Below are 72089 nucleotides of genomic sequence, written 5' to 3' on the forward strand. Positions count from 1 at the left end.
TTTGGAAGTAGATGGGTGCAGTTCGCTTGACGGCCTTGAAGGCCAGCACCATGGTCTTGAATCTGATGCCGGCCACAACAGGAAGCCAGTGGAGGTCACAGCGGAGGAGGGGGGTCACATGGGAGATTTTGGGTATATTGAAAACGAGGCACGCTGCAGCGTTCTGGATACGTTGCAACGGTTTAGTCGCAGAGGCTGGGAGTCCAGACAAGAGCGGGTTGCAGTAGTCGAGGCGGGAGATGACCAGCCATTGAACCAGGAGTTGCGTCGCTTCCTTTGTGAGGAAAGACCGGATCCTGCAGATGTTGTAGAGGGCAAATCTGCAGGATCGGGCCACCGCGGAGATGTTGGGGGTGCAGGGTAGTCCGTCGTCGAGGATTACACCCAGGTTCCTCGCAGTCGATGAAGGCGATACCGTGACGTCCTCAACAGTGACTGACAGGTCCATGTGAGGGCAGTCTTTCCCCCGGGATGAAGAGGGGTTCAGTTTTACTAAGGTTGAGCTTGAGATGATGGGCAGTTGTCCAAGCGGAGATGTCTGCCAGACATTCTGAGATGCACAACGTGGGTGTTGGAGGATGGGGGAAAGGAGAGGAACAGCTGGGTGTCGTCAGCATAACAGTGGTAAGAGAATCCATGTGATGCGATTGCAGAGCCTAGTGATCTAGTGTATAGTGAAAACAGAAGCGGTCCTAGTACTGAGCCTTGAGGGACACCAGTTTCCAGGGAGCAGGGTTTGGACAAGGAGCCATTCCACATGACCTGAAAGGTGCGTTCTGTCGGGTATGATGCGAGCCAGGTTGAAGCAGAGTCAGCGATGCCAAGTTTGGCCAAAGTGGAGAGGAGGATTTGGTGGTTGACTTTGTCAAACGCAGAGGATAAGTCGAGGAGGATGAGGACTGACAAGTGGGACGAGGCTCTGGCGGCCCGGAGCGACTCAGTCACTGTGAGGAGGGCCGTCTCAGTGGAGTGAGCAGTCCTGACGCCTGACTGATTAGGGTCAAGGAGGTCGTTTTGCAAAAGGTAGGAGGACAGTTGGTTGTAGACGGCACGTTCCAGGGTTTTAGAGAGAAATGAGAGAAGGGATACAGGTCTGTAGTTTCGGATGTCAGCCGAGTCTAGAGCGGGTTTCTTTAGGAGTGGCTTTACTGTAGCTGTTTTGAAAGGAGCTGGAAAGGAGAGCTGGTAAACCCAACAGTGAGACTCCAAAGGGCAAAACTGCTCTTTACCTCTGCCCACACTGCCCTCAGTTAACACACACCTTCCCACAGTGGGCAGGCATGAGCATGTTGGAACCACTGAGCAGCATTTATGAGAACCATTACAATAAAATAGATACTTTTTTATTGGTTTACTTTCAATCCTTATCTTCTTACAGTGAAACCACGAGGTATTGTATGCAGGAGACGGGTTTCTGGGAATATAGCAGCCTTCTCAAACAGGAACTGACTCACACTCACCCACACACACAAGGTCTATTGACAAGAGCTGGCCATGTGTGCACGCACATACCAGCAAAGTATGTGTGAATTTGTTGGAAATACAATTAAAAGAATAGTTCACTCAAACAAAACAAAAACTCAGTCATCATCTCCTCCCTAGTGCTGATGTAAAGTCAGGTGAAGTTTCATAGTCCACAAAACATTTCTGGAGCTTCACAGTAAAACTCTCCTCAACAACTGAAGTAGCTGGAGACTTGTTTTAAAACGGAAAAGCAACAGAAATATAAACTCCATTAAAACTTTGCCGAATTAGCTGTTAGTAGTTCCTGTTTACAGTGAACCTGTTGATGAACAGACAACTATCAGTGGATTACTTTGAGACTGAAGGAAACTTTAAAACAGGAGATTTCTCAGGCAAGTTCTGCACATGTAAGAAGCGTCTGTTTTCAGGATTTGTCAGCAAATTTATGGAGTCATTATCTCCCCCAGTTCAGCTTGATGATGTTTTATATCGAGTGTCCAATGTAAAACATTTGACTGCAGTTTTCAAACTGATATTTTCTATATTTAGCTAATTTTCTTCACATCTGGGACATAAATTGTTAAAAAATGTTTATATGTAAAAAAAAAAGTTAAGCGTTAAATCTAAATGTTAGATTTTGATTTAACATTTAACTTTTTTTCATCAAACATGTTGAATCTAAATGTTACAGCCAGGTGACCCATTTAGACTAACAAATCCAACAATTATGCCTCAGATTTGAGGAAAATGAGCTAAATGTGAAGAAAATGAGCTAAATATTGAAAATATATCAGTGAGAAAACTGCAATCACATTTTTTACATTTGGTTTTATGTCCCAGAAAACCTCTGTTTAGTGTTCGCTCCTTTTTAATACACATAAGTGTTTTCAATGCAAATGAGTTATTAACTGATGTATTTTATGTCGTGGAACAAAACATAAAAATCTCTTGAGCTCATGTGTTAACCACAGACGATGTTTCAGGTATTTAACCCAAAGCCCACTGACTTTGAGAAGAGGGGACGAAACATGCAAAAATTGATTATTACGATTTATGACTAAACTTATTTCTGGGTTTAAAGACTCATTCCTGCAGCACTATGTGGAGGCTGTTTAACAGGGAAGACAACAACTCCCAAGTTCCCACGCTGCTTCACAACACCGTCAAACTAAGTCTTTATCTCACTGGTTAGATTGAGAGATTCCTCGTGGCAGAAGTTAATACTGTGTGTTTAAACTCAGTACAGTTGAACACATTGATGCAAAATGTTGGTAAACCCAACAGTGAGACTCCAAAGGGCAAAACTGCTCTTTACCTCAGTTTACCTCAGTTAACACACACCTTCCCACAGTGGGCAGACGTGAGCATGTTCGAACCACTGAGCAGCATTTATGAGTTTAATTACTATATAATATATACTTTTTTATTGTTTTACTGTCAATCCTTATCTTCTTGCAGTGAAACCACAAGGGCATGTTTGCAGGGGATCGGTTTCTGGGAATATAGCAGCCTTCTCAAACAGGAACTCACACACACACACACACACACACACTCACACACACACACACACACACACACACACATGGCCTATTGCCAAGAGCCGGCCCTGTGTGCATGCACATACCAGCAATGACACAGCCCCAACCAGCTGAGCCACCAGGGCACCCTGTAATTCACCTTTTTATTGAGCAGGAGTCAAAACTTTTCACAGTGCCCTTAGTCAAAAACTCAGATCTGTGCCAAACAGGAAATATCAGGAAAGCAAAGTTCAATAGTAGAGTGCAGCACACACCCACACACACACCCACACACAGGATCTAATTTCACTGAGGTTCCTTTCAGCTTTTCATTTAAAAATCCAAACAAACACACTCAGACACCTCACCCACATTTTCCTCGGAAATATGAGTCACGTAATCGCTGATGTGTTGCAACAGTCAGGTCTGAGGAGAAAGAAAACAGTGACTTCAGGTGCAGGTTAGAGCTGGAGCCTCTCACCATCACAACCCCTCCTCTGCAGCCTGAATGCAGCCAGATCTTATCACCTCCAGGTACACGAGCCAAATCTTATCACCTCCAGGTACACGAGCCAGATCTTATCACCTCCAGGTAAATGAGCCAAATCTTACCACCTCCAGGTAAATGAGCCAAATCTTACCACCTCCAGGTAAACAAGCCAAATCTTACCACCTCCAGGTACACGAGCCAAATCTTATCACCTCCAGGTAAACGAGCCAAATCTTATCACCTCCAGGTAAATGAGCCAAATCTTATCACCTCCAGGTAAACGAGCCAAATCTTATCACCTCCAGGTAAATGAGCCAAATCTTATCACCTCCAGGTACACGAGCCAAATCTTACCACCTCCAGGTAAATGAGCCAAATCTTATCATCTCCAGGTAAACGAGCCAAATCTTATCACCTCCAGGTACACAAGGTGTGACAGTTCAGGTAAAGAGGGAACAGCTGACACACCGACATAACAATTACAATTGAACCAATTGAAGTCATGAACCATGAATTATTATATTATTTATTTTATTTTTTTCAAATTTTGGCCATATCTTACAAATTGCTCCTTTAAAAGCCGGTCATGTAAATAAATGTGTGTTAAAGAAAAGGTCTTAGCAGTATTCTGGTTGATGTTGCCTTTTAAAGCTGGTTTCTGTAAACTTTATTTATTATTATTATTACATGTATTCTTTAGATACATCCGGCTGGAGGAGTATTGTCCCGGTTGACAATGCCAATAAAGTGCAATCAAAAAGAGGTCGTTTGGACTTTCAGGTGTCAAAATAAATCACCTGTGCTGAGCAGTAGCAGATTTAAATGATCATATTTTTAGGCAGTTATTTCTGGCTGTAACTCTGATAACAATTCTTTAAAGTTGTTAATTGATGTAAGATCTTTAAAGTCTGTTCATTGATCGTCCAAACGTCTTCTCTTGGCCGGTGTGTCTGATGACAGTCCTCTCTTCCTTTTAGGTGCCATCTTCTTCTTCTTCTTCTTCTGTAATCCCGTTGGCTTGACCTTCTTCTTCTGTGGTCCTGTTAGTGTTTAATTGACATGAACAGGACAAAACTGAAATGTGCAGGTTCACATTTTTACTATCTTTTTTTCAGATAGTAAAACATAAATACAGTACATGCAGTATGTATCACTGATGTCAATAAAACAAAAGATACCTGTCGTCTGAGCTTGTCTGTTTGACGTTGTCCTCTCTGCTTGAGGCAGAGCCGTCCTCCTTCGAGTCGGTGCTTTGTGTTTCTGATCAGTCTTCAGCTCGACCTCCACAGGATAGTGGTCACTGATACTCAGAGTCTTGGAAATGAAATACAGTCATATTTTGAATTATGTTCTCTTTTTAAAAACACATTAAACAGTTGATGATAACGAGCTTCTTACTTCCTCATCAGTCAGCTTGAACTCTCTCTGGAAGTTGAAAGACTTGGCCGAGCCGGGGACGATGGCGTTCAGCATGGTCTGTCCGTACACCACGATCCTGTCGGTAGAAGCTGCATCATGATCTTTAGAAACAATTAAACAAGACAAAACACAGATTGAGATGTGTCTCACCTGTCGTAGGTGTGGTCGTTGAAGTTACTAGATGTGGTATCGACATCGTCCTCTATCAGCCAGTGGTAGTGAGCGGAGCAGATGCGGATCTTTTCCTTCTTCTTCTTGGAGAGATAACGTCCGTCTGCATTAAAGTCCCCCAGAATCATGATTTTCTGAGGAACAAAGAACACAACACAAAATAATTAACAGTCATGCACGTTTTTTTAAGGGAGTCTGGTCGCTTCGTCCATGAGCGACAGAGAAGTAGCCAATAATGGTTACTGATTAACAGCCCAGCACACCTGTTTCCTTTTCCCTGAGGACAGCAGGTATCTGTTTCATCTGTAGTGCATCAGTCATGTCCTTAATTCATTCAGTGCATTTTTATGTGCTTTCAGTTGTAAAGACATTATTCAAAAATTAAATGAAAGAGTGCCCTACAACGTGCACAGTCTCTGCCTCTTTATCACACTCAGACTTTCATACTGTATTTGCATTCAGATATGAAACAGCCATAAAGTGACAGGAGGCTGAATAAACAGTGTCTGGAGTTGAAACGTGTCCAGGAAGGAAAGAAAACATCTCTGAGTAACTAAAGTTAAAAAATACAAAAATAGCTCATTGCAAATGACCAAACATCAGTGTTCTGCCTTCTCCTGCTCTATTTCCTTTCCTTTTTTTTCTTTTTGTTTTTCAACTCACATAATATCAAAATCAACATGTAAGTAACTAAAATCAGCATAGAGTCAGTTAATATGACTGCCAGCTGCAACTGCTAACAGTAGCAGCAGCTGGTGGTTACTCTGGTTATATGCTGCCCCCTACTGGTTTGGAGTATTAAATCAAATGGTGGCTGACATATTGCACTTTTAAGACAATGTTTGCTGTTGTGTTGGAGAAACTGCAACATTTTGTGACACCAGAAGTTAAAAATGTTTCTGTTGTCCATTGAAATGTGTTTACAAACCTGTTTATCTGGAAGATGCATCATAAAAATGGTGTAACAGAAGGAAAAACAAGTGTAACAAAGTCAAACTAACAGCCTCGTCGCTATATGTGCTATATCACATTTACATGACGTGTATATGAGCTGACATCAATGTCAGCAGGTGGAGGGGTTGGTGGAATGAAACCACTGGATATTTTCTAGCAGATCACAGGACAATTTCAAGCTGTGTTTGCGCAACAGAACCAGATATTTTAAATTACACTGTGATTTTTTAAAAGTGATTTTTGTGTCTAAACCTAACCAGAACGTAAGCACAGCAATGTTAAAACATAAAATTAAAAAAACTGAACAAAAAGAAAAGTTCCAGCACATCTGTGCAGAAACGCACACTGCCAACATTTATTCTGGTGATTGTGTCGCTTTCAGACCTACATTAGTTTTCCACTTCTTCCTGATGGCATCGACCACGTCATGCAGCTCGTCCAGCTCCTTCTGCGAGTCCTCGGGCTTCGTGTGGACTGGGATCAGAACCAGGTCTTTCACAACTGTAATACACAGAACCATAAACACATGCGGACACATTCAGACATAAATCAACAGAAACACTCAGCACAGACCTGTAGTTGGACAGCTGAAGCGCAGGATGAAGGGCTCTCTGGCGAAGACGTCCACATCTCCAACTTGATTGTCTTCATACTGATGACAAGCCTCCAGTGTCACCTCGTCCTTTCTGGGACACACACACACACACACACACACACACACACACACACACACACACACACACACACACATAAACACACACACACACACATAAACACACACTTGTAATAAATCAATGACGTGTTTGTAGGCACGCTACATGAGCAGGCCCCGAGAAAGAATAAGTTTGATCATAATAATAATGGTCGTAATTGCTTCCACTGATGTCACTCACTGGCTAAATTGCATTGTGGGTTATGTAGGCGGCAGGCTTTGGAATAAAAAGGTGATATCTGTGGTTCTGCTGTATCGATCCAGTGTTGTTAGACCAGTGGACTGCTTTTCAAAACCTGGAGCCTTCATTACCCACAATGCACTTTACCCATTGATTTACCCATTCATAACAGCTTTAATTTCAGAGTGATCCTTTATTTGAGGGCTGACGGTGAATCTGGACTCTCCTACCTGTAGAAACAAACAAACTGCTCCTTGTAGGTGTCTCGTCCCAGCTGATTGCTGGCGATCATGGAGTAGGGACGGGTTCGGTTCCAGCTGAGGGAAACAGAAACAACACAAAAAGGAGATTATTACTTTTAAACAGACAGAGAGGGAGGCTGAATGGGGAGAAAAGGCGTGTTAGTGTCTCGTATCTGCAGAGATTTTCTTATTTTCCCACTTTGTTGCTGCTCGGGACGCTTTACCAACCCAACATGTGGCTATTTGACGTCCTGGGAATGAGACTCAACAATCAACTATCTTTGTGGTGCGTTCAGGAACAGCTGGGACAAATCCTACTGACTCTACCTTTAACTTTAATAGTCTTTGAATTATATTAATATGACGTGAGCTTCAGTAGCTTTGACCACAAATGTCCTTCAGAGGGAGACTTTTTACTCTGATACTCTGAGTACATGTCAGAGCCTGTACTCTATTACTTTTACTGGAGTAAAGAAGTTGAATCAGTACTTCTACTTTTACCAGAGTCTGCTTTTACACAAGTATCTGAACTTCTACTGGAGGAGAGGACGTGTGGACTTTTCTCTGTCAGGGACATGAATATATGCACAAAATTTCATGACAATCAGTTGAATATTTGCCGAGATATTTCAGTCTGGACCAGAGTGGTGGTCTGTCAAACTGACACCGACATCCCCAGAGGCTTTTTTTGAAAAATGTTCCTTACCAGAAAAATGGACATTATTGGTTGTTTTAGTGTTTTACATGTAAGAAAAATAACTCCTCTCTATTTGCTTCATGTGCAGAGAAGTCACCTGCTGCTGTTGAGCTCTTGATGTAACTTCTCCATGGCCTTACCGCTCTTATCGATCACCTCGAGTATGACCACCACACTGTACCGAGACATGATCTGGAACAAACACAGTCAAAGCAGCTTGCCGTTTGAATGTGCACATATCATACTGTGTACATACATGTTAATAATCAGCCCAGGATAAAATGTTGGTGCCGACAAAAACCTGATATGTTTGGTGGGAATTCGGCACATCTGCAGTCATGTTTTTTGGAAACCAAACTGTGTATTTTAAGCCAAAACTTGATGTTTTCTGAACTCTAAGCGAGTGGATTTTGAGACTAAACATAACCAGACTGAGTGTAAAGTGATGCCACAAAATAAAAAATGAAAATAGAACATAAAGAAACTTTTCAACATATCTGTGGTTTGCAGAAAAGTGCATTGCCAACATGTTTTCTGTGATTGGGTCGTTTATCGTCATTAATATTCAGATTATGTTATTATTAAGGAGTTACCTTGGTGAGGGAGCGGACCACAGTCTTGTCCGTGACTTTTTTCCAGCCCAGGTTCTTGACATTGAAGGCTGCAATCTTCATTGTGACTTGTGTTCAAAGTGTTGAAACTGTGGAGGAAGAAAAAAAAGGGAAGAAGCTGAGACAGATGAAGTGTGGGAAAGTGAGATGTTAACGCTGCGGTTGGTTTTGCTGAGAATGAGAACGTCAGCTGTCTTTTACACCACAACTTCCACACTGTAATGTAGGTGACACTTTGAATTTTATGGCTATTTGTATGGTGGTAATGCATCATATTCTATAAGATAGTGACATGTAAAGTAAATAGAGTAAAAAATACAGTATTTACCTCTGAAGTGTAGAGGAGTTAAATTAAAAAGTAGTTAACAATGGAAAATAAAAGTACTGAGCTACTTTCTACCACTAAACTTATCTTTTTTCCCTTTTACACATTATAATTGAAGTCAGTTGCACTCTCTTTTATTCTTTCTCCTACAACTTAATTGCACATCACAATGCTCAGCTTCTCTCTCTGACAACAACAATGTTAATTTCAAACAACGTTATGTTATAAAACTGAGTTGTGGACGTTTGCTGCTCTGGTGCAACGTCAGCAGCAATTTTCTAGTTTCATTTTGAAGTCTTTAAAATAAAACTGAAAATGTATTTCATTTTAAAATATATCAGCTTTCTGTAAGAGTGTCAGTTCTAGTGCTCTCTACAAGAGTTTTTAGTTCACAATAGTAGAAAACATTAAACAAACAGAAGAATAACTCACTAGTCCAGTTGAAAGAAGCTTAATATAAAGTTGCTCCTGTATCAGCAGACCGACTGAACGACTGTGAACCTCTGAGCGACAGGAAGTCACTCTGCTGGTCACAAAGCCAGTTCACACACATGCATGCAAACCACCCAACAGCTCCTGTTATCAGAAAGTGTTTCCTGTCTGTACGTCCTGCCGAGCATTTAACCACAAACATCACAGTCACTCACACGCTGAGTGGAAAAGACTTGAAGAGAAATTTAAATGTTCTTTCATCAAGAAAATATCTGAAAGAGAGTTGAGAGGATCAGTGTGTCGTTAGTTTAGCTTTAATCTGACACTCCAGATGGTTTAGTTACACAGAACCATCTGATAAAACTGTTTGGAAAAGGGCGGGCACTTTAAATAAATGTTTGGCAGATAATTGGACGAGCCATGTGTCTATCACAGGCTAACCAATCAGATCAATAGCAGGAGAGCACTACCACCAGTGGTACTCTTCTTTGCTCCTCTTTCAATTAAATAAACTCTCCACTTCTGATATAACTGATGCTAATAGCAGCTACGCTAACATCTGGAGGAGCCGCCATTGTTTTCTGTCACTTCTCTCTGTTGGTTCAATAGTTGTGTGTTTGACCAACACATAGCTGGAAGTCTGGAAAGACGGATTTGCAAGATCACACAATCACGATCATGATCCAGCTGCCTCGCAAGGTAAACTTAGCTTAGCATAAATACTAGAATCCAATCGATGGTTGTGTATAAAGGCTGAGAGAGGGGAAACATGCTTCAGAGATGAGAGCCACACGTGCAAGTCAAAAGTTTTAACCTTCAAGTCTCAAGCAAGTCCCAAGTTCCTGTGGTGAGGATCGAGCTAGTCGAGTACCTGCTACAAGTCAAGTCAAGGTAGCTGGTGACCTCCACGCATAGTTTAACTGGTTTTATGGGCCTGAAATCGATTCAAAGCAAGTCCAAGATATCTTAGACTTAATGCTTTCTAGATAACATTTGATGAGCTGTTAGATAAAATGACACATTCATGTACCTGTGGTGGTGTGGGGGAAGTAGGTCGTGTCACTGATGTGACCTCTACGGAGGCCGGGAGGTGACATGGATGTGTCTTTTTGTTTTTTTTTAAGTCGTTTTGTGTACACGTGCACATGATGCCCTCACGCTCCAGCTCGATCAGTCGGCTCTCGCATGTCCACTGCATTTTGGAGCTTCAGGAGGAAGATTGAAGGAAGTTGTGTGAGAGTCTCGTGGAAAAGTGAAGGTCTTTTAATAAATGTACGTTTTCTGTCACAATTGTCACATGGATATGATACTATATGCACTTACATCCATTGTTAATCGTTCGTCCTGATGAGCAGAAGTCACTGCTGCAACATTATTTCATAAATGAATCATTACCAAACTACTGTTACCTTGACAACGTGTCCATCAACATGGCTGTCAGAATGGCTAATACCACCTTCACCGGGACTCAATCAAAATACCTACATGTGCCTTATACTGTTACACAATAATAATACACCTTATTAACTTCAGTGGAGTGATTATTAATACACTGTTCTACCAAAAGATGGATGATGACCTCAGACCTTCCTGCAGCAACGCCTGGTTTCAGAGGTAATTCATGTTTTAATAAAACAGACGTGCAGGTTCGTAATTCTAGTTTTAAAAAAACCACATCCTTGTCCCTTCCAGGACCCCGTAGACCTCTCCTACTGCTGTTCTCCTCTTTTGTCATAACCTACAAATATATACAAAAATGCAAATATTTTACATTGTATATTTTGTTTATTATTGTAACTCAAGCAAGTTTCAAGGCCTCAAATTTGCGACTGGAGTCAGACTCGAGTCATGTGACACTGCTGTGTCTGCATTTGATTTTCATTAAACAAGACAACAAGGACGAGGTTGTATTTTAGTTTTACTTGTGTTATATTAAGTCATTTTTGTGGACTTCCTCACTCTCCGACTCTCCTGGATGTTACTGATTTTTCTGGTTTACAACAAACGTCTGGTCAGTTTTTGTCATTTTAATGCAGAAATGATACATGTTATATCTTTAATGCAGAAACAACAGAGAGCTTTTCATAATAAAGAAACCACAAAAATACTCGTTGCGTTACGAGTGACTATTAGGGTTATACTGCGGCCCTCCAGACATCCTTCTTCTTCTGACTCCCTGTCAGAGATTAATTCACAGAAAGACACAAACAAAACAGAAAATTCAGTTCAGACAGAAGAAGATATGAAGAGAAGCAGAAACATCAGTCAACATCTGACATCAGCATCCATCATTATGATCTTACTTGTTGTATTTTCAGGACTTTGGCGACACCTAGTGTCAAAAAAGACGCTGTGGCTGAGAGACAACATGTCTCATGAACGAGCCATAAGGCACCATTAGTGGCTGATTAGTCTAATTTCTGGGGGACAGAGTTGATCACAGATGTCACTTATTTTCACCAGGATGGTTAAATGTTTCTAACAAACAATAAAAACATTCAATAAGAATATTTTTTAAAGATGTTATAATCACAAAACAAAGAACATTCAAACAGATGAAGGGACCTAAAGCACCAAAAACCCCTCAATACATTTTGTGTTGATGAGTATTCAGTTCTGGTTTGTGTTTCCCACATGGTGCAGGTAAAAAAATATATATTAATGATGTCAGTAAAATACCTTTACTCTTCGTTGGTTGTCTTCTGGGCTCATTAGTCTGATGTTATCTCTCGTTCAGCTCCACCTCCACAGGGTAGTGGTCACTGATCTGTTGAGTCTGGAAGAAAAACAAGTCAAAGAAAGTTTTTTAACTTAATTGTATGAAAGTTTTCGAACTGATCTCCGTCCGACTCCTTCATGCTAAACGTCAGTCTCACCTCTTCATCGGAGAGACTGTACTCTCTCTGGAAGTTGAAAGGTTGAGCTGAGTCGGGCACAACAGCGTCATACATGTCTTCTCCATACACCACAATCCTGTTGGCAGGAAATGGCAACAACATGAATAAATGTTTTCTAACTTTGACTCTCACTTTACCAGTAGTGGTATGTAGCCATGCACATGTGATGGTTTTGGTTTACATTTTAAAATCTTTGTCTGAGATATCTGACTCCACACCGGGGACGAGCACCACATTTTGCTTGTTGTTTTCACAATATTGACAAAGTAACTGCAGGATGTTCACAGTGAGCTCTGTGGATGAACCGGCCCTGTTTGGGACTTTCTCATCCACAACAGTTCCAGTTAGCAGCTGTGAAAAAAGCTCAGCTCAAAGCTCTTTAAAAGTCCAGTGTGAAGGATGTTGTGACATCTAGTGGTGAGACTGCAGATTGAAACCAAGTTAATACCTCACAGGGAGCAACTTTAGCAACAGACACTATTTCATCAAGTTACGTCAAACAACATGTAAAGTTACCTGTCGTAGGTGTGGTCATTATTGTTGCTGCTTGTCGTGTCGGCATCATCGTCAATCAGCCAACAGTAGGGTGGGGAGAATATGGAGACCTTTTCCTTCTTCTTCTTGGAGAGGTAACGTCCATCTGCATTAAAGTCCCCCAAAATCATGATGTTCTGCAACAAAAAATCTGCAAATCTTCAAAACATCATCAGTAAGAACAAACTAAACACAACGACAAACTGTGTTGAAGTCCTCCAGAGTCACACTGAAAATAAACTGGGCATCACACAATCTATATAATCCATGCAGAGGTACGATGAAGACACTCTTCTGGATCTCAGTATGAACCTGATCTGCTGTAGAGCCTCTGTTACTCATGGCAGCAGTCGTACATCCAGTGGTCGCAATGGAAACATTACAAACTTACTCTCTACCATATACAGTAAGTGTCACATATGTGCAGTGGTAAAGAAATTGATCAAACATCCTCATATAATAATAATTATTATTACCATACGTTTCATTTATTATACACCACCTACATCAGTCCTCAGGTTGCTTCTCACAGCTTTTACCACATCATCCAGAGCGCTCAGCTCGGTCTCTGCAGAGTCTGGTTTGGTGTGGACGGGGATCAGGACCAGCTTCTTCACAACTGGGACAACAAATACAACCAGTAAGATACATCTTACTAACTAATGCATAACCCCCCTTCGTTACCACACACACACATTTACCTGTATTTGGAAAACTGAAGTGCACAAGAAAGGGCTCTCTGGCGAGGTGGTCGGCATATCCTTCATCCCACTGGTAGGATTTGATCACCTTCACCTCATCCACTCTGAGCAGACACAAACAAACACACACACACACTTTCAAATGTTTTACTAAATTCACAGAGTTAGATTACCTTTGTTAAAAGTACTGACACTGTGATGAGCACATACGGTACTTGATTTACATTAAGAGTCAGTAATTCTCTTCGTACCTGTAGAAGAAGACAAACTTCTCCTTGTGGGAGCTTCGTCCCAGAGGTTCACTGCACTTCATGGCATACGGATGTCTTTTGTTACTTCTGTCAAAAGACACAAACAACTGGAAATCAGTTTTTATCCGCCCATCGAAGAAAAATTGTTAAACACAGTGATAATAATTTAGATTTATGTTAAAGTGCGAATACATTTGGATGAGTTTAAACATTTTTTTTTCTTGCATTGTGAGAATTGGCTGATGTGTATTCGTCCATGTGCAGACAACGCACCCGAAGTCATTCAGTTCTGTGAGGAACTTGTCCATGGCCTTGCCACTTTTATCCACCACCTCCAGCACCACCACCAAGCTGTACCGAGACACAATCTGCAACAGACATAAAGCAAGAGTGGTGAACGTGGTTGAAAGAGCAACTTGAATAAGGCATATCAGTACAGGTGTTATTATTAACATTTAAATGCTTTTGCTTTATTCCAGTGTGCCAGTAAGTCATTGACAATTTGTTCTTTTCAACATTAAAAGGTCATTTTTAAAAAGGGTAAAGCGCCAGAAGAATGTTCTTCATATAGACCCATATCAGTTTTGAACCTAGACATGAAGCTTTTAGCAAAAGTCCTAGCCCTGCGTTTGGAGAAAATCCTCCCCAATATCATAACTAATGATCAGACTGGGTTCATTCGGGGGAGATACTCTTCTCATAATGTAAGAAGATTGATCAATATCATTCAGCACTCCTCAATGTACAGCTCCGAGGCTTTGGTTGTTTCTCTTGACGCAGAAAAGGCGTTTGATAGGCTGGAATGGCCTTACCTCTTCTCCACACTTAATAAATTTGGTTTGGGGGACGATTTTGTAAAATGGATCCAGATCTTATATACTTCACCTCTATCAGCTGTAATTACTAATGGGCTCAGGTCTAGTAATTTTAGTATTGAACGAGGCACCAGGCAGGGTTGCCCCTTGAGCCCACTTTTGTTTGCCTTGGCTATGGAGCCTCTAGCTGCAGTTATAAGACAGGATGTCAGCATACCAGGAATCACCTTAAATGGCCAACAGCACAAAATTTCTCTGTATGCCGACGACGTTTTAATCTACCTCAACTCCCCAAGACAGTCAATTCCCAAATTGATAGAGTTAATTAATAAATATGGCTCCTTTTCTGGATATAAAATAAATTTTTCTAAGAGTGAGGCCATGGCACTAGGCAACTCACAATTGTTAGATCCAAACATCTCGCAACCATTTCGCTGGTCTCCAGCTGGCTTTTCCTATTTGGGTATTAAAGTCTCTCCATGCCTAAAAGATCTTTACATGCTTAATTTTACCCCCCTCCTACGTACCATAAAACATGACCTTGATAGGTGGTGTGGCCTACCCCTATCTTTGCTAGGCCGTATCCATCTGATCAAAATGAACATTCTCCCACGTCTCTTGTATTTCTTTCAAATGCTCCCAGTTATATTGTCAAGGAAAATTCTTGCACAGCTAAACAGTTCTATCATATCATTTATTTGGTGCAAAAAAAGACCTAGGCTAAGATACAGTTTTCTTAGTCTGCCTGCCAAACGTGGTGGCTTAGCAGCTCCGTCATTTTCATTGTACCAATTGGCCGCACAGTTTAAATATCTTGTGGAATGGTTCATACAGGACCCTAACTCTACTTGGCTCAGTTGTGAATCAGCCTCTTTAGATAGAATCCCCCTGCGCAACCTGTTATATATTTCCCCAGAAAAAGTATCGTTATTGATAAATGACAATTTGGTTTTAAAGAATATGTTAAATATTTGGAGGCAGGTCAGGAAATTAGAAGGGTACAATAATTGTTTTTCGTTATTAACCCCTCTTCATGATAACCCAGACTTCCCACCTGGCCTTCGGGCTGGTCTCGCTGATTGGAGCCGCAGAGGCATCAAAGTAGTTAGGGACATGGTTCAGGGTGGCTCGATCCTCTCATTTCAGCAAGTTAAAAACAAGTTTGGTGTCACCAATGGTGACTTTCTTAAATATCTGCAGGTTCGGAATTTTATCCTGTCCAAGTCAAAGGTGTTCTCTGGGGGACTTGCCATCTCTCCTATAGAGACTCTATTGGTGGATAATTTACAGCTTAAATTCTTTACCAAACGGCTTTATGGCATACTGTGCGGCTTCAAGGAGGACAACTCCTATAAAGTGAAAGGCAAATGGGAATCTGACCTAGGTACTACAATAGAACCGGAGGACTGGGATGCCCTGTGTAACCAGCCAACCAATGTCTTAGCATCTAATTCAGCCTGGGAGAGGCAATTCAAGATCTTACATCGACTATATATTACTCCTGAGGTCAGACACAGAATGAATCCTGCCATATCAGATCTTTGTACTAAATGTCAGTCTGCTGTTGGCTCATTTTTTCATTGTTTGTGGAGCTGCCCCCATGTCCAGCAGTTTTGGATCATAATTGCTCAACAGCTTGATAAGATCTTTAAGCGCCCTTTACATCTGGGCGCCAGGACTTGTTTGCTGGGTCTGACTGCTGAGTTACCTGCCGATCTTCGTAACACAAAACTATTGCATATTCTGTTACACTGTGCCCGGAAGTGTATTCTACTCACGTGGATCACTGATAAAGCCCCAACCCTAAATCAGTGGTTGTGTACAGTGACAAACATCATCCCTTTTGAAGCCTATTCTACAGCCTTAAAGGACAAACCCTTCACATTCTACAGGATTTGGGACTCTTTCTTTGACTACTTGGGAGCTGCTAAAGCCCAGAGGATGAAATCAGGACTGATGGATTTGGCCTGGAGGGGGGGTGGGAAATAGCATCACCTGTCTTGTTGATGATGCGTATATACGGCATCCCAGATGTAGAGCCCGCTTTCCACTACATGCTCCCTGAAACTCTTGTTTTATTTATTTATTTATTTTTGCCTTTTTGTTAGTTTGTCCGTTTCTTATTTGATTTTAATGTTGGTCTCATTTCTTATTGTTTTTAGTTGCCTGTTTTTGCCTTGTATTGTTTCGGTGGTGTACTTGTCCGTTTCTGTCTTTTATGTGCTTTGTAAAACTTGTTCAATAAAAATATGTTGGAAAAAAAAAAAAAAAAGGTCATTTTTGCAGAAACTGAGTGTAAAATTCTGAACAGAGGTCTCGTTTCTGTGATGAACATACAGAGAAAATGTGGCCATCATGTGTTTAGGATACGTAACAGACATAGCTCTTTTCACACAATGTGAGCATCACAAAAATATGGTCATATGTTTTTTTTTTTACTCATTTTGTGATTTACTTTATTTCAAAATAAATTGAATCATTACACACTGAACATAAGATATTTTACCACAGTCCAGCACAGTGAGTTACCTTGATCAGTTGTGTCCGCACAAAGTTATTGTTGACCTTTTTCCATCCAAAGTTCTTCACATTGAAGGCTGCGATCTTCATTTTGACTAAGAAAAAAAATAATAATTAGATTATTTCAGAGGTTTGGTTGCTGGTGCAGGTCAGAAGATCAACAGAGTAACAGAAATTCAGGCTCTTGGAAGCATATTGTTTTAAGTGGTGGACCAACTATCAGACTGACAATGGAGCCACGCTGTTGCATCACTGCAACAACCAAAATCAAACCAAACCTAACAAACCACAATCATTGATGAGTGGGAAAGTGTGAGAGAGAAGAAGAAGAGAGTAGGACAGCAGGCAAAAGAGAGGAAACGAAACAGAAAGAACACATCTGACAATTTCAGCTGCACTTCGACTCCGACAGAAGATGGTTGTCTTTATATCAGTGTATTTCTATTCACTTATGTTTTATTAATTATTATTGAACACTCTAAAACATGGAGAATCCATGTTGTAATATCAAGAAATAAAGGAAAAGGAAATGTAGTTCATGGTGTGAATATACTCGACTATTAGTACAAACTCTGACTCATTTCCTCAATGAAAGTTTTGAGGAACAGACTTCTGCAACTTATTTTTAGATGATTTCTTTTCTCATTCTCATTTTTTTCCCTGCGACTATTATTCATTTATTAATTTGTTTTTTCCTAAATGTATTACCAGAAGATGATTGTGTCTTGTCATCCCATGTGGGATGGCCGAGATATTGGCAGGACACGGACATAAAGATAAACTAACTATGCAGTATAAATGTTCAATGTTCAATTAAAAAAAACTATATTTGAAATCATTTAAAACATTCTCATAAGTTGATAAAATAATGTCTTAATGTCAGTCCAGCACGTTGCCGCCAAAACTGACCTGACATCACATGATCAAAATGTTACAGTTGCACATAAATCTGAAAAATTAACTTATTTCTAACATTGAAAAGTAGAAACCAAACAACAACAACAACAACAACAACAACAGTTAAAACCTCACCTCTCTTGTTGAGATGATTAAAGTCGGATGGTCTAGGATGTCAGAGCGTTGGCACACAGAAGTAACTGAGAGTTTCAGCTGGAAACACTTTGATTAAACTGAGAGAGAAAAACAGGAAGTTTGTCTGCCAGCCAAAATTTTGCCGCGCTTTTACACAGTCCAGTGACTCATGGTAAATTCAGAAGTCAGTGCCAAATGGTGCCGATACGATCTATTCATTTCCATCCTGTCTGTCCCATCAGCAGAGGAGGAAAGTAACTGAGTACATTTACAGAAGATAGTCTGCTGGTTTACACTTCTACTCCACAACTGTTCAGATTAAATCATTGTAGTTTTAATATACTAGTTTTTAAACTAATAAAATGCGTCATAGTCTGCGTGGTTCCCGACCTTTTTGACTTGTGACCTCGTACAAAAAAAGTAGTTTGAGGCCTCTTGTCATGTTTCAGAGCAGCATGTCACCTCAAACTCCTCAGATAGTCTCAGTTAAATAAACTTCATTTTAATTCTGATGATTAAGAGAAATTAATTATCTGACGACCCCTCAGATTTAATCTGGTGACCCTTCGCAGGGCCCTGAACCCTCTGTTGGGAATCTTTACCTGTACGGAAGTTTTTTTTTAAAAACACTCCATCATCACCAGCAGCTACAGGAAAATGCTTCTTTCACATTAATGCATCAACATTAAAATGTCATATAAGATAATAATAATAATAAAAAGTCACAGAGACCAAACTACTTTACTTTTGATACTAAAGCAACATTTTACTTTTGTAGTTTAACTCAAGTAAAACCTGAAGAACCTTCACTTGTTTGTTTTTAGTTGTTTGAACATTCAACAATGAATTTTATCTTAAAAATGTTGATATTAAATCATGTAGCTATGACTGTAAAATACATTTAGTTGAGAAAAAAGTACAACATTTCCCTGAGATATGGAGGAGTACAAAGTGTAAAGGAGAGTGAAATGGAGAGGCTGGAAAATATGCTAAGAAGCTGAAAGATGTTCTGCACAAAAATCAGCCGGACTTCTGAAATATCTAAGATCAAGATAATTAAAGTTGACTTGACTTCAAAACAACTGAAACGTGTCTAATCACAGTGAGATAATAACAGAAGATGAGTGGATTGATTAACTGTCAGAGCTGAAGGTGGAAAGTGATTCATATAAAAAAGGCGGCGAAAAATAAAAGGCGGCTTAATAAGTGCCGGGGTTGGTCAGGGTTGGTTTGGGTTACAGCACATTTCCATGATCTTTCATGACAGGAAGCTCCTCCCTGAATGTTTGAAACAACACAACTGAACCTTCTTTTACTGTATTACAATAGGAACTTTTATTTTCAGATCAACTTTATTGATCCCAGGAGGCAAATTCAGCCGCTCAGCAAAACAAGAAGACTAACAGAGGAAGATAAGAAAAAGATGAGTAATTATAACATATACAGGATGTTACCATGACCAGTGTGCATACATTTGAGATAAATATCATATAATAATATTTCCAGTGTATTTTGTTGCTAATAATTCTGTACTTTTGCTTGATGCCCGACTTTTACAACTAAAAAAAAGTTGCTTATTTTAATGGATACTTTCTTGAAGTAATAATTAAAACAACAGAAATATTGGACAGTGTGTTCGCAGGAATTAAAAAAAGAAACAGAACTCTGTTTTAACGTTATAGTTTAATTACATCAAATATGAAAAACACATCCATAGTTTCTGATCTTCAACTGAAAGAAAAAAAAACAATCAAAAACTGTTTACAATTATGCCTCATTCATGGTTGTCATGGCAACATATTGAGATATTCACTTGTGGTCGCCCCAGCAGTTTAATGGCTGATTAATTAAGGCAGGTTGTGGATTTAACACAAAACATCTTTAGACTTTGTAGCTATTGACAATAAAACTCTTGAGTTGGAAAGAAAATGTAGTCATTGAGTTTATTGAAAAAATCATTTATTTACTGATAATTATTATAATTAAATGAGAAGCAGACAGTCAAATTACTTTTTGCTCTGCTTCGTCTGTGAGAACATCAGGATCTGTCTTCAGCCTGAGCAGTGAAGAGAGATGTTTTATAGTTACACAGCGGAGCTTCCTGCTCAACACAAAGCTTTTTGTATTAACCAGTAAATAAAATAAACGTGAAAGAAAGAACAGGGGGCTGCTGCTTCCCACGATGCTGATCATCCCGGGTGATGGTTGAGTTTTGTTCTCCGCTGGTGGAGGTGGAATGTTTCAGGAGCAGAGCATCATGGGATAAGTTATTGTTGAACCAGCGTTTATGTACATGAGAAAACTCTAATGGATGGATGGAAACAAGAAACCGTGGAGTGCAACATGATAAAACATATGTTAAAGTCATGTTTGTGATATCTTTCCTGGACAGATTGTAAAGGTCAAACAAAAGCTCAATCTGCGTGGATGATGTGTTGTTTGTCCGTCATGTTTGTAACTCTTAATTCATCTTTGAAGATCGGGGTCATCTTTGTAGAGTCAGGGGTCATTGTTGTGTGTGTGTGTATGTGTGTGTGTGAGTGTCACTGCTCGCTCTGCTGTGTGTCTGTGATGGTGGACACGGCTCCCTGGCCCTTGCTGACATCGCTGATACAAGCCCACTGACCGTCCATCGACTCCTTCCACAGCGTCACCTACAGAACAAACACATTCACAGCAGTCAGATTGTGTGTTTTGTGATTCTGAGCACAAAAACATCTCTGTTGCATCCATTTTGAGAAGTAAGTAAGGAGTAAATAAAATATCCTGTGTTCTGGTGATTCAGTGTCAGTATTAGTGTATTATAGACACTCTACCTTATTGTCTCCTCCAGAAACAGCCAGAATATTTCCGGTGATAGACCAGCTGACGTGCCAAACAACATCATTGAACTTATGGAGCAGCTTGGCTGTCCAGGTGTTTCCTGCGGGGTCGTCACACGTCCAGATAAACACACGTCCGTCCTAAAAGATGGTTCAAAGGAAAGGGTGACCAAAACATCAAAAATGTATCCGACTAAATTCTTTCCATGCTGACTCATCAGCCGAACAATGCTGAGAATGTTTTATGGGGCTGTGGTGGCCAGTGTTATCCTGTTTATTGTTGTGTGCTGGAGCACAGTTTGAGGGTATTGGCGCCAATGTTACGGACGTTACGGGGGTGGAGCTGGACTCTCTGGTGGTGGTGGCAGAAAGGTGGACGGCATCCAAGTTATGTGTCATCTCGGAGAATGTTTCAACTGATGAATTAATCATGAACTATTTTGATAATCCATAAATCGTTTTGAGTCTTTTTCTTTCAGGGAAAAAAATTTCCAAATTCTGGTTTCAGCTTCTTAAATGTGAATATTTCTGGTTTCTGTCCTTCTCTGTGACAGTGAACTGAATATATTTAGGTTGTGGACAAAACAAGAAACTTCTAATCAATCTCACCTGGGAGCAGCTGGCGATGGTGCTGGTGGGTAGACCGATAGATGGAGCCCAGCCGACGTCTCTCACCCAATCACTGTGAGCCTCCAGCTTCTGGTCCTCCTTCCACTGACCATCTTCCTCTCTGAAGGTGGAAAGAAACAATCAGTGACAGTTCAGCCATAAACCATCAGATCCCTTAGCCTTTATTTGACAGAAAACTTACTTCCTTGACAAGAGAACTCCAACAATGTCTGACTCATGATGGAGAGCTTAAAAAAGGACGAAAATCTATGCAACAAGATATGTTTCTTTTTTATTCCATGAAGTCTTCCTCGTCAAACATGGCACCTTCATTACCCACAATGTAATCTGACTACAGACCAAAGGCTTTATACAATTTTTTTTCACATATATAGTATCGTTGTAGTATATGTATAGTATAGTAGTGGAAACTGATTTTGATGTAAAAATTTGTGCAGTTAACTTTGAGGTTCTGTTGCCACTCAACCTCAGAAAAATAATTATATTTATTTAGTTATTTCTGCATGTAAATGTACTTACCTAAATGCCTTAATTTCCGTAATTTTTCAAGGATTTGTATTAAGTTCATATTTTGTTTGTTTGTTATAAAGACTTTAACACAACCAGAATTCTGTAAATGCCATGAAAACAAATGCTACTCTAACAGTGTGGCTGAATATGCTTTACAGATCATTAATCTTCTCTGCTCCCTATTTTCTCCATCTCAAGTCACAAAACACCAGACAGAAAAACATGTGATGCCACAGAAAGTCTGTGAAACAAGAACTTACTTCCAGAGTTTGACGAGGTTGTCGCAGCCCCCGGAGACGAAGCGCTTGACGTAGTTCGGTTTCTGTCCTGACGGCTGATCGATCAGGCTGCCTGGAACGACGGCAGGAGCCCAACTGACTGCGTTACAGCCGATCTGCAGGAAAATTACAACTGAATTAATAAACGTGACACAATATACTCTTGAAGGAAATGCAACACAATAACAAACTGTAGACACACAGCTTGAGGGAGTAAAGACCAGTCTGGAGAAACAGAGTAAAATAAAGATATAAACTCATAATCGACTCAGAGCTGCTCTCAGACTTACAGTGTGTGCGTTGCTGATCTTCTTGACGTCCCACTGCTGATCCCCAGTAAATGTGAGAAGGGAAATAGCTCCATCTGAGCTGCCGCAAGCCAGGATCAGACCAAAGTCATAGGGACCCCAGCAGACAGAGTTCACTGTAGACAAACATAAAACAAGAGCAAAGTCTTAAGAAAGTGATCACAAACTGATGTCGCTCTCAGAGGAGACACAGAAAAGAACTTGTTGGATGTTATTTAACACACAGAGATCGACTGACCTGATGACTCGTGTCCGGTGTATTCATACATCTTGTCCCAGGATCCATTCTCCTCCTTCCAGATGATGACTTTACGGTCGTAGGAGCAGGACGCCAGAATGTTGCCGAACATCGGGTGAGCCCACGCTACCTGCCACACGGGACCCTCGTGGCTACACAAACATAGAGACCCACGTTTAGTTCATAATGCTCAGAGTGAAGAAAATATTTCAAACAAATATGCCAACAATATGCTTTCAGTGTTAGCACAGAATAAATATCTCAGGAAATGTAGTTTTAAAAACTTTGTACTGCAAGTTTTACATCATTTTTTACTAATTTTTAAAATGTATAACCTGACAAAATAATTGATAGTGTATTGAAAAGAATCATAATTTACCAATACTTTTCAAGTGACAGCAGTTAATTGATGTTCAATGGGCATTATGTTACAATGTCACAACGCGTTGGGTGTTGTCATGAGTCAGTAGCATTACAGGTCAGAACCAACATGGCTGAGACAGAGACAGAGTTTAAATCAAACTCCTGACGTCTGTATGCTGCTGCATAGCCTTTATTCTATTGGACTAGTGGAGCTACAACAGTATTTTACCCTCTGAGGTCTGCGACCAGTATCTGTCCTCCATTTCTGACATCGAAGATCTTCACAGTGCGGTCAGAGGAACAGGTGGCGAGTCGAGTACCGTAGTAATCCATCTGGGCATCGTGCTAAAACAGACAGACATCAAGACATGATGTGAGACAATAATCTCCCACTTTACCTTCTCATATTTTCATCAAGGCTGACGATATCAAAAGCACAATTAACACAGGGATCTTTCACTGGCAGAGGACAGTTCTTAAGTATATATACGATGAACTGTTGAATATCTCCTACCCACAGTTTATTTTTCATTAACCAACCTCTACATCAATCAGAGATCTACAGTGTACTGTGTTGAAGTATATGTTTATAAGGTTGTTTCCTAAAATGTGGCACACTCACCCCAACCAGACAGTGTCAGTACATCACAATACACCAGCAGCCACCGTGTCAGCTGTGACTGCCGGTGTTGTGCAAGCTTTTCCCTTTACCTTAACCTGAACCCACCCTTACTCTAATAAATCAAAGTAACGGCACGTTACAGTGACGACACTGACAACATGAAGCTAGGGAATACACACATGTCATCTAGATGAATCCTCACGTATTTGCTGTAACAACCTGCAAATCCTGTTTCTTCTGAGAATGCTAACGTTAGCTTTAATGACAAGCTCGGGCTAAATGGAAAAGCAGAACAACTTACGATCATGTCCTCATGAGAGGTGTCCACCGTGTTGATAACGGAAACCTGAAATTGACAAACAATAAAATCTGCATTAATAATGACACATAAATAAGGATAAACACTTCTGCTTCAGGGATTAGCTCTCTGTCATTAGCAAGTCTGCTAACGGGCTAGCTACTTGGGCACGTCAGCAACTAACGGTGAACGTTAAACAGCACAAATGTTAGCGAGCAGCTTCACCTACAGCTTTAATTACGAGTTATCGGACTCACCATGACTGCAGATAAACGAGAAACCCTTCAGAAACGTGTATTCCTTATTTTCTCCTGAATGAATAAACCCGGTTCCTCACTACTCCGACGTGGCAACAAGTTCTCCAGCCGCTTCCCAGAGTCCGGGTCCGACGACACTCTCTACCGGCGGAAACTGTAGTCCCCACATACCAAAGGTTCCACTTACCAAAAACTTTACTGAGCTCGATGGGTTGCAAATTAAATCACATTAATTACCGTAAATGTTTGATAAAGAAAATTAAGACAAAACTGGTAGTATATATACATTTAGAATATAATAATACAACTTTTAAGCTAAGAGAAGGACGGTTGATCCAAAAGGTGACGCCATTAGGAGACGGACTGACTTGTTAACGCTAATTTAATTGAACACTCGACGTTTAACGTTAATTAACCGATAAAATAAAGTATTAGCTGCGTTTTAATTTAAGATTTCTAACGACGAATAAGATGCGCTTCCTCCTGTGTCCACACGGTGGCGCCACAAAACCCGAAACACCTCGTCTTCACGTCTATTTTTATCCGGACCGAACAAGTGTCGGGTTCCCCGCCGGGCAGCTCTGGTGTGCTCGGCCCCGTCCGTCCCCTCCGGCCTCGCCATGTTGTCGGGTTAAATCTGTGTTGTTCACAGGGTCTTTTGGTCGCAGAGTAACTTTCATAGCGTCGGTGACAGCTGTCAAAGTGCCAAGATGTCGAATGTGTCTTACCACATCTCCAACCTGTTGGAGAAAATGACATCTACTGACAAAGACTTTAGGTAAGAGTGACTGTTAGTGACAGTGTGTGTGCGTCTGACAGTGAGATGACACTTTTTGTGCTCCTGTCACTGTGTGTGTGTCATTTTAATACACAGGCGACACTTATTTCCTTTTTTTTATAATTTAATTTGATCTGAGATTTTGTTTTTTCAAGAGAAAGTTAACTTTTAATCAGTTTTAAAAAGTGATATCAGGCTACAGATTTCCCTCAGCTGGTCACCTTGATTAACTTATGATGAGTCTTTCTTCACCACATGTCTTAAATTAAACTTTATATGTATTTAATATATATATAATAATATCTAAATACATATCTGCTTTGTTTAGCTCTCATTTAACCTTTCATCAGTGGTGGAATGTAACTAAGTACATCTACTTAAGTTCACTTTTGAGGTACTTGAGCCAAATGAGTTCATGTTTAAATTAATTTATTTTATTTACAATCAGATAAAGAAAATAAACAAATTTCCAATAATCAGAAAAATGCTGATAATCGATGGACCCATAATATACAGTATATGCATACATGTAAATATATGTTTAATCTACTTTTACGTGTACTTCTGACACTGAGACATTTATTCAAATACTATTTGTATGAGTGACTTTCACTTTAACCAAGGTAATATTTTAACACGATATCTTTACTTTTGATGTCTTGTGGGTACTTTATACAACACTGTTGTTCATAATTCAGACCAGCGTAATTCATTAACCAGGTAATTTGTATGTTTTCTGCCTCTTGTCTCTTTCTTTTTACTCTCAACTCATCCCAGCTGTCTCTTCCTGTATCTCCACTGGTGTGTGTGTGTGTGTTTATGTGTGTGTGTGTGTGTGTGTGTGTGTGTGTGTGTGTGTGTGTGTGTGTGTGTGTGTGTGACCAGGTTCATGGCCACCAATGACCTGATGCTGGAGCTCCAGAAGGACAGCATCAAACTGGACGAGGACAGTGAGAGGAAGGTGGTGACCATGCTGCTCAAACTGCTGGAGGACAAGAACGGGGAGGTGCAGAACCTGGCAGTGAAATGGTAAAAAAACACACACACACACGCACTCCTAACGCACAGGTTAGGGTGTGTAAATGGAAAGAAGCAATCCATAACACCTTAATTACCTGTAATAACACTTAAATACCTGTGTATCAACTTCAGGAGGCAGTGTCCTGTATGTGTTCCCTCTTTAACTGTTGTGGTTTGAACTTTCCTCTCTTTTTTCTGTAGTTAGTTTGGATCCTTAACACACGTACGTTCTTGTATTCTGACGAAGGGCATGTTTGTGTCTCATGAATGAAAAACACGCAAAAGTAGACAACTGGGGAGGCAGGAAGACTTCAGGGATTTATTATTAAAATTAAGATACAAGATACATAAACTTACAAGAAAAGGCAACAAGTCTGAACAGAGGTCGCCAAAAAACTGGCAAAACAGGACTGAGGCAGATATTGTGACAGATGATCAGCTCCAAACTCATTTTACTGATAGGAAATCATTATTTGCTGCACTTTTTGGACTTAGGAGACTCTTAATCAAGGGAACATCAGACTTTCTGTCCTGTCAAAGTAAAACTGAGAAAACTGATTATTAAAGCTTAAGGCTTCAACAGACAGACGAACTTTCCTGCTGAAGATCTGATCATCAGTGTGAAATGTTAAATAAGAGCCGGTTATGGTCTTGTTAAGTCGTTGAACAGCTTCTCTTTGTTTCATCAGCTGCACGGTGAATTCATTTCATCTAAATGAAATGATTTGACTGGCACACAAATGTTTAACTCTTGACAGAGTGTTGTTTTCTGAGACAAAGAAGAAATAAGAGTTTTCTCACATTTTGGGGTGTAGTGACAAGTGTCTGTGTGTCTTAGCGGCAAGTATTCTGAGGGTGCGTTTGATTTTCAGCCTGGCTCCTCTGGTGAGTAAGGTGAAGGAGCCTCAGGTGGAGACGATGGTGGACACGCTGTGTTCAAACATGATGTCAGACAAAGAGCAGCTGAGAGACATTTCCAGCATGGGACTGAAGACTGTGATCGCTGAGCTGCCGCTGTCTTCATCAGGTGAGAACTGACTTCTCAGTTTATTCAACCAGCTTTTGATGCCAGCTCTCAATCTAACAATCTAACTGGGTTGCCAGGTTTGACCCTGACAACCAGTGTGTGTAAGAAGATCACCTCCCAGCTGATTGGTGCCATGGGGAAACAGGAAGACGTGTCGGTTCAGTTAGAGGCTCTGGACATCCTGTCGGACATGTTGGGAAGGTAATAACTACACATTTTCAGTCACGGCAGCAGCAGCCTGGCTCAACGTCAGACGGTCAGTCCAACACTTTGATCCAGACTGAAATTTCTCTGCAACTACAGGATGGATTTTGTGTTCAAACATTCATTGTTCCCAGAGGAGGAATCATCCTGACCTCTGTGATTTCTCCTCCTTTGACTTCGACATTTTTGTGGCAGAGTTGAATATCTTGACAAATATGAGAAAACTGTGTCTTGAATTTGTTATAGATATTCAAGAGGATTCATCTGAATGACTTTAGTGATCTTCTTCCTCCAGCACCACCACGAGGTTCACATTGGTGTTTTTGAGTGAAATGTCTCAAAAACTATTTGATGGTTTGCATTGAAATTTTGTTCAGACATTCGTGATCCTCAGAGGATAGAACCGTTTATCCTGGCACCATCATCAGGTCAACATTTTAATTTGTCCGATACTTTAGTTTATGACCGAATACAAATATACAGTGTCGTCACCGTGAGCGTGATGCATGTTAGTATTCTGATGTTATTCCTAAGCACAGCCTCACAGAGCTGCCAGCTGTAGACTTTTAGTCTTGTCACAACAAATATTAAACACAAAATATTTTGATTCTTTCTCCAGGCTGAGTGGTGCTCTGGTCAGTTTCCACAGCTCTCTGCTCTCCAGCCTGCTGCCTCAGGTACGAAACACTCACACTGTAACTCTAAATGACCGATGACTAATGTGAATGTATTAACTTTTATCTCTTTACCACTCGCTGTACTACTAAACAAAATTGTACTAGTATTAGTAATAGTGTTCTTTGCAGGACTAATATACTAATTAAAATATGTAGCACTATATCTATATATCTTATACAGATATAAGTCACTGTTTGTATATCATGACAGTCTCAAACATTATTAACATCCACTGTGTTCATAAGTTATAAATACGTGAATATCAACTATTATCATGTCAGAATGACAGCCTATATGAAGTATATTATAGGTGCACTAAGTGTACAATATTTATTTCTTCTCTTTTTCAGTAATTGTGGCATATTGTGTTTTAATGTTGCAGCTTGTTGCTTGATCTTATTCTGTATTCAATTTATTTTTATTAGCGAAGCATGAACTGTGACATTCTGTGGCGATGCAGATAACTACAATATGTTAAAAATAAAAATGTGCTGTTAGCCGAATACTGAAGAAACAAAGAAATCTTCATTGTAGAAGAAAAACTGTTTTAAAGTCATTCAGCCCTTCTCTACAGTATATTTAAAAGTGAACTTATTCGATCTTACAAATCTATGAAACAACCTTTAATTTAGCCTTATTTGCAGCCAACAAGGAAATATGTGTCGATACTGATGTTCGGACAATATTTCGGTGCATCCATCTCTGATCTCACTCACTCTTCCTCCTGATGCTCTCTCAGTTAACCAGCTCCAGGATGGCGGTCAGGAAGCGCTCCATCTTGGCCCTCGGTCACCTGGTGCCCTGCTGTAGTCCCGCCCTCTTCTCCCAGCTGACTGGACACCTGTTGACAGAGTTGGCCAAGGGCCCGCCCACTTCGATGACGAGGACGTACATCCAGTGCCTGGCAACCATCAGCCGTCAGGGCGGCCATCGAGTCGGTGAGATCTATGTCTTCTAAAGTCATTGGACTGGTTGCATGGTTCTTTTTATTTGTTGTTAAATCGCTTCATGATCTTGTATCAGCATATTTGTTTGACAAACTTGCAATACATGAACCAAAGCTGCCCCTCGGGCTTTTCGTTCAGGATGAAAATTGATTTCTAGTGCCCGAAGATCTGAGAGCAGCTGAAAGAGAAACATCTTAAACATAAATCAGAAGAAACTTTATATTGCATCTTCAGATAAAAACTCACAAACTGTAGATTAATTTAATCTTTTAATACGTGTGTGTGTGTGTGTGTGTGTGTGTGTGTGTGTGTTCTATAGGTGAACATTTAGAGAAGCTGATCCCCATGGTGGTGAAGTTCACCAGTGTAGAGGACGATGAGCTGAGAGAATATTGTTTCCAGGCCTTTGAAGCTTTTATACGCAGGTACACGCACACACACACACACACACACACACACACACACACACACACACACACACACACACATACAAACACACACACACACACATACACACACACTGCTGTCTCTCATTCCTGTATTAATGATTATGATTGACAGGTGTCCAAAGGAGATGTCCCCCCATGTTGCCACAGTAACACAGCTTTGTCTTAAGTTCATGACCTTTGACCCGAACTACAATTATGATGACGATGAGGAGGAGCAAGAAGACAGCATGGACATCGAGGACGGGCTCGATGACGGTCTGTGTTCCTCTTTCTTTTAGTCCTTTCGTTTCTGTTTTTCTCTTCTTTTGATGAGTTAAAGCGTTTTATGTACATTTGCATTTAAAAGACACTAAAAACAAGAACAAGCAAAAAGTTAAAAATTAGAAATAAGTTATGTATCTTATTTATTTTTAATAACTATGTTTGAAGCCCAGATTTAAATGAGTACAATCAGAGTAATGGTCGTCTCCATCCAGAGTCAGACGATGAGTACAGTGACGATGACGACATGAGCTGGAAGGTGCGGCGCTCCTCCATCAAGTGTCTGGATGCTTTGATCAACACGAGGCGGGACCTCCTCCTCTCCTTCTACTCCTCCGTCTGCCCCGCTCTGCTCGCCCGATTTAAGGAGCGCGAGGAGAACGTGAGGGCAGACGTCTTTGCTGCCTTTTCGACGCTGCTGAGGCAAACCCGAGTGGGGTCGAGTCACCACGGCCTCATCGTGGCCAGTTCAGACTCTGGGCTGAGCAAAGAGGAGGAGCCAGCAGTCGCCATGTTGAAGAAACAGGTAGAGTCTTATCAAGGGGAGAAGATGATGGTGGGATGGATGAGAGTTTATTCAGGGTAAAGTCCTGTTGTCTTACATTCAGTTTTATAAAATTTGGCCTGAGAAAAAGTCATCAAATAGTCTTTATTATTTATTATTGTCCTTTTTATCCAGCCATGTGAGAGTCCACATTTCTGATGTTAAAGAGCTTTAAACCTACCACTGAACCCAATACTGTCTTTATGCTTGCACTCAACCTCCCTCTGCACTGGACTGTATATACTACTTACCTTACCTTAAATTTTGTCAGAAAGATTTTGAAAAGGTCTTAAAAAGCATTAAATTGTGTCTGATACCTGTGTGTTTGTGTGTCTGTGTGTGTGTGTGTTGTCTGTCCAGGTGCCGATGATAGTGAAGGCTCTCCACAGACAGCTGAAGGAGAAGAGCATCAAGTCTCGACAGGGCTGCTTCTGTCTCCTCACTGAACTGGCTCACACTGTGCCTGGAGCCCTGGAACAACATATACCTGCTCTAATACCTGGTACACACACACACACACACACAGACACACACACATTAATTCATTTTACAACTCTTTTCTGTCCTCCAACTTCTCTGTCTCTATTTTCTTTCTTGTATTCCTTCCTCCTCCTCCTCCTTCCTCCAGGCATTGTCTTCTCCCTGACAGACAAGTCCACCTCCTCCACCATGAGGATCGATGCTCTCACCTTCTTCCACGTCCTCCTCCTCTCCCACCCTCCTCAAACCTTTCAGCCACACATGCAGGTTTTGTTTTCAAGCTTCGCTTCAGGACATTTGCAGCGTGATGTGAAATAAGAGTATTGTTTAAAAAGATGATACGATAAGTACTGTAAACCTGCCGACTTTGTGTTTATCTTCATATCTTCAGCTTGTGGCTCAGTTGGTCAGTTAATTTTCAGTAAACGGATTCTTCCCTGCAGGTGCTGCTGCCTCCGGTGGTGGCGTGTGTAGAGGACAGTTTCTATAAGATCACATCGGAGGCCCTTCTGGTCACTCAGCAGCTGGTCAGGGTGATGAGGCCGCAGGGACAGACGGGAGGATTCGACCCCAAACCGTTTGTCAGAGAGGTATGAGGGGTCAGGTTCAACAGGGCTGTTTTCTTCTCTCACCTGTGGTGTGATTTGATTTTGGTCCTTTTCCTGTGCTATGATAGCAACGTAACACCCATCCAAGACTGGTAAATGTCAGTGGCTTACTGTAAGGATTGTTTGTGCCCGGTGTTCAATCTATGAATAATTTTTAAAAACATTTGTCCCTCCAAGGTGTTTTCTGTAACCCTGAAGAGGCTGAAAGCAACAGACATTGACCAGGAAGTGAAAGAGAGGGCCATTTCCTGTATGGGTCACATGGTGTGTCACCTTGGCGACCACCTGCGGGCAGAGCTGCAGGGTGTTTTGGCGATATTCCTGGAGAGGTTAAAGAATGAGATCACCAGACTGACAGCAGTGCGGACCATCACCCTCGTCTCTGCTTCTTCATTAAAGGTTCAGTATGACTTTTTTTTCAGAGGACAAAGTCGAAAATTGACTTTTATTTTAACAAATAACTTTTCTCTTTTCTTAACTCCTTTGTTTTCTTCCATCTTGTCCAGGTCGACTTGTCGTCCATCCTGCCTGAAGCTCTGTCCGTGCTGGGATCTTTCTTGAGGAAGAACCAGCGGGCTCTGAAGCTCGGCACGCTGGCGTGTCTGAACGCTCTGGTCACGCATCACGCTGCCAGCATCAAACCCGCAGCACTGGAGCCTGTGCTGAGTGAACTTCCTGCTCTGGTGGACGAGAGCGACATGCACGTGTCACAGGTACCTCATGCTCCTTCCACCATGTGCAGTGTCAAATTCACTGATTTACTTATTTGTTAGTGTTCAAGGTGATCTGGACAACGGTAGCCAGGAGATGATTTTGATTCAGTACATTTATATCAAAATACAAGAATGAAATATAGATTTATCATAGAATGACAGTCAATATAATAACCACTTATTTATGGCCATTCAAGCAGTGCCTACAGTAGTAAAGTAGTAAAGCCACCAGGATAAGAAATTGCTTTCTGCAGGTGAGGAAATTCAAGCTTTTCATTTTGTTGTGTGTAACAGGTTGTTCCCAATTAACTGGTGAAATACTGTTTACACATCTTAGATAAATTATTCAAATTTGACTATATGGTAAATATGCTTGATATATCAGACTTGATACCATGAAGCCTGTCTCTTTAAAGAAGAATTTGAAAATGTAAATGACAGTTGTCATGACATGAAACCAATGATCTGTTGATCTTAACAATTTTTAAGACTAGATAGTTTAACATGGCCCAGCTGTCAGTGCAGGAAAAAAAAGACAGAAAATTAGATCGGATTGTGGATTTACACCCCTGTTACACCCCTAATACTGTAGGTTGGATGCCATCAAACCTTTGCTGATTGCTCAGGGTTCATATGTGCAGGTGTCAACTAAAATTATTTTTATTTACACATTTTGTTTGAGAGTTTTCAAAATTTTAAGTCAAACAGGCCAGAAGAAAAAGACGAGGAACCTGGAAACTTGTGATAGGAAACAACTGAGTTATTAAAGTTAAGTTAAAATGGTGGACAAGCTGTTGAAGCAGGAATTAAACTGTCCTGTAATGAAAGATTAGTGAAGTATTGAGTTTAACAGAACTGTCTGTGGTCGAGTTGCATCGTGGGTAATGTAAACTTCTGGCTCTGCTGCCTCAGTTTGATCTGTTTTTCTTAACTGTCTGTCCAACACTGTTATTGGAGGCTCATTTGAAACTCGTCTTTGTGATATTATTTCTGCTGATTAACAAACAAACAAACACTTAAGTCCTTGTAATGATTATCTTCCAGCCCAGTTGACCTGTGAGTCAGGTGTATAAATATCGCTCTATAACACGTTGTTACTGTACGTGTGCTCTGTTCAGGTGTCCGTCACCTTACTGACCTGCATGGCCAAAGCCTGCCCTTCCTCTCTGGCTAAGATCAGCTCCTCTGTGCTGCCGGGAGTCTTCAGACTTGTCCACTCTCCACTGCTGCAGGGAGGTGTGCTGACAGCCATTGTGGACTTCCTACAGGCACTGGTGCTGTCCAAAACCAGTAACCTGGGCTACAGGTAAGATGGTGGACGTAGGTGAGCTTTGTGTTGGTTGTGTTGTGGCCCAAATGTTCGCACAAGTATAGGGACAGTTTTCTGGTGGGAAAGCTGTTTAGTGTTGAGGATGATTGTTCAGAGTTTGTTGGTAATGTTTTTGATGACTCACATGAGGTTTTACTGCTGATATAAATCTCATGTTTTTGGATCTAAACTGCACATATCAAGTTCTTTTTGTCAATATACAAATGTGCCCATTTCAATGTTTAAGAAGCAAAAAAATCCAGTCTTTCCCTCAGGCCTGTAAACAGAACTTATCAAGTGACATAAAACTTTCCAGAACCAACAGTGTTGGAATTCCTTCAGATGATTAGAAGCCCATATAAGACAATGCAGAAATACAACAGCATATTTAAGCTCTTACAGACCCGAGTGTGTGAAGTTAAGAAATGGATATGCAGCTGATTATGAATTGACCCTTAAAGGCACATTTCTTCAGCTCGGTCCGTGGAAACAGTTATGTCTTCTGTAGCTTCTGTAACCTTGACTTGTGATCAGATCACTCAGGACAGATGTTGATACCAGGTCTGATCAGGGCCTTAAAGTATTTACCAAATTATTCTCCTCTCCTCTCCTCTCAGTCAGTTGCTGAAGTCTCTCACAGATCCGTTCCACAGCTCTCAATCGGACGCCACCGTCATCCACAGACAGTCGTACCACTCCGTCGCTCGCTGTGTGGCTGCTCTGTCCTCCGCCTGCCCCAAAGAGACACCAGGCACTGTGGCCACCCTCATGAAGGAGGTATGCGAGTGTTTTGTACGCACTGAATATGTCCAACAGCTTCTGTCTCTGTGTCACTGTGTCACCTCTCCTCTGCTCAGGTGAAGAGTCCTGGCTCTCCAGAGTCGGCTCGAGTCCTGGCTCTGTTGTGTCTGGGGGAGGTGGGGAGGACCGGCAGCCTGGGAGGAAGCAAGGAGGTGCAGGGAGTCATCCTGGAGGCCATCTCCTCCACCAACGAGGAGGTAGAAGACATACTTCAGATAATGATTATTTCATTCAATATTAATGAATCTGATAAAAACATTTTTTTAAATCAACCAAACATCATGTTTTCAGGGCCCAGGGTGAATCTTTTGTAATGCTTGTTCTGCCCTTCCAACAGTCCAAATCCTAAGATTTACAATAAATTCACGTATGATGTCAGTTTAGAAACACATGGTCCTCATATCCTGCTGTTCCTGGAGCTTTTGATCGTATCCCAATTTCATCAATTTCCCCGATGCTGATGAATTTTCTGTCGAGCTCGACAGGGTTTAAACTTCAAGCGGAAATAAAAACCTCAGTTAAAGATTTGTGAAACCAGAAAAATGTATTTCTGCTTTCAACATTTAATTTAGTCTCATGACACAGAGAAACAGAAATCAGAAGTGTTTATTATTTTTTTTTGTGACTCCAGGTGAAGACAGCAGCGTCCTGCGCTTTAGGCAGCATGGCGGTCGGCAGCCTGAACGACTACCTGCCCTTCCTGCTGAAGGAGATCTCCTCCCAGCCACGGAGACAATACCTGCTCCTCCACTCCCTCAAAGAAGTCATCAGGTGTGTCTTCATTTGTGTGTCTGAATCTGGTTTTATTTCAGTGGTATCTGCTCTTTTTCTCCTCATATCTTTGTGAATTGTTTTACAATGCTGCAAAAGGAACATCACACTGTGGCGCCTTCAAGTGGCAGTGAAGGAAGAATTTTTTACTTTGTGAAAGTCAATGAAAATAATCATTGTTATGTACATTGTTCAATCAAACTCCATTTTTATTTTCTGAACCAAGTAAAATATGATTTTGGCAAATTTAGTGACGACCCATCTTTGTGTGTGGGGATGTGACTCTTGTTACCTTCCCATTTTCTCATAAAACTCTCTCCAAGTGCAGCCTTATCCTCAGCTCGTCTTTGTGCTGAAAACCTTCTCCCTCTCTCTCTTTACCCAGCGCCTGTCCAGCCTCTAGTCTCTCGGCCCATGTGGAGTCAATCTGGGCTTTGCTGTTTCAGAACTGCGAGTGTCAGGAGGAAGGAACCAGGAACCTGGTGGCTGAATGTTTGGGAAAACTGACCTTTGTCAACGCTTCCCAACTGTTACCCAGACTTAAACAGCAACTTAAAGCTGGTACGATGTGTGAAGGGGAAAATTAGTTTAAGTACAATCTTCATGACTGAATTTAAAAAAAATCTCCTCCTGCGCTCTCACAGGTTCTCCTCTGGCTCGCAGCACAGTGGTGACCGCTATCAAGTTCACTATTGTTGATCAACCTGCTCCCATAGATTCACTGCTGAAGGACTGCATCGGTGAGACACAGCCACAAAAACACACTTTTGATTTATTTCACTCCTGAGGACAAACTAAAACCTAATTTTAAATGATAGTATCATCTTTTTTTAATGTGAAACGGAAGTTTCTGAAGCATTTTTACCCTCAATAATGTGGAGTATTTGTGGTGAATTGATCAGGACGGAGGAGGAAAAGGGTCAAATTAATACTTTGCGACCACAACCACATTGTTTGGAAATGTAAACAAAGCTTTTACTGGCTGAAATCTAAACACACAACTACTATTATGATATTACTCTGCCAGCTCCTCTTGAACAAATGATGAGTTTTTACTTTTTTCAGGAGGAGAAAGGAAATGGATTTTTAAAGACTCAAATGTTTTACACAAATGTAACAGTTAACAAGATCTATGATATAATAATTTAAACAGGAACACACGATTAGAACATTTCACTCTTTAAAGCAGTGGTCACACTGAACATTGAAAGATAATGGTGTGTTATCTTTCCTCCTGTCCATGCTGACTGTGAGGAGATCTCTTCCCACAGTTCTGTTCTGAGTTGAAATGTGTCAGAAAGTTCAGATGAAGTTTACAATAATGTTTCCTCTGTTTGTCAGGTGACTTCCTGAAGACGCTGCAGGATGAGGACATCAATGTGCGCCGTGTCGCCTTGGTGATGTTCAACTCAGCAGCTCATAACAAGCCATCTCTGATCCGTGGTCTCCTAGCAACAGTGCTGCCTCACCTCTACAAGGAGACCCAGATCAGGAAGGACCTCATCAGAGAAGTGGGTCAGCTCGATGCGACTCTGTCTGATGTTTGTATCTCAGCGTGCTGATGTGTAATTCTGCGTGTGTGCTGCAGGTGGAGATGGGTCCGTTCAAACACACGGTGGACGACGGTCTGGATGTGCGTAAAGCAGCGTTCGAGTGTATGTACACTCTGCTGGACAGCTGCCTGGAGGGGCTGGACGTCCTGCAGTTCCTCGACCACGTAGAGGAAGGACTCAAAGATCACTATGACATCAGGGTGGGTAGAAAACAAAGACATCAAATAATCAGAGTTATGTGCAGATTTCTTCTCCTTACTCTGGATAGAAAACATTGTGATGCCTACACGGAGGACTGTCTTTCAGTTTTAAATCTGGTACACATAGACTGCCTGGTCCAATACAGAACAATCACTAAACTAAGAGTCACCTCCTGAAACACTCAAAACTCATAAACAACCTTTTCAACCAGCTTTTAAAGTTTAAGCATTTTTTAAGAACATGTTTACAACCTTCATGTTTTACACCAGCTCAGATGCAAAGACAATAACAGTGAGGAACGATATCGTCAGGATTATTTTCAGAGCGATTTGATGAACGATAGAAACACAGCCAGCCAATCAAAATCCACCTGAATCTACAGGGCCATCACTTAGCTTGATTTCAGGGACATTTTCCTACAATAATGTTGCAGGAGTGATCATAATATTGGTTTCTAACTGTAGCCGATCTCTTTAATGTAAGCGTATTGATGACATTTAGGAGACACTTTTTAAATGGTCTACACAAATAACTCAGTCTTGGTTATTTTGCACAGCTTATTAAACTCTTATATAACGTAGATTAGGTAACAAATGACAGAAATGCTTGGCACTGCTGTTTACAGAACGGTGTCATTCATTAGCGTGGATACTCTACATACTTGCCTTAAATTGGTGGGATTAGTTCCTTTGGTATGTTACATATGAATCCCTGATTGTCATTAGCTACTTATTTCACTGATGATATGGCTTGAAGCGCAAAAACACAATATGGACTGTTAACAAGCTGAAAACTTGGTTTTCATTTGACTGTAAATTTGTTTAGAAGCTGATTTGATTGAGAGTTGAGGAGACATTTCACGATGTTGCCAAAACACTTGGCTTAGTTTGTGTTTCCAGTTTGATCGTTAGAAGCACAAACCAATTAAAGCTCAGCAAGTGGTGAGTTCATCCAATCGGGTGTAGGGAGATTTCATGTTGACGTCTGAGTGAAGGAGAAAACTCAATATTCTCGCACACTCACTGATTGTAGAAAACACAGTGCACAAGCAGTCGCACCTACAAACATGAGTGTTTTTTTCTTGTTTTTCTGTGTGTGTGTTTGTGTGTGTGTGTGTGTGTGTGTGTGTGCGTGCGTGTGCAATAGATGCTGACTTTCCTGATGCTAGCTAGACTGGCCTCTCTGTGTCCTGCTGCTGTTCTTCAGAGACTGGACAGACTGATAGAACCACTTAAAGCTACCTGCACTACCAAGGTACCGTCACTCTTACAACTCACGAGCAAACATTATGACTCATAAATGCTTAAAGTGATAGTTGAGGTCTTTTGATGTGGGGTTGTATGAGGTACCTATCCCTCGTCAGTGTATTAGCATCAGCTCTCCTCCTGTATGGAGAAGCAGCGCGTAACACCAACATGGAAGCAGAGCATTGTACTGCTGAACGGCACAGACAGCAAAATGTATTTTAGCTGCCTAAAAGAAGGCACACCTAAAAATTAGTGTACACTATATTTTGAACATTTTTGGTGCTTTACATTGCCTCAGACAGCCCTTTCCTTTGGGACTTCATTCCCGCTGTTTAGAAGAATAAGGAAACGATAAGATTCATACTTACGAAAAGTTTAAGAATCGGCCCAGTGGATCACCTCAGCTGGCAATCGTGACTCGGCTGCAATGGCTGTTATTCTAAACGTCTGACAACATTACAGCAATGATTCCTACAGAGAGAGACCTTTTTATTAAATAATCAGGTCATTTAACTGAGTTTGACAATCTAGATGAGGCAACAACTGTAATAACTCCCCTCACAAGATTTCAGAGTGAGACTCCTGCATGAGCAAGACTTATTTAATAAAAAGGTCTCTCTCTGTAGGAATTATTTCTGTAATGTTGTCAGACTTTAAAATAACCTGAACCTGTCGGTGACAAAAACAATCACTTTTAGTGGACATTACTTTGACAGTTGGAGTTGCTCCAAAGGAGTACAGTGTCACATTGTGAGCTGAGGCGATAAATACTGGATCGATTCTTAAACTGTAATTATGAATCATCTACACACCAAAACGTGAATATAGGGTCCAGGTTTGAAAATACTAAAATTCCCCTTTAACAAAACTGATGGGATTGAAATGTGTGTGGTTTTATTGAGTACACTGTGAATGACTCTGAAATGATTCCCCACCTGTAGGTGAAGGCCGGTTCTGTGAAGCAGGAGTTCGAGAAGCAGGAGGAGTTGCGACGCTCAGCCATGCGCGCTGTCGCCGCCCTGCTGGCTGTGCCCGAGGTAGAGAGGAGCCCCAGCATGGCCGACTTCGCCAACCAGATCAGAACCAACGCTGACATGGCATCCATCTACCAGAGCATTCAGGGAGGGGAGGGAGAGGGCTTAGGCCCCGCAGAGAGCATGGACATGAGTTAGACTGTTTTATTAAGATGTTTTTTATAGACAGGGTTTAGATACAGTAGATTTAAGCACTTGTTGTTCTACAGAAACACCCTACTGTTTAAATTTCCGATACAATCTGCTTTATTTTGAAAACTATGCAAAACACATTAAATGACAGACTTGTGGTGAACTTACTGAAAAAGATTTTGCAGATTGTGTCTGTGTTGTGTTCTGTGAGTGAGGTTTGATTCAGCTCACTTGAAATAAAGCAGCAACACTTTAAACATATTCGTGCAGTTTGTGTCTGATGTACTGATGAATCTGATATGTTGTGCCATTTCCTTTAAATCATCATATAAAATCTGCTGGTTTGTCTTTCCATCCAATCAAAACACAACATCACCACAAACATCTTAATCTTATGTAGAAAGGAAATGTGGGCAGTGAGTTTTTTTCAGAGGCGTTTCAACACAACGTCAAGCAATAAGTGACATTGAAAGAGATTAATATTATAATTTTAAAAAAGGTTCCTTATTTGAAGACACAGAAGCAGATTAAAGAGCAGTTTCTAGAAGAGGAAGAAGAGGTAAGGATCTCTGCTCTGAGGGAGGAAGAGGAGCTGAAGAGTCAGATAATGAAGGAGAATATGGAGGCTCTGAGTAAAGACATAGCAGCTCTCTCAGACACAGTCAGAGCCACAGAGGAGAAGCTGAGAGCTGAAGTCTCATTCCTGCAGAACTACAAGGCTGCAGTGAAGAGAGTCCAGCAGCGCCCCCTGCTGGAGGATCCACAGCTGCTCTCAGGAGCTCTGATAGACGTGGCCAAACACCTGGGCAACCTGAGCTTCAACATCTGGAACAAGATGAAGGAGACGGTCTCCTACACTCCTGTGGTTCTGGATCCAAACTCTGCTCATCCAGAACTCTTCCTGTCTGAAGATCTGACCAGTGTGAGACGTGGAGAGAGACAGAAGCTTCTGGATAATCCAAAGAGGTTTGACTGCTATCTCATCGTCCTTGGCTCTGAGGGCTTTGACTCGGGAACTCACAGCTGGGATGTCGAGGTTGGAGAAAGTCCAGCCTGGGTTGTCGGTGCGGCAGCAGAGTCTGCTGAGAGAAAGGGAGATACAGGCTTACAGTCCAGATTATGGGGAATAGGGCTCTATCAAGGTGAATGCACAACATGCTCTCTACCTGGTCCATACACCATTTTCTCACCAAAGCAGCTCCAGAGGATCAGAGTTCATCTGGACTGGAACAGAGGAGAACTGACCTTCTCTGATCCTGATACTAACACACACATACACACCTTCACACACACTTTCACTGAGAAGTTGTTTCCGGTCATTAGCACAGGAAACAACCTCCCCCTGAAGATATTACCGTTTGTCTGTGATAATTGTGTTGATGATGAGGATTGTGGTGAAATTCTTTGACCATGTTTCCATGTATAAGCAATGTGTTTAAACTCCCACTGAAGATATCAGCAGTTAATGTCTCTGCAACGCTGAAACAAGTTCAACCAAAAAGGAAAATTCAGTCTTTTATCTACTCACCCCCAAAGTCGGGTGAAGTTTCGTAGTCCACAAAACATTTCTGGACCTTCAAAGCAAGACAGTGCTGCAGCAATCTCCTAAAAAAAGTGAAGTAGCTGATTCTAATTTGTTTTAAAACATAAAAAATGGCTCCTTACAGTTCGTCCAGCATAATCTAAATCTCCAGAAGTCCAGAAATACATAATACATTAAAAAGATGTTATTCACAACCTTTTTCAAGCCGACTGTAGCTGCTCAGCTCAAAGCGTCGGGTCTGAAGTCAGCACACAAGCTCGACTTCAAATCGAGGGTGTAAATAAGGTCTTTTCAAATCAATCTGGGATCTCTGGGCTTTGGGAGACTTCGATTACGCCGGACGAGCTGTACAGAGCCATTATATATGTTGTTTTTTTTACGTTTCAAAACAAGTCCCCATCGACTTCAGCTGTTTAGGAGAACGCTGCAACACTTTTCAAGCTCCAGAAATGTCAACGGTCTCCAATGTGGGCAGCAGCAGGCTGGTTCAGTCAGGAGAGTCTGTCCTCTGCCTTGTGTTACTAAAGTGAGAAGACAACACACAAGACAATAAGAGGTCCATTGTGCTTGTACCCAGCGATGTAACCGAGTACCTCCTCAAGTACTGTACTGAAATCCAAATCTGAGATACTTGTACTTTACTTGAGTATTTCTGTTTCATGCAACTTTACTCTCCTCCTCTACATCTCAGAGGCAAATATTGTACTTTTGAACTCCGCCTCATGTTTTCTGTTACATGTTGTGAAACTTCTCCTTCTGAAGATAAATAAACTATTTCATATCCCCGTTGGATCACAAACAGGCTGTTTGTCGGACTTTTTACAGATACATGGCTCTTCACAGTACAGCCATACTACAAACATATGATGCTCTTATATTATATGATGCACCGCTGTAGATTAAAGTAGCCAACAGTAGATAAAGTAGTTAAAATGAGCTCAACCTTAAACATCTACAGCAGGAAAATGACACATACACATGAACGCAGCCGTGATATTAATCATCAGATATAAAAACTATAACAGCGACCATTTTACAGCATGAGTGCTTTTCACACGTTAAGTACTTTAAGTACAATTTGCTGACAATATTTACATACTTTTACTTGAGTTGGGTTTTGAATGCCAAATCTTGAGCTTGTAGTGGAGTTTGTTCACACAGTGTGGTAGAAGTGTGAGCGGCTAATGTTGCTACACAGACACAAACAAACCGTTAGCCTGTGGCTACAGCCGGCTGCTAACGTCACCTCCCGGATAACAGGTTGGGCTTTCGGTCCCATATATAAAGGGACATATTTCTAACTATTCGGTTTCAGACTAAAGGAAAATGCGCAGTCTGTAACTATTCAGTGCTACACAGGTGGACTCAGTTACGTGTTAGCAGCTAACCCTACTTTGCACGTTAGGTCACTCCGAGTCCTCGGTGATCTCATATGATGTTCAGATCAAGCTCTAAACACGACCTGTGATGTTTTCTTACCTGGTGACTGGGAAATGAGCCATGTCAGCATCTGTTTTCAGTCCCAATTCAAGTTTAAAGCCGCCTCCATGAGTATCCCAGTCCAAAGCCGTCGAGGACGCGCATTCAGCGTCATCTGACGTCACTTCCGCAGGACTGCGCGGGAAATTCGGACCACGAATTGCAGCACATGCAGCACACAGCCTGTTCAAGGCGATGGAGAGATTTTAAAACACTTAAAATGCATGTTTATTTTTTCACAAATCCTGCCCCATGTCCCTTTAATCAAAGAATGCGAATATAGGTCAATATTCAGTATAATTTACCATTCTGTCAGTTTTAATACTCACTAGTAGTTGTTCGTCATGTAGAGTGAACTTGTGTTAGCATCTCCAGTCGAGCCGTCCTGCTAACGTTAGCTGGGCTGACGCTGTTAGCATCGCTAGCGCTAAAACAAGCAGCTCCTGCTTCTTACTGCTGTTCAGTAACGTTGTCATCATTCGTGGCCGCCGTGAAAAAGTTATTCATCTTCGTTCGTTTTGCCACAAACTTTCCATTTTCCTCCCGCTTCCTCTGTCTTCCTGCACCGTGGGGGTGCCTTTGCTTCATCTTCGCGCGATCTGTTTCGCTAGTTTTGTAGATCATTTCCGCACATGCGCAGTAAGATGGGATAGTCCAATGTGCTGGAGATTGAAGGGGGGTCCTGATATTGTGATGTCATTCTAGCGCGGATTAATTGTTTTTTTTTAATTAATCAGCGAAAAGTTAAAGAAAACTTTCCCTACCAGAAGTGTATGTATGTATTATTCCTTAATGTTGTCAATAGTTAGGAAGCTATGGCTGCTAGATAACAGTCACTCAGGTGCTGTCGTAAAGTAAGCCCCGCCCACAGGCTCAGTGGCGACAGCAGGCGGTTCGCGCCAAAACTTCCAATCTCAGGGTTTACGGCAGACGATTGGCGCCAAAAATGTAAATCATTAAAGGTAGCTGCTGACCGGACGGATCCCCCACCGCTTCTCTGAGGACCTGAGGTGAGTAAACTTTGCTGTGTTAATGTTTGTTTGTACAATTACCTGCTCAGGAAAGTTACATGTATCTCCGTGTGGGAGTTGGAGTGATTTTAACATTGATTGACTTGAATCCAGTCCTGAAGGCTTAGATCAGTCATTATTACAGCCCTCTCAAGTAACAAGTACAGGGGACATTAAGCTAACATTAGCTTTACTGAGGTGAGCTTGCACTAATTGGCTTATTACCTGAGCTAACCTGGGTGAGTTGAACAATGTACAGTACCGGGGGCCAGCCTCCTGTTACCGCAGCCCGGGGTCCAGCCTCCTGTTACCACAGCCCGGGGTCCAGCCTCCTGTTACCACAGCCCGGGGTCCAGCCTCACTCTCATATGTTAGTTTTGTTTTCACTTATTATGTGACTGAAAAACTCTGAACACGAAGCCGGAGACTTCTCATCAAACTGTAAAGTGTTCGGTTTGTACATAATCCTCTAAACACATCGTAATAAAGTCAGTGATAAACGCGGTGTTTTCCGATACACCAAACTTCCATTGTGATTTTGATGTTTTTTTCTGCTGTGTTTATTACATGAATGACACCACAATAAATTCAGTTTGGGGCATTGTCGCAGTCAGTCGCTCGTTTCGGTAAAGTCGGGGTGAAACCTGGTTAATGATAAATGTAAAGTTTGAAGTGAAGGGATGGAGGTGTTGTCACCGCTGTTAGCTAGCTGACTTTAAAGTTGTTGCAGTTTCACTGTGGGGTTTGGTAAAACCCGTAACCAGCGGCTCAGCTGCTTTTAACAACTAGTAAGGACACATGAACCGGGTGTTGACAGTGTAAAGGGCTGTTCTGAGTTATTTCCCCGTCGTGTTTCTACAGACAGGTTTGCTTAACTTGTCTATAAAGCAGTAAATGTTCTCAGGCCTGAATACATCTCTGATTTATATGTACGTAAGGAAGCATCCAGACCCCTCAGGTTATATGGGACAGGATCAAAACCATGTAAGGTGAAGCAGTGTTTAGTTTCTGTGCTTCCTGAAGAGATGGGGTCCACTAAAACTGTTGACTCATTTAAATCACGGCTTAAAACATTGTTGTTCACTGTGGCTTTCAAATAAGTAGATTCATAACTTCTTTTTAATATACAGTATAACTTTATTGCCTTTGTTTTGGTTGTTTTTTAGATGCATTTTTTGTATCTGTAACTATTTATTTTTTGCTTTCTATTTCTACTGTCTTTTAAATGCAGTTCTTATATTTTCCTAATGTCTTCATGCTTTATTTTTGATGTATTTCTATGTGGAGACACGTAGTCATGATGTTATATTCAAGTGCTTTCTTCTCTCCCTCGGTGAACAGTGGGCCCTGTCTGCTGTGTTCCTGTGAGCCCTGGCATGATGACTTTAGTGTTCAGAACTGCACAGAAAGCCGGTGAAGAAGCTACTTCAAGTGGAACGAACTCTGACCTGTGTGCCGATCAGATCCGGAGAGGAGGCATACCAGGTCTTACAGAGACCAGAAAGGTAAGTGCCTGCAGTGGATCCCACTGGTCGAGGATGTGTTCATGGAAGAGGCAAAATAAAGGCAGAGCAAGCAAGATTTGTCAGTTGCTGTTAATAAACACACAAGGATCAGGAAGTGATTCTGGAGGATAGTTGATTGAGTCTCATTCACAGGTTGTTGAATACTGACAGTTCTGGTTGGCAGACTCTGCTACAGTGTCACTGTTGAGACACCCAGACTGATACAGTAGTTTATGTTAAGCAAGGTGAGACTTTTTTTTTATGTGTGTGTAGCAGATTTCATACATACAAAGGCCATTTAGTGTCTTTTACAGCAGTGTTTCCCAGTTCACATAATCCTGAGGAGAAACAATTTGTGCATAAATTAAATTAATAAATTGACCATTTTTACTGCCATTTCCGGATCAAATTATATTATCTTGAATAGGTAAACCAGCCATTCCAAAGAGATTGTAACATAAATCACATGTTTCTGTAAACATATACTGATCAGTGTATTGTTATATTGGTAGAAAACATTAAAACTACCAACAGGTGAAGTGGGCATTGATCATTTCGTTGCAATCAAATGTTCTGCTGGGAAACCTTGAGTCCTGGCATTCATGTGGATGCCTCTTTGACAAGCGCCACCCACCCAAACACTGTTACAGACCAAGTACACCCCCTCATGGCAGTGACACGCCCCGATGGCAGTGGCTTCCCAGCAGGACAGTGCGTCTGCAACACTGCAGACCTGGTCAGGAATGGTCAGAGGAACATGACAAAGAGCTCAAGGTGTCAAACTGGCCTCCAAATTACCCAGATCTCAATCCAATTTAGCATCCGTGGGATGTGCCAGAGCCAAGTCCCATCCATGTTGGGGCCCCCGTGGATTGTTCTTGGCTCAGTACATCCATTGGATGCTCAGTCGGATTGGGATCTGGGGAATTTAGAGGCCAGTTTGACACCTTAAGCTCTTTGTCAGGTTCCTCGGGTCGTTCCTGAGCAGTTTTTGCAGTGTTTCAGGCGCATTATCCTGCTGGGGAGCCACTGCCATTGGATAGTATCATTACCATGGGGGGTGTACTTGGTCTGCAACAGTGTGTGGGTGAGTGGTGCATGTCAAAGAGGCATCCACATGAATGCTAGGACTCAATGTTTCCCAGCAGAATATGGCATTATAACAAGATAATCAATGTTATTTACTTAACATGTCAGTGGTTTTAATGTTGTGGCTGCTATATGCATGTTACATATTTACATGACATCAAATAAAAGCATTCAGGTGTTGTTAACTGCCGTATTGTTGTGCAGCTTTTGTGGCTGGCAATAGGCTTTACTCTTTTGGTGGATAGCCTCAACAACCACTGAAGAGAGACTCCCATCTTCTTCAGCTTATTGTCTCTTTTGAGAACCAGGACCCTCCCAGATTGTTTTAGATTGTTGTATATTAACCTCATCATTCTTATCTGTCGGAGGCCTTGTGGTACGGAGCATCTCAGGATAACATTGTTAGCCCGTCAAGCTACGACAAACAGCTCACCACTGTAGAGTTCTAGGCGCAATTCAGACATTAGTGGTCTGCTGGGCAAACCTGGTGTTATCATTGTTAGTTACAGGCTAGCTTGACTGGAGTTCTGTTATCTTGCATGGCAAATGTCCTTGAGCTGTCCTTTACGCTGTAAGCTGTGGCCACACAGGCAATGGCAGAAGCAGGAGCTTTGTTCAGCTGACTGGTATTGGTCATAGCGTATCCTATGAGCCCTTGTGCGTTCCCGCCAGCATACAGAGTCTCTGGTTACAGAGGCCTTGTTGGTAGAAGCGTGCCTGAAGTGTGCGTGTTTAGTTTAGGCCGAAGTGGACGCACGTTGGCCTGGCTAGGGACAAGCTCAGGGCCACGGTAGAAGCTAGCCTGACGCCAGCAGTTGGTTCACTGACCTCACCTGTCGCTAGTGTTGGTTCACCAGCGAGCCCAGTAACAAGGTAGTGTGGACGCCTTTGCCTTGAAGATAACGTTGAAGCTCTGTAGTTAAAAAGAAATGATCATGTTGCAGGAATTCATTTGCTTTGCAGCTGTATGCAACTTTGATTAAAACACAGCATCCTGCTTGATAACACCATACAAAGATCATTATAAAGCTGTAGCATTAGCCTCGGCCTTACTGCACAGCAGGCCACTAATAAGGATCATATATCTTCTCTGACATGTGATTGTACGGTGGTGATGTTTTTGGTTTATGAGCAGTTTTGTAAAATAAATATTCCCTCACTGTGAACAACTCAAGCCTCCATGAATACTCCTAGTATCCCAGAAAGTGAAAATGATAGTGGTGTGTACCTGTGGCAGACAGGGGGCGGTATTTGATGACCAGAGAATGAGACTCAAAAATCATCTATCTTTCGACAGATTTAGTTTAACAGAATGCCTACATTACACACTGTTGCTTTGTCCTCCTTAATCCATGCACAATGGCCTTCTGTCTCTCTCTCCTTTTTGTTTTCACTTTCCCATTAACATTGTCTGCTCTCTTTGTTAACAGGAAGTCATATGAGGTTGTCCAAAAAACAGGTTGCACTGTTGCAATGTTTTTTGTTAGTTATGTCGCATTTGATCAACTAAATGCGACATGCAGAACAACATTCCTACAGCCAGCAAACCCAAAATACAGTAATACAAGAAATACAATAATACAACCAACCCAAAATACAATAATACAAGAAATACAATAATACAACCAACCCAAAATACAATAATACAAGAAATACAATAATACAACCAACCCAAAACACAATAATACAAGAAATACAATAATACAACCAACCCAAAACACAATAATACAAGAAATACAATAATACAACAAACCCAAAATACAATAATACAACAAACCCAAAATACAATAATACAACAAACCCAAAATACAAGAAATGCAATAATACAAAGAGCCCGGAATACGATAATACAAGGAGCCCAATAATACAACAAACCCGAATTACAATAACACAACGAACCTGAAATACAATTATACAATGAACCCAGAATGCAATCACGCAACAAACCCAAAATGCAATCATGCAACAAACCCAAAAGACTATAACAACAAGAAATGCAATAATGCAACAAACCCAAAATGCAATAATGCAACAAACCCAAAATGCAATGATGCAACAAACCCAAAATACTATAATACAAGAAATGCAATAATACAACAAACCCAAAATGCAATCATACAACAAACCCAAAATGCAATCATGCAACAAACCCAAAATGCAATCATGCAACAAACCCAAAATGCAATCATGCAACAAACCCAAAATGCAATCATGCAACAAACCCAAAATGCAATCATGCAACAAACCCAAAAGACTATAACAACAAGAAATGCAATAATGCAACAAACCCAAAAGACTATAACAACAAGAAATGCAATAATGCAACAAACCCAAAATGCAATAATGCAACAAACCCAAAATGCAATGATGCAACAAACCCAGAATGCAATAATGCAACAAACCCAAAATGCAATGATGCAACAAACCCAAAAGACTAACAACAAGAAATGCAATAATGCAACAAACCCAAAATGCAATAATACAACCAACCCAAAATACAATAATACAAGAAATACAATAATACAACCAACCCAAAACACAATAATACAAGAAATACAATAATACAACCAACCCAAAACACAATAATACAAGAAATACAATAATACAACAAACCCAAAATACAATAATACAACAAACCCAAAATACAATAATACAACAAACCCAAAATACAAGAAATGCAATAATACAAAGAGCCCGGAATACGATAATACAAGGAGCCCAATAATACAACAAACCCGAATTACAATAACACAACGAACCTGAAATACAATTATACAATGAACCCAGAATGCAATCACGCAACAAACCCAAAATGCAATCATGCAACAAACCCAAAAGACTATAACAACAAGAAATGCAATAATGCAACAAACCCAAAATGCAATAATGCAACAAACCCAAAATGCAATGATGCAACAAACCCAAAATACTATAATACAAGAAATGCAATAATACAACAAACCCAAAATGCAATCATACAACAAACCCAAAATGCAATCATGCAACAAACCCAAAATGCAATCATGCAACAAACCCAAAATGCAATCATGCAACAAACCCAAAATGCAATCATGCAACAAACCCAAAATGCAATCATGCAACAAACCCAAAAGACTATAACAACAAGAAATGCAATAATGCAACAAACCCAAAAGACTATAACAACAAGAAATGCAATAATGCAACAAACCCAAAATGCAATAATGCAACAAACCCAAAATGCAATGATGCAACAAACCCAGAATGCAATAATGCAACAAACCCAAAATGCAATGATGCAACAAACCCAAAAGACTAACAACAAGAAATGCAATAATGCAACAAACCCAAAATGCAATAATGCAACAAACCCAAAATGCAATAATGCAACGAACCCAAAATGCAATAATACAACGAACCCAAAATGCAATAATGCAACGAACCCTAAATGCAATTATGCAACGAACCCAGAATGCCATGATACAAGAAATGCAATAATACAACAAACCCGAAATGCAATAATACAAGAAATGCAATAATGCTATAATACAAGAAATGCAATAATGCAACAAACCCAAAATGCAGTGATGCAACAAACCCAAAATACTATAATACAAGAAATACAGTAATGCAACGATGCAACAAACCCAAAATACAACGATGCAACAAACCCAAAATGCAATAATGCAACAAACCCAAAATGCAATCATGCAACAAACCCAAAATGCAATCATGCAACAAACCCAAAATGCAATCATGCAACAAACCCAAAATGCAATCATGCAACAAACCCAAAATGCAATCATGCAACAAACCCAAAATGCAATCATGCAACAAACCCAAAAGACTATAACAACAAGAAATGCAATAATGCAACAAACCCAAAATGCAATAATGCAACAAACCCAAAATGCAATAATGCAACAAACCCAAAATGCAATGATGCAACAAACCCAGAATGCAATGATGCAACAAACCCAAAAGACTATAACAACAAGAAATGCAATAATGCAACAAACCCAAAATGCAATAATGCAACAAACCCAAAATGCAATAATGCAACAAACCCAAAATGCAATAATGCAACAAACCCAAAATGCAATAATGCAATAATACAACAAACCCAAAATGCAATAATACAACGAACCCAAAATGCAATTATGCAACGAACCCAGAATGCAATGATACAAGAAATGCAATAATACAACAAACCCAAAATGCTATAATACAAGAAATGCAATAATGCAACAAACCCAAAATGCAGTGATGCAACAAACCCAAAATACTATAATACAAGAAATACAGTAATGCAACGATGCAACAAACCCAAAATACAACAATGCAACAAACACAAAATGCAATAATACAACAAATGCAACAATGCAACTAATCAGAAATACAGTAATACAACAAACCTAAAATCCAATTACGCAACAAACCCAAAATGCAATAATGCAACAAACCCAAAATGCAATAATGCAATAAACCCAAAATACTATAATACAAGAAATGCAGTGATGCAACAAACCCAAAATGCAACGATGCAACAAACCCAAAATGCAACGATGCAACTAATCAGAAATACAGTAATACAACAAACCTAAAATGCAATTACGCAACAACCCAAAATCCAATAGATCCCAAGACCCAATAGCTCCCACATACAAATACTGCAAGAAGTCCCGTCATACAATAGATCCCAAGTCCAATCATACAATAGCTCCCATATCCAATTATGCAATAGATTCCAAGTGGCAATAGCTCCCATATCCAATTATGCAATAGCTCCCATAGCCAATTATGCAATAGATTCGAAGTGGCAATAGCTCCCATAGCCAATTATGCAATAGATTCGAAGTGGCAATAGCTCCCATAGCCAATTATGCAATAGATTCGAAGTGGCAATAGCTCCCATAGCCAATTATGCAATAGATTCGAAGTGGCAATAGCTCCCATAGCCAATTATGCAATAGATTCGAAGTGGCAATAGCTCCCATAGCCAATTATGCAATAGATTCGAAGTGGCAATAGCTCCCGTAGCCAATTATGCAATAGATTCAAAGTGGCAATAGCTCCCGTAGCCAATTATGCAATAGCTCCCGTAGCCAATTATGCAATAGCTCCCGTAGCCAATTATGCAATAGCTCCCGTAGCCAATTATGCAATAGCTCCCATAGCCAATTATGCAATAGATCCCAAGTGGCAATAGCTCCCGTAGCCAATTATCCAATAGATCCCAAGTGGCAATAGCTCCCGTAGCCAATTATGCAATAGATCCCAAGTCGCAATAGCTCCCATAGCCAATTATGCAATAGTTCCCAAGTCGCAATAGCTCCCATAGCCAATTATGCAATAGCTCCCAAGTCGCAATAGCTCCCATAGCCAATTATGCAATAGCTCCCAAGTCGCAATAGCTCCCATAGCCAATTATGCAATAGCTCCCAAGTCGCAATAGCTCCCATAGCCAATTATGCAATAGCTCCCATAGCCAATTATGCAATAGCTCCCAAGTCGCAATAGCTCCCATAGCCAATTGTGCAATAGCTCCCAAGTCGCAATGGCTCCCATAGCCAATTGTGCAATAGCTCCCAAGTCGCAATAGCTCCCATAGCCAATTATGCAATAGTTCCCAAGTCGCAATAGCTCCCATAGCCAATTATGCAATAGCTCCCAAGTCGCAATAGCTCCCATAGCCAATTATGCAATAGCTCCCAAGTCGCAATAGCTCCCATAGCCAATTATGCAATGGCTCCCAAGTCGCAATAGCTCCCATAGCCAATTATGCAATAGCTCCCATAGCCAATTATGCAATAGCTCCCAAGTCGCAATAGCTCCCATAGCCAATTGTGCAATAGCTCCCAAGTCGCAATGGCTCCCATAGCCAATTGTGCAATAGCTCCCAAGTCGCAATGGCTCCCATAGCCAATTGTGCAATAGCTCCCAAGTCGCAATGGCTCCCATAGCCAATTGTGCAATAGCTCCCAAGTCGCAATGGCTCCCATAGCCAATTGTGCAATAGCTCCCAAGTCGCAATGGCTCCCATAGCCAATTGTGCAATGGCTCCCATAGCCAATTGTGCAATAGCTCCCAAGTCGCAATAGCTCCCATAGCCAATTTTGCAATAGCTCCCATAGCCAATTATGCAATAGCTCCCAAGTCGCAATAGCTCCCATAGCCAATTATGCAATAGCTCCCACAGCCAATTATGCAATAGCTCCCAAGTCGCAATAGCTCCCACAGCCAATTATGCAATAGCTCCCAAGTCGCAATAGCTCCCACAGCCAATTATGCAATAGCTCCCAAGTCGCAATAGCTCCCACAGCCAATCATGCAATAGCTCCTAAATCCAAACATACAATAGATCCATTAATGGAATCCAACAAATCCAATACTTGGTTGAGTCCAAACAAATCCAATACGTAATGGAATCCAAGATGAAATAAAATCGAAAACTTAATGAAATCCTATACTTATATACTTCTATACTAATTCTATACTAATCCAAACAAATCCAATACTTAATGAAAGTCAAACAAATCCATAATTAATGAAAGCCAATCAAATCCAAAACTTAATGAAAGCCAAACAAATCAAAAAATTTAATGAAAGCCAAACAAATCCAATACTTCATTTAACCCAATACTTAATGAAATCCAATGAAATCCAATACTTAAAGAAATCCAATACTTAATGAAATCCAATACTTCATAGGAATCCAAACAAATCCAATACTTCATAGGAATCCAAACAAATCCAATATTCCATGGGAATCCAATACTAAATGGAATCCAAACGAATCCAATACTCGATGGAATCCAAACGAATCCAATACTTCATGGGAATCCAAACGAATCCAATACTTCATGGGAATCCAAACGAATCCAATACTTCATGGGAATCCAAACGAATCCAATACTTCATGGGAATCCAAACGAATCCAATACTTCATGGGAACCCAAACCAATCCAATACTCGATGGAATCCAAACGAATCCAATACTCGATGGAATCCAAACGAATCCAATACTTCATGGGAATCCAAACGAATCCAATACTTCATGGGAATCCAAACGAATCCAATACTTCATGGGAATCCAAACGAATCCAATACTTCATGGGAATCCAAACGAATCCAATACTTCATGGGAACCCAAACCAATCCAATACTCGATGGAATCCAAACAAATCTAATACTCGATGGAATCCAAACAAATCTAATACTTCATGGGAACCCAAACAAATCCAATACTTAATGGAATCCAATACTCGATGAAATCCAAACAAATCCAATACTAAATGGAACCCAAACAAATCCAATACTTAATGGAATCCAATACTCGATGAAATCCAAACAAATCTAATACTTCATGGGAACCCAAACAAATCCAATACTTAATGGAATCCAAACAAATCTAATACTTAATGAAATCCAATACTTAATGGAATCCAAACAAATCTAATACTTAATGAAATCCAATACTCAATGAAAGCCAAACGAATCCAATACTTCATGGGAATCCAAACAAATCCAATACTTCATGGGAATCCAATACTCGATGAAATCCAAACAAATCCAATACTTCATGGGAATCCAATACTAAATGTAATCCAAACAAATCCAATACTCGATGGAATCCAAACAATTCCAATACTCGATGGAATCCAAACAAATCCAATACTCGATGGAATCCAAACAAATCCAATACTCGATGGGAATCCATGGGAATCCAATACTCGATGAAATCCAAACAAATCCAATACTTAATGGAATCCAAACAAATCTAATACTCGATGGAATCCAATCAAATCCAATACTTCATGGGAATCCAAACAAATCTAATACTTAATGAAATCCAATACTCAATGAAAGCCAAACGAATCCAATACTTCATGGGAATCCAAACAAATCCAATACTTAATGGGAATCCAATACTTGATGAAATCCAAACAAATCCAATACTAAATGTAATCCAAACAAATCCAATACTCGATGGAATCCAAACCAATCCAAAACTAAGTGGAATCCAATACTTCATGGAATCCAAACAAATCTAATACTTCATGGGAACCCAAACAAATCCAATACTTAATGGAATCCAATACTCGATGAAATCCAAACAAATCCAATACTAAATGGAATCCAAACAAATCCAATACTTAATGGAATCCAAACAAATCTAATACTTAATGAAATCCAATACTCAATGAAAGCCAAACGAATCCAATACTTCATGGGAATCCAAACAAATCCAATACTTCATGGGAATCCAATACTCGATGAAATCCAAACAAATCCAATACTTCATGGGAATCCAATACTAAATGTAATCCAAACAAATCCAATACTCGATGGAATCCAAACCAATCCAAAACTAAGTGGAATCCAATACTCGATGGAATCCAAACCAATCCAATACTCGATGGAATCCAAACCAATCCAAAACTAAGTGGAATCCAATACTCGATGGAATCCAAACCAATCCAATACTCGATGGAATCCAAACCAATCCAATACTCGATGGAATCCAAACCAATCCAATACTCGATGGAATCCAAACCAATCCAATACTCGATGGAATCCAAACCAATCCAAAACTAAGTGGAATCCAATACTCGATGGAATCCAAACCAATCCAATACTCGATGGAATCCAAACCAATCCAATACTTCATGGGAATCCAAACAAATCCAATACTTAATGGAATCCAATACTCGATGAAATCCAAACAAATCCAATACTAAATGGAATCCAAACAAATCCAATACTTAATGGAATCCAAACAAATCTAATACTTCATGGGAATCCAATACTCGATGAAATCCAAACAAATCCAATACTTCATGGGAATCCAATACTAAATGTAATCCAAACAAATCCAATACTCGATGGAATCCAAACCAATCCAAAACTAAGTGGAATCCAATACTTCATGGAATCCAAACAAATCTAATACTTCATGGGAACCCAAACAAATCCAATACTTAATGGAATCCAATACTCGATGAAATCCAAACAAATCCAATACTAAATGGAATCCAAACAAATCCAATACTTAATGGAATCCAAACAAATCTAATACTTAATGAAATCCAATACTCAATGAAAGCCAAACGAATCCAATACTTCATGGGAATCCAAACAAATCCAATACTTAATGAAATCCAATACTCAATGAAAGCCAAACGAATCCAATACTTCATGGGAATCCAAACAAATCCAATACTTCATGGGAATCCAATACTTGATGAAATCCAAACAAATCCAATACTTCATGGGAATCCAATACTCGATGGAATCCAAACCAATCCAATACTCGATGGAATCCAAACCAATCCAAAACTAAGTGGAATCCAATACTCGATGGAATCCAAACCAATCCAATACTCGATGGAATCCAAACCAATCCAATACTCGATGGAATCCAAACCAATCCAATACTCGATGGAATCCAAACCAATCCAAAACTAAGTGGAATCCAATACTCGATGGAATCCAAACCAATCCAATACTCGATGGAATCCAAACCAATTCAATACTCGATGGAATCCAAACCAATCCAAACGAATCCAATACTTCATGGGAATCCAAACGAATCCAATACTTCATGGGAATCCAAACGAATCCAATACTTCATGGGAATCCAAACGAATCCAATACTTCATGGGAATCCAAACGAATCCAATACTTCATGGGAATCCAAACGAATCCAATACTTCATGGGAATCCAAACGAATCCAATACTTCATGGGAATCCAAACGAATCCAATACTTCATGGGAATCCAAACGAATCCAATACTTCATGGGAATCCAAACGAATCCAATACTTCATGGGAATCCAATACTTGATGAAATCCAAACAAATCCAATACTAAATGTAATCCAAACAAATCCAATACTCGATGGAATCCAAACCAATCCAAAACTAAGTGGAATCCAATACTCGATGGAATCCAAACAAATCCAATACTAAATGTAATCCAAACAAATCCAATACTCGATGGAATCCAAACCAATCCAAACAAATCCAATACTTCATGGGAATCCAAACAAATCCAATACTTCATGGGAATCCAAACAAATCCAATACTTAATGGGAATCCAATACTTGATGAAATCCAAACAAATCCAATACTAAATGTAATCCAAACAAATCCAATACTCGATGGAATCCAAACCAATCCAAAACTAAGTGGAATCCAATACTCGATGGAATCCAAACAAATCCAATACTAAATGTAATCCAAACAAATCCAATACTCGATGGAATCCAAACCAATCCAAACAAATCCAATACTTCATGGGAATCCAAACGAATCCAATACTTCATGGGAATCCAAACGAATCCAATACTTCATGGGAATCCAAACGAATCCAATACTTCATGGGAATCCAAACGAATCCAATACTTCATGGGAATCCAAACAAATCCAATACTTCATGGGAATCCAAACAAATCCAATACTTAATGGAATCCAAACAAATCTAATACTTAATGAAATCCAATACTCAATGAAAGCCAAACGAATCCAATACTTCATGGGAATCCAAACAAATCCAATACTTAATGAAATCCAATACTCAATGAAAGCCAAACGAATCCAATACTTCATGGGAATCCAAACAAATCCAATACTTCATGGGAATCCAATACTTGATGAAATCCAAACAAATCCAATACTTCATGGGAATCCAATACTCGATGGAATCCAAACCAATCCAATACTCGATGGAATCCAAACCAATCCAAAACTAAGTGGAATCCAATACTCGATGGAATCCAAACCAATCCAATACTCGATGGAATCCAAACCAATCCAATACTCGATGGAATCCAAACCAATCCAATACTCGATGGAATCCAAACCAATCCAATACTCGATGGAATCCAAACCAATCCAAAACTAAGTGGAATCCAAACCAATCCAAAACTAAGTGGAATCCAATACTCGATGGAATCCAAACCAATCCAATACTCGATGGAATCCAAACCAATCCAATACTCGATGGAATCCAAACCAATCCAATACTCGATGGAATCCAAACCAATCCAATACTCGATGGAATCCAAACCAATCCAATACTCGATGGAATCCAAACCAATCCAAAACTAAGTGGAATCCAATACTCGATGGAATCCAAACCAATCCAATACTCGATGGAATCCAAACCAATCCAATACTCGATGGAATCCAAACGAATCCAATACTCGATGGAATCCAAACCAATCCAAACGAATCCAATACTTCATGGGAATCCAAACGAATCCAATACTTCATGGGAATCCAAACGAATCCAATACTTCATGGGAATCCAAACGAATCCAATACTTCATGGGAATCCAAACGAATCCAATACTTCATGGGAATCCAAACGAATCCAATACTTCATGGGAATCCAAACGAATCCAATACTTCATGGGAATCCAAACGAATCCAATACTTCATGGGAATCCAAACGAATCCAATACTTCATGGGAATCCAAACGAATCCAATACTTCATGGGAATCCAAACGAATCCAATACTTCATGGGAATCCAAACAAATCCAATACTTCATGGGAATCCAAACAAATCCAATACTTAATGGGAATCCAATACTTGATGAAATCCAAACAAATCCAATACTAAATGTAATCCAAACAAATCCAATACTCGATGGAATCCAAACCAATCCAAAACTAAGTGGAATCCAATACTCGATGGAATCCAAACAAATCCAATACTAAATGTAATCCAAACAAATCCAATACTCGATGGAATCCAAACCAATCCAAACAAATCCAATACTTCATGGGAATCCAAACGAATCCAATACTTCATGGGAATCCAAACGAATCCAATACTTCATGGGAATCCAAACGAATCCAATACTTCATGGGAATCCAAACGAATCCAATACTTCATGGGAATCCAAACGAATCCAATACTTCATGGGAATCCAAACGAATCCAATACTTCATGGGAATCCAAACGAATCCAATACTTCATGGGAATCCAAACGAATCCAATACTTCATGGGAATCCAAACGAATCCAATACTTCATGGGAATCCAAACAAATCCAATACTTCATGGGAATCCAAACAAATCCAATACTTCATGGGAATCCAAACAAATCCAATACTTCATGGGAATCCAAACAAATCCAATACTTAATGGGAATCCAATACTTGATGAAATCCAAACAAATCCAATACTTAATGGGAATCCAATACTTGATGAAATCCAAACAAATACAATACTAAATGTAATCCAAACAAATCCAATACTCGATGGAATCCAAACCAATCCAAAACTAAGTGGAATCCAATACTCGATGGAATCCAAACAAATCCAATACTAAATGTAATCCAAACAAATCCAAGACTCGATGGAATCCAAACCAATCCAAAACTAAGTGGAATCCAATACTCGATGGAATCCAAACCAATCCAATACTCGATGGAATCCAAACCAATCCAATACTGGATGGAATCCAAACCAATCCAATACTCGATGGAATCCAAACCAATCCAAACAAATCCAATACTTCATGGGAATCCAAACGAATCCAATACTTCATGGGAATCCAAACGAATCCAATACTTCATGGGAATCCAAACGAATCCAATACTTCATGGGAATCCAAACGAATCCAATACTTCATGGGAATCCAAACGAATCCAATACTTAATGGGAATCCAATACTTGATGAAATCCAAACAAATCCAATACTAAATGTAATCCAAACAAATCCAATACTCGATGGAATCCAAACCAATCCAAAACTAAGTGGAATCCAATACTCGATGGAATCCAAACCAATCCAATACTCGATGGAATCCAAACCAATCCAATACTCGATGGAATCCAAACCAATCCAATACTCGATGGAATCCAAACCAATCCAATACTCGATGGAATCCAAACCAATCCAATACTCGATGAAATCCAAACAAATCCAATACTAAATGGAATCCAAACAAATCCAATACTTAATGAAATCCAATACTCAATGAAAGCCAAACGAATCCAATACTTCATGGGAATCCAATACTAAATGTAATCCAAACAAATCCAATACTCGATGGAATCCAAACAAATCCAATACTCGATGGAATCCAAACAAATCCAATACTCGATGGGAATCCAATACTTCATGGGAATCCAAACAAATCCAATACTTCATGGGAATCAATACTCGATGAAATCCAAACAAATCTAATACTCGATGGAATCCAATCAAATCCAATACTTCATGGGAATCCAATACTTGATGAAATCCAAACAAATCCAATACTTCATGGGAATCCAATACTAAATGTAATCCAAACAAATCCAATACTCGATGGAATCCAAACAAATCCAATACTCGATGGGAATCCAAACAAATCCAATACTTCATGGGAATCCAAACCAATCCAATACTTCATGGGAATCCAATACTCGATGAAATCCAAACAAATCCAATACTCGATGGAATCCAAACCAATCCAATACTTCATGGGAATCCAAACCAATCCAATACTTCATGGGAATCCAAACAAATCCAATACTCGATGGAATCCAAACCAATCCAAAACTAAGTGGAATCAAAACCAATCCAATACTCGATAGAATCCAAACCAATCCAAAACTAAGTGGAATCCAAACCAATCCAATACTTCATGGGAATCCAAACCAATCCAAAACTAAGTGGAATCAAAACCAATCCAATACTCGATAGAATCCAAACCAATCCAAAACTAAGTGGAATCCAAACCAATCCAATACTTCATGGGAATCCAAACCAATCCAATACTTCATGGGAATCCAAACCAATCCAATACTCGATGGAATCCAAACCAATCCAATACTCGATGGAATCCAAACCAATCCAATACTTCATGGGAATCCAATACTCGATGGAATCCAGTGGAATCCAAACAAATCCAATACTTCATGGGAATACAGCGGTGAGGCGGCAAGGCGGGACACCGCGGGAGGCGGGATGGCGAGTCGGGACACCGCGTGAGGCGGGGCGGTGAGTCGGCGAGTCGGGACACCGCAGGAGGCGGGATGGTGAGGTGGGGCGGCGAGGTGGGACACCACAGGAGGCAGGGCAGGAGGCGAGGTGGCAAGGCGGGACACCGCAGGAGGCGGGGTGACAAGGCGGGACACCGCAAGAGGCGGGGTGGCAAGGCGGGATGGCAAGGCGGGACACCTTGGGAGGCGGGGTGGGGCTGGATGCCAGGGCGGAACACCTCGGGAGGCGGGGCGGCGAGGCGGGACACCTCAGGAGGCGGGGTGGGGCTGGATGCCAGGGTGGAGCGGGGCGGGGTGGCGAGGCGGGATGGCGAGGCGGGATGGCAAGGCAGGATGGCAAGGCAGGATGGCAAGGCGGGACACCTCGGGGGGCGGGGCGGGGCGGGATGGCGAGGCGGGATGGCGAGGCGGGATGGCGAGGCGGGATGGCGAGGCGGGATGGCGAGGCGGGACACCTCGGGAGGCGGGGCGGGGCTGGATGCCAGGGCGGAACATCAGATGAAGGAGTGCATACAGTAACCTGAGACGAATGAGAGCTGTTACTGTATGCACTCCTTCATTGGATTGTGGTGGTAGGGACCACACCACCACAATCCAAATAGCATTACAATATATTTCATACAATGTATAAATGATGATTATATTACCTGCTACTTTGGCTGTTAAATAGAAAAAAAAAAACAGAAATTGTTGACTAACTACAGCAAATATACAGAACTGTATGTTTCTACAGAAAATTAAAATGAAAGTGGATGTGTCCAACAGTACAAAATTGAGAAATGAGAACTTAGGCTACATGATAGGACTGTGACAGGTATATTTGATTTATTTTAGCTTCTTCTAGTGACTTTTCTAGCCAGTAATGTTACATGTTGGTTGTTTCTCAGCCGAGTGATTTACTATTTAAATTATATTATACCTGCTGCTTTCAGTTGAGCTTGTTCTTTTTATGTATACTTTAGAAATGCAATTCAAAGATTGGCATAGAGGAAACATTTCCTTATGTTTAAAGAAAACTGACAGATTTTTTCTTGTCAGATTTCAGGAGGATTCCTGCCCTCTATGTGGAGGAGTTGGGTAGCCATCCTAGTTTTTGGATTTGGACCTGCTGCATCCTTCACTTGGAATTCAGATAAGTGACTGCCCCCTAATTTAACCAAAACTATATAGTTGACTCAACTACACCTTAATGTCATAACTGAAGAGCCGGTGTCTTTTTTGTAGCATTTCACTATTAGCTAAGCTTTCCCCGATCCAAACCATAATCTAATATATCGATCTTTAAAATCCTCTATCTGTTGACCTCTTGTGTTTTAAAAACCTGTTTTGTTCCCTGACTTCCTGGCAACCCAGAACCCTAATGTGAACCGACCTGCAACCAGAAAATATTGTTTAATATGTCTACATAAAATGTATACTTTTCATGCTTTATACACTAACCACTTCGTTCTCTTTCATTCTTCCTGCTCCGCTCCTTGTGCTCTTCAATCTTGTACACAAAATGAGTGGTGGTATTATGGTAAAAGATATTAAACAGTTTCCTTAAAAGTATTCACTTCATTCAAATATTCTCTCTGCTTTCGCTACAATACAGAGCATAATTGTACCACAATTAAAATGAAAAGGGAAAATGTAGTACCATTATAGAAATAAGACTTTATGTTCTAGTGTATCCTTGTTCAAAAATAAGTGCTCATGTTTATATATTGTTTGTAAATTGTCAAAGATTATTCAACAAAACTAAAAGTAAAAACAATCCAGGCCTGTGTGTCAGAGCATTTTGATGGATATAATGCAGACTGTAGTTAATATTATTGTAATACTTGAAATGAAAAGCAGAATATTGTTGCCTGTTTTTGATTCTGTTAACTTGAGTTGAACCAGATTTTCATACTTGTAGTCAGCTACACTGAATACAGTATTGTATTACATCAGCATAAGTTATTGCAAACATCAGACACATTTAGATTTATTGTATTTCTCTGATGAAAGTGCAGACAGTCCTGGTGGAAAGGGGACATAATGCTTTGGCATCTCTCACATTGTCACCAGATGAAACCAAAGTAAAATAACGATTAAAAAATTAAAACCTGCTGTCATAACCTGGCTCTAGGGTCCAGGCCATGACAAAAAATGGGAAAGGACGCAGAGTGCAAAATGAACATAAGTAATTTATTATAGTCAACATAAGACGGCAAACAATAAACTGCAAAATGAGGTGTGTATGTCAGTGTCATCAGTAGTGTAAATGTGGATGTGTGTAGAGATGGTGTGGTGTAGGTGGTTGGTGGAGCAAAAGATAAACAAAACCAAAAATGTGTAAGCGCAGGTGAGGGCGATCTGAGAAAAGCAAGAGACAACCAGCCCAGTTAGAGGACGGAGTTTTATATCCTCCAGAGCCGGGCCCAGGGGCTCCAGATCTGGCTGTTACTGCAGTCAGCTTCCTGTGGTAACCTCAGAGAGAGGCAGGGAAACAGGTTACAACAACCAACCTGCACAAACACTCACCCAGCAGCAGGGGCCGTCACACTGCTTACACTGAATTACGTAAGATTACATGAGACTATTATACCAGCGCAGTCAATAATTAGCAGTATTTTCAAGATTGTTTTCTATAATCTATTTTGTTCTAATCATGTATTGTCATAACACACTATCAAGCACAACACATCTCATTAAAGGATTTAGGTGTGCTGGACTGATGTAAGTTAGTTGTGCAGATATTTGGTCATGAAGTCTTGGAAAAAAAATTAAACAAGATGATGACACCAGAAATTCAGGAAGATTTACACCGAACAAAATTCATGGAAATCCATCAAAGAACTGTTGAAACGTTTCACTCAAAACCACAAAAGTGAACCTCAGATGGCCCTAGAAGATAAGTCAGGGCATCCCCAAAGTCATTAGGTGCATGTATGTACAAGATAATTCTTCAGATACTTCTCAAATATTTCAGTTGCCATCCTTAAAGTGTCACTGGTGGGAATACTATGTAATGGCAAGTTTTAAAACATTAGAGACATCTTGTACATTTATGTACAGCCATGTCTTGTTGTCATTATACGTTCATTGTTTGACATTACAACCGTCATATTTTTTATAGTCAATGCATCCAATGCAAACAACAATACAAGTGTACAGTATCTGCAGATGCAGATGTATTGGTGAAGCTCTAATATGGATTTAAACAGTCTAAGTCAAATGAAGGGCTCATCTAGATATCATACATCAGTGCCACAGTCCTGTCACCAAGTCTTTGTGACTCATGGATGATTAAGTGAATCCTGTGCACCTTCAGAGAACCGGGATTTAAATTGGCAGAGCCCAGCATCTAAAAATCTTGGAGTAATTCCTGAAATCTTGGCCATGCATTTACTAAACCTCAGAACTCCCTGACAGGGCCGATCTTTCCTCATTGTTACTGTTTGTTGTTGACTGTTGAGTAGAGAGGATCCTGTGAAGATCTGGAAGGTTCATTGACAGTAGAGTAGATCGGACTCTCGCTGTACTTCACAGTGGAGTATTCGCAGGCAGATCTGGGATGGACGATCGGTTCCTTACCACCAGCTTTGTTGGAGCAGTTTTTAAAGGTGATGGTAGAGTAATGCAGTGAGGCAGAGGGATTTGTGGGAAAGTTGGCAATGGCATAAATCGTGTTCACTGCATCTCCTGAGTCTGGATTCTGGAGGCGCTCTTGTATCTCCTCGTAGATATAATCCTTCCAGGGAAGAATGAAAAATACAGTCTGAATAAATCACATGCAATGCTAACATTTAATACTATCCATACAAAAATCTGCCCAATATTTTAGGGTAAAATTACAAACGAAGATTGAAACATTAATTCTCATTAATTTAATCTAGTTTTTATCACTCTGTCATTTATACATGAGTATACTGTATGTACAAAGGCAAAATAACAGATTTTAAAGGTGTTTCTAATAAAACAAAATAACTGTCAGTTGCCCAAATGCCATATCAGCTTCTGATGTGTAACTTTTCACAGTTCAATATAAATTTATTTATGATGTGCAAAATTCAGATTTCAAGCACAATTTAGTTTCCTCATGCATCTGAAATAATAAATAAAAGTGGAATGTTAAAAGTTTTAAAGTTTTATGTCAGTTTATTACTGAATAATTATTACTTTCTGTATAATTATTTGCTTATCAGTCCAATTTCTAATTTTAAAAATGAAGAATGAAAATCTTAACTATACATTGATCTGACGATGAGGAATGAAAAATACAAATTTTAACACTATTAAGCATTACACAGACTATACTACTTTACTTATAGTAACGTATTTTCTGTTATAGCTACTCCAAGATAGGTTCATGATGTAGTAACTTCGAGGTAACAGTATATTGTACTATAAAGGGACTTGTTTTGTATATTAGGTGTCTTCTAGAATACAGGAGAAAGCATATTTGACAGTTGGTTATCAATGGTGCTAATGCCCCTCGATCTAAACCTAAATGACACCGCTGTAATGAGAATATTCATAACAAACACAATATGGCTGCCACAGGTGGTCACTGTGGGCCAGTTTCATGTCCCAGGAGGTCTTTCTTGTATTTGCAACCTAAATATAAATATGGCCATTGTTTGATAATATTGCTCTTGAGCAACTATTGCAAATTTTTTTTTATGCAATATGAATACTACCCACACACAGAGACATAAGTTTATACACTAACCTCTTTGATGTTCTGTGCTGTCGCTCCATTTCTTGTGTTTTTTGAATGTAAAAATCCTGACAGAAAGAAATGGAAGAGGACAGAAAAGAAACAAACAAACAGAAGGACATGATGTGAATTATTTTAATCCCCTTTTCATCAAATTGAGACACAGTTAAATCTCTGTCTACCTTTTTTCACAACCATTACTTGATGTACTGTCCAGCTACAAACTAACAGAGTTGGACTGGTTTGGTTTTGTAGTATTAGAAGTACAGAATTTAAAGCGAGACAAAAGGTAATGCTCAGTCACGACTGATGTCAAACAGTATGTCTGCTTTGGCTTTTTAAGACATCACGTCTGCACAGGATGGAGATGTCACGAGTGTGGTTTTATTTGTACAGCATATTTGTATTTCCTGTTGTGTGAACGGATAATAAGTCTCTTACTTTTGTAGACAAGGATCAAAATTAACACGGTTAGCAACAGCAGCAGCACAGCTACGAAGACAATCACAGTGGTGACCACATAAGAGGCGTCTGCAAGATAAACAACAGAGCATAGAAAATGTCCAGATTCTTAAAAAAGTCAATACACGAGGATGGATCTCCTCTTGCTCTTCTGCAGCAGAAGGTTTAAGATATCAAACAAGCTGTCTTACCTTTATCCCCAGCAGATGTTGAAGTAGTTAGCTTGGTTGAAGAAACACGAGATGTGGGTGTTGGTGTTGGTTCTGAAAGCAAATGAAAGTTAATTCAAGCTGAACATGAACACGTAATTTAAATAAATATCATAAATTAAAAGCATCTCATCAAAGGACAGAACATTCAAAACTAAAATTTGGCAAAGCCTGGTAAAAAAATTAAAATGAATTAATAATTCAATAGTTTGAGAAAAATAGAGAGGAAACCCCCAAAATGTCTCCAGTTTCAATCTCTAACTCTGGTTATTTGTTACAGAGACAAATAATAATGTAATAAAAATTACATTTTATAACAATTAAAGAGTTCAGTGAATGTGTGACAACTCTGTTAATCATTTTGACTTGTTACAGTAGGAAAAGAACAAGTGTTAGTAATAACAGTGTGATAGTGAGCAGCACGAACAAAACCACAATCCTGCGACTGAAGCTGCTGAAAAGAATTCAGTCTCAGGATGAGTTCGATGAGAAGACCATATCTGTCTGTTAAATATGTAATCCAGTTAGCTTAGTTTAGCGTGAAGACGGGAAATAACTGGCCTGACTCACAAAATCTGCCCACCAGCAAAACTAAAGACACTTTCTTGGCCATAAAGAGTAATTTCCTGGAGTTGTCACGACAACTCATCAGAGCCACAAAACGTCACAATCATGATAATCAATAACATTTTCAATGCATTTAATAGTACGTGACATTGGTTAAAGACAGATTTGAAAATGTGAACCTATCATTTTACGACCCCCTCTGCACATGCACCCTATAAATGCAAACAATAATACTAGACGTGGTTTTTGCAGAAAAAAAGTATAATAACGTCATTAAATTCTGCTCAAACACCATCAGCACAGGAAGAAAAACAAGTGAATTAGAAAGCAAAATAGTTTTCAAAGGAAGACACTACATCTAGATAACATCTGTGAGAGCTTCAAAATTGATCATTTAGGTTTTGATTGTCGCTCAGCCCTGCTGTCACCGCACGGCAGCAGGCTCCTCTGAGGGTGAAAGGGGAAGTGCAGGAAATGGAAACAAGAGCATAAATAGCATCAACCACAAGTGATCTAAGTCTCTCTGCATCAAGATGTCACAGTTACCTGCCATTTGAATAGTCAAATTCCAGATCTTAACGAGTAGTAACCCTTCTTGGTTGACAGTAAGCACAGTGAATCATGTACAGTTCAGGCAGCGCAGTCATCAGTCATCTTAAATAAGCTGTGGACAGAGCATAGTACTATTTGGATCACAATCTTGGGCTAAGATGGATGTTAAGGTTTAGTTTAAATAACTAACGCTTTGGTTAAGTTTCAAATATGTTTTAAAATGGTTAAAAATTGTAACAATAGTAACTGAAAACTTCACTCTCAATATGGAAGTCGTTTGACTTGAGCACACGCACATCATCAGTTTTTGACTAACCACCCATATCAAACCACTTCCTTTGAATTGTTTTTCCTTCCATGTAACGTTCTTAATGGTTGAGATCAACTTTGCCTTTTCACATACAGCCTGAATTGGAAAAGTCATGTTCTCCTCCTACAACCTGAACCAGGATCAGAAAACATCCACACAATAAAAAAAAAGCATAACTTACCTACAATCATCAAGAATTTGTGGAAGAACCGATTGCTGCGTGTTTTGTCTTTGCTTTCTGCTCCGCACCAGTATATCCCGCTGTCGTGTGCTGTTACTTCTCTCACTGTTATGAAATAGGTCTTTGACTGTTGACCTTTTAACTCTGAGCTCTTCATGGAAAACTTCCCAGTGTTGTCGGGCTGTTTGCTGGTTACTAGTGGTTGACATATAGATGGATCTTCTCCCTTACAGATGAATATCTCTATCGGAGCATCATTACGAAAAGTGCAATAGTACGTAAAATTCTGTCCAATAGTTAGGGACCTTGTGAAGATCTTGATATCTGTAGCTGGACAGATGGACAGACAGACGGACATAATTGCCTTTTAATGACTGTAAAAGCATACGTATTTCAGATACACCTTAATTATATGTGTGAGTAAAGCAAAAAGTTTCAGATGTGAGCGACTCACCTTCAACCTTCAGTTTTATGCTTCTGAGTGCAGCTCGGTAACGTCCATCATTTGACCTCACTCCACACCAGTAGACACCAGCATCACCTTTGGACACATTACTGATGGATATGCTGAAGCCACTGCTGGTTTCGGTGAGAGTGAATGTCCCGTTTGACTTTGGAGAAGATTTTGTTGATAAAATATCCTCACAGGTGAAGTCGTTGTCTTTGCAGAAAAACTGGACACTGGACTCATTCTTTTTTCCTGGATAATCGCACGTGATGGTGGTTTTAGCTGCTTTGTACGCAGTTTGATTAAACGGTCCCGGGCAGCCATCTTTCTCTGCAAATAAATAAGGAAAGTATAACATGCAAACTGCAAGTAAGCTTACTTTATTTCTATTCTTCCCTGGTGTAGAGAAAATTTAAAAAAAAAACATTAAATACAGCAAGATTTCAACACCCTTGATTCCTAAAAACTTGGGATGCTCCATAAAAGGAGAATTAAAAACAGAGTGCAATCATTTGCTAATTATCCGTGTTGGCTGACAAAAGTTTTACAAAGTGTTCCCAAGCCCATTTAGTAACTCTCACAAGTTGACATCTTGGTTGTAATAAGAACTTTATTTCTTATTTCATAGTGATAAAGTTTTAAATTTGAGTTGATTAAAAGAGCCGGTCTCTTACCAACGACTAATTTCAGTCCCTCGGTGTCAGATGTGCATGTAGGTTTACATTGTTTGATGACCACCGTGAGTGTTTTATTTGTTGTATCATGGTACAGGGAAATGCCGGTTTTGTTTTCCCACTTATCCTTCTTCGTACTTCGTATGTCCGTTAGCCTTGGATAAGCTTGAGTGTTTTTATTACTTCCAGGAAAATTTAATTTTTTGCTGGCGAATTCAGCCCATCCCTCTCGGCATGCCTTCAGTTCAGACCTGGCCTCACAACCTGTAGATCAGACGAAGACAAAAGTTCACATCTTCTGAGAAGTACAGTAATTTGTGTTAAAACTGTTTTGGACTTCTTTTATGTTATTTTATCACAATCCTTATGTGGAAAACCACCCTTTTGTTGTTATTTTCACAGCAGAGACGATCCGGAACAATCACTGTTGAGTCAAACTATGTCCATAACCAATGTTTTCTATGTAAAAAAAAAAAAAAAAGACTACGTATGTGACTACAAATACTTGAAAGGGGTCACTTGTAGGCTCAAACCAACAGATCACCCAGCTGTGCAGAGCATTTTATCATCTATCAGCTCAGTGTTTTTTGCTCTACGTTCAACTTTTCTGATTTGGTTCACTCACTGCTCTCAGCAGGGTTGATACCAGCAGCAGTCTGAAGAAAAAAGGGCTTTGTTAAACCCACTGTACACAACTTGTTTAGCACCAAACAGCAGAAAGACAGCGTTAGGCACTAGCTGGCGAAGATTGTGGAGCATTTAGCAGCTAAAGAGCCAGATATTTCCAAGTCCAAAGACAGAGCTGAACGAATAAATGCTAGTGATATTCTTTTTCCACTGGATGTTTATCAAGCAACTGTTTGAAAACAACTTAGCCATGTCAACTTTAAGGATGACAATGACTTAATATTATGTTTAAAGCTCCCGAGTGGCCACTACATAGTAAATACAGATTTAAACTTACCTAGTGAGAAAACTCGTTATAACAACAACATGGCAAAGGTTTAAGCATTTTAGTGCCAGACTTGTCAGTGTGTCTTGTCCACAAGGTGCAGGTGTACTACGTAGTTTTGGGGAAGACATTTGAACCAGAAGAGTAAAGATCCAACAACTTCACTGACTGTTTTTATGCTTAAAGAAACTGAAAACTGAAATAAACAAACTGACTTTAAAGAACAATGCAATTTCATAATGTTTTACTTTGTTTATATTTGGCGGACCCTGCCACCTTTCTAGCTTTAAGCAGTGTTCAGGGGACCTTATTTTCCTCTGAGAATAGCTTGTTTATTCACTTACGAAAAAATAAATATTTCTTAGTTTGTATTATTACCTCATTAATATAATATGAGATGATAATGCTGTAATATTGATATTCTGAGTTTGAATTTCTTCTCAAAAAACAACATAATGCCCCTTTAATTAACAGGATAAAGGTTCTATCACTACTGTATTGGATGATTTACCAAAAGCAAGACACAAAAATATTGAAATCATAATAAAATGCAGCAGATGTTTGTTTTTTTTTGCCCCGTTGGTTTTAGTTTGTGAATCTGTGTAAGCTGCTGTGACCAACGCAAAAATAGAAGCCGAAGCCGCACCTGGTTAATTTCTGTACAGACAGACTGTAACGGTTATTTGTCAGATCTCTAATAACAGGAATCAGGCAGAAAAAGTCTTTTACCTGTCATCAGTGAGAGGATGAGGAGAAAAAGAAGGCTCCACATTTTGATGATCTTGGATGCAGAAATCTTTAATTAAACTATCGAGACTTTTAAACTCCTGGCAGTTTTGTCAGTTCCTCTTTTTGTTTGTTGGTTGATTTCAGCATCTGCACAACCGTGTTTCCTGAAATGATTATTTCAGTTACTTCAAAGTCACCCGCCCCCTGTTCATATCTTCCTCCATCTTTCTTTCACTGTCACTGAAGTTTGTAAATCAGCATCAACTCAAACAGTCCCAGCTTCACTGTTAAACTGAGGCCTCAACATGAACCGATTAGTCTGTCTTGCTGTTAATCAACATTGTCAAATCCCTGGTTATCATTAACAAAATTAATTACCGCGTTTGTTTGTAACCCCTTTTGCATGTTGTCACAGACATCCAAGCAACCTTTAAGCATCACTTTCAGGTATGTTAATGGGAAATGAGGCTGTAAAAAGTTCACATCTGGTCTGTTATTTTTTGATGATGATGGGTGAGTGAAATATTCACAGTTTAGGTGTTGACCCCTGACCCCCTTGAAGTGTGAAAGGTTTGTTACATGTTTGATTTGAGTCAAAGTTTCTTTGTTGCGTCCCCTAATATGTTGGCCTGTGTTATTGTATAGTTATAAGACTGTTGTTAGATCAAAGTTCTTCTCAGCTTCACCAAAAACTTCACAGACGTAACTGGTGAGAAGGTTTACTGTGATGTCGAAGTTTTCCCACTGACTAATAAGCTGCGTTAATTTACTGCTAATGCAAACCGATATGCTACGACCTACTGCTGCAGCTACACATTAAAAGCACCGCACGTTGACCACGTTGATCTTTGTCATGGAATTTAAATTATTAAAACATATATTATTGCTTTCACCCAGAGGAGTTAACATGATGTACAGGCTACAATTACAGTTCACATATATGCAATTTTTGCCTTACCTTTCCTGTACTTTCCTGTATTGTGAGTGATTTATTCTTTGTTTGATCTTATGTTTGTACTTGGATATGTTTATTATTACAGAGTACCTGAGTGACTTGATTGGTTTTACTCCTGGTTATTGCGACTCAACCCTGTCTCCTAAATATTAAGTTTATGGGCTACTAATTTGTTTTGCCAATGATGTTTTAAAATAAACTATATTTGCTGCCATGATAATGCTCCATGGCAACTTTGTTAAGCGCATTAATAGCTGCTTTAGTGTGCACACAGTAGCTGTAGGGAAGTGGTCAGGGTGGATGGTGGACACATGAAATATAGGACCTTGTCAATAGTGTCCACCCAGGCAACAACACCAAAGTACTTTGGTTTACGTTAAGGCTTTAGTTTTCAATGCTGTCAGTATTTAACGGAGAACACGATCCACTGCTAATCTTAACCTAAATGTCACAATAAAGAGTTTCATCATGCTTCAGCTGGATGAAAATGTTACTGTTGTGATAATTATCAACATTTTGTGATACGTCAGTGTTCCCTCATTATGTTGATAGAAGCATGAGGCCATGAATAAATTGAATTGATGACGTTCTTGTAGTATTCAGTAATATTAAAATGGATATAATGAAACAGCTAAATCCATCGCAAAGCTGTAATTTGTGTAAATGAAGTCATTTTGCTAGAAAACAAAGATCCACACTTTCCCATATAATCTTTAATTCAGATCAACTAGTCCTCTAACTCCACGTTTACAGATTTATTCATGTCTAACCCCGCCCCAGTTGAACCAGGCGAGACATTAGTATAGTATGTCCCCTTTATAATATCACAAATTCAGCACAAGCTAAAGCAACAACATCAATAACAGATTAACTGTAAGAACCAAATGATTAATTAAAATGATCAATATTTCACACACTGTCTAAACACCTGTCTATATCTCATGCAGCTATTATAAATGTAAATTAATATAACTATTATATAACATATCTACAACATCCAATATATATGAAGGGTTCATTTGTTTTTTCATTTTTTATTATTTTGGTGAACACCAACGAATATCAATCAGGCTGGTGTTGGTTTACTCATTTTAAGAATGCTTATCTGTTGTTGCAAAATGAACTCTTCATATATTAAATATACACTGTAAATCATATCAACTACTATGTGCATATTGTTAACTTGGATTTACTTCTGCGGCCCTTTTTTGAGGTGGAAGCTGATGTTGAACTGCTTTGTTGGTTACAGAACTGAAAACTTGTAATCAGTTACTAAACCTTGAAGGAATCCTTTAATGTCTCAAGTCTGTTTTGAATAGAAAAAGGAATCGAGGTGAAAACTGTCAGGACTTTTCTCAGGGCTGCTGTGGCTCGTTGACCTTTGAATAGAAAGGGTCTTCAGAAAGTCCTGATGGGTGATTGACAGTTGAGTAGGTGGGATGTTGGTCATTGTCGTTTACTGTAGAATATGTGTCACCAGCACTGACTTCAACAGAGCTGGTCTTAAAGCTGGAGTTGGAGTAATATTGTATGACAGAAGAGGGGTTTGTGGGAAAGTTGGCAGTGGTATATATGGTTTTGATTGCAGTTCCTGAGTCTGGCTCCTGGGGGCGCTCCTGTATCTCGTCATAGGTACGATCCTTCCAGAGCAGAACGAAAAACAAGATGAATGAGATCTGCATCAGTAATCCTATGTGCATAGTAATC

The 72089-nt window shown here is 40.1% G+C and overlaps 4 protein-coding genes and 1 long non-coding RNA gene across 5 annotated transcripts in view; 1 reads left to right on the top strand and 4 right to left on the bottom strand.

Moving 5' to 3' along the window:
• Positions 1-3986: 3986 nt before the first annotated feature.
• Positions 3987-9274, bottom strand: LOC140997454 (deoxyribonuclease-1-like). The gene is made up of 10 exons (XM_073467371.1): positions 9216-9274; positions 8441-8547; positions 7945-8039; positions 7139-7225; positions 6589-6701; positions 6404-6516; positions 5041-5195; positions 4870-4966; positions 4650-4785; positions 3987-4511 (listed from the first exon to the last, which is right to left on the bottom strand). Exons 2-10 carry the CDS (start codon positions 8519-8521, stop codon positions 4384-4386), a joined length of 1005 nt encoding a protein of 334 aa, XP_073323472.1. The 5' UTR covers positions 8522-8547; positions 9216-9274; the 3' UTR covers positions 3987-4383.
• A 1953-nt stretch (positions 9275-11227) lies between these two features.
• On the bottom strand, positions 11228-18034 carry LOC140997455 (deoxyribonuclease-1-like). Its single transcript, XM_073467372.1, has 10 exons — positions 17966-18034; positions 16943-17028; positions 13872-13966; positions 13599-13685; positions 13348-13451; positions 13153-13265; positions 12629-12783; positions 12092-12188; positions 11895-11991; positions 11228-11391 (listed from the first exon to the last, which is right to left on the bottom strand). Exons 2-9 carry the CDS (start codon positions 17021-17023, stop codon positions 11938-11940), a joined length of 786 nt encoding a protein of 261 aa, XP_073323473.1. The 5' UTR covers positions 17024-17028; positions 17966-18034; the 3' UTR covers positions 11228-11391; positions 11895-11937.
• Positions 18035-19629: 1595 nt separating this feature from the next.
• Positions 19630-24432, bottom strand: sec13 (SEC13 homolog, nuclear pore and COPII coat complex component). The gene is made up of 9 exons (XM_073468726.1): positions 24292-24432; positions 24038-24082; positions 23344-23459; positions 22752-22903; positions 22496-22629; positions 22188-22321; positions 21397-21517; positions 20782-20928; positions 19630-20619 (listed from the first exon to the last, which is right to left on the bottom strand). Exons 1-9 carry the CDS (start codon positions 24292-24294, stop codon positions 20509-20511), a joined length of 963 nt encoding a protein of 320 aa, XP_073324827.1. The 5' UTR covers positions 24295-24432; the 3' UTR covers positions 19630-20508.
• A 420-nt stretch (positions 24433-24852) lies between these two features.
• cand2 (cullin-associated and neddylation-dissociated 2 (putative)) lies at positions 24853-39302 on the top strand. The gene is made up of 24 exons (XM_073468727.1): positions 24853-25069; positions 25955-26098; positions 26962-27116; positions 27194-27317; positions 27940-27997; positions 28738-28936; positions 29265-29370; positions 29507-29649; positions 29871-30181; positions 30560-30701; positions 30828-30946; positions 31123-31269; positions 31465-31686; positions 31794-32000; positions 33119-33306; positions 33927-34086; positions 34167-34307; positions 34742-34881; positions 35267-35442; positions 35526-35621; positions 36223-36392; positions 36470-36634; positions 37782-37889; positions 38824-39302. Exons 1-24 carry the CDS (start codon positions 25002-25004, stop codon positions 39052-39054), a joined length of 3720 nt encoding a protein of 1239 aa, XP_073324828.1. The 5' UTR covers positions 24853-25001; the 3' UTR covers positions 39055-39302.
• A 32099-nt stretch (positions 39303-71401) lies between these two features.
• The window catches only part of LOC140997505 (uncharacterized), a 1671-nt gene continuing 983 nt past the window's right edge, over positions 71402-72089 (bottom strand). The window contains exon 3 of the long non-coding RNA XR_012179370.1: positions 71402-72022. This is a non-coding gene — a long non-coding RNA (uncharacterized lncRNA). The remainder of the gene's footprint in view (positions 72023-72089) is intronic.

Source organism: Pagrus major, chromosome 6 (assembly GCF_040436345.1).
Source record: "Pagrus major chromosome 6, Pma_NU_1.0".
NCBI lineage: Eukaryota > Metazoa > Chordata > Actinopteri > Spariformes > Sparidae > Pagrus > Pagrus major.

Excerpts from the sequence above, each read along its gene's own strand:
- LOC140997454 (XM_073467371.1), bottom strand. The coding sequence starts at position 8,521 with ATGAAGATTGCAGCCTTCAATGTCAAGAACCTGGGCTGGAAAAAAGTC. Across the intron at positions 8,040-8,440 it reads TGGTCCGCTCCCTCACCAAG|ATCATGTCTCGGTACAGTGT; the intron begins GTAACTCCTTAA and ends TGTTTGTTCCAG. Across the intron at positions 4,786-4,869 it reads TCAAGCTGACTGATGAGGAA|ACTCTGAGTATCAGTGACCA; the intron begins GTAAGAAGCTCG and ends TTCATTTCCAAG.
- sec13 (XM_073468726.1), bottom strand. Across the intron at positions 22,904-23,343 it reads CTGGTCGCAGACCTCAGAGG|CCACGAGGGTCCCGTGTGGC; the intron begins GTAAAATACTGT and ends ATGTTTGTGTAG. Across the intron at positions 22,630-22,751 it reads CACCGGACACGAGTCATCAG|TGAACTCTGTCTGCTGGGGT; the intron begins GTCAGTCGATCT and ends GTTTGTCTACAG.
- cand2 (XM_073468727.1), top strand. The coding sequence starts at position 25,002 with ATGTCGAATGTGTCTTACCACATCTCCAACCTGTTGGAGAAAATGACA. Across the intron at positions 27,117-27,193 it reads GCTGCCGCTGTCTTCATCAG|GTTTGACCCTGACAACCAGT; the intron begins GTGAGAACTGAC and ends CTGGGTTGCCAG. Across the intron at positions 36,393-36,469 it reads GGAAGGACCTCATCAGAGAA|GTGGAGATGGGTCCGTTCAA; the intron begins GTGGGTCAGCTC and ends TGTGTGCTGCAG.
- LOC140997455 (XM_073467372.1), bottom strand. The coding sequence starts at position 17,023 with ATGAAGATCGCAGCCTTCAATGTGAAGAACTTTGGATGGAAAAAGGTC. Across the intron at positions 13,686-13,871 it reads ACAGAACTGAATGACTTCGG|AAGTAACAAAAGACATCCGT; the intron begins GTGCGTTGTCTG and ends GTCTTTTGACAG. Across the intron at positions 12,189-12,628 it reads AATGACCACACCTACGACAG|GATTGTGGTGTATGGAGAAG; the intron begins GTAACTTTACAT and ends TCCTGCCAACAG.